Below are 72,089 nucleotides of genomic sequence, written 5' to 3'. Positions count from 1 at the left end.
TGGGATTTATTCAGTTCACAATTCATCAGTCTTTTCTGCCCAGCCTTGTGGAGTGTCATTCTATACATTTGTGTCATGGTATTCAACAAAAACACAAGACATCCCTACACGACATGTTCCTGGAGCTCTTTTTCTGCATAGCTCCCTCCTTCCCAAAATTCTGCCTTACTACAGACTCCCAAAACTCCAACCTCCATCTCATCAACTCAGCAAGGCTGCCAGGATCTGTTTGGATCTACAGTCTAGAAATTGCTTCCAGGCAGAAAGCCAGGGCAATTATCAAGCTCACTATGGTTCTCTTCTCTCAAGGATCACAGTCCTATGCAGACTGTTGTCCAATGTCTGAAAGTCAGTGTTTCATATTTTATCTAACTTTCTAATTATTTATGGTGGGCAGTTAAGTCTGGTCATTGTTATTCCACCATGCCTTGAAGGGGAAATCCCCTCTACTTATCTTTTGACAGGTGGAATTTTCTAGATAGTGTACCCTAGCCCTTCAGACTTTCCAAAGGACATTTGTTGGATTTAACTGACTTGTGTGGAAACAGAGGGGTAAGGTAGATCCTTTCCTGGTGGATTTGCCTAAGTAGTTGATGATACACTATATTTTTGCTGACCTGGATTTCGCATGTCCAGGTTGTGACAGAAAGGACACAGATAATTTTATAGGAGAATCTGAAAACAGGTTAATCTTGGGCTGTACATTTCTGAATTCATTTCTACATTTATATCAGAGGTACAACAGACACATTAGTAGACCCCCAAAGATGTGACTCTTAAAAGTTTAAGAAGTTATTACCATAAGTTCCAGATGCTGTATTAAATTAAACAGATATAACTATCTCCAGGAGTTTATAATTAAAAAGAAAGAAATGATCCAAAATATAAATAGGTGATAGATGTAGGTAGATATATAGATAGATGAAAAAGGGGGTTTGTTTTATATTAGCAGCATCTCTTTATTAAGGGATGAAATTCTAATTAGCTGGCCACAAACACACAAAAAGAATGTATGATTAATTTTTTGTACCTGATTAGAAAATTAGGTACAATTTTTTTGTACCTGATTAGAAAATTTTCAGAAAAATGTGGGGAAACAATCTATTTGTTGAAAATAAGATGAGAAGTGATAGTTTAGCCAAAGGGGAGAGGAGTGACAGAAAGGACTGGGAAGGGTGTAACACTGAAGATGTGGGTCAAAAATAGGCTATCCAAGAATCAAATAAAGGGGCAGAAGGTTAAAGCAGTCAAAGGAGAGAAAAGGAGAGGAGGGAGAAGATGGAAAAGTAAAGGATTGGGGGCACAATAGTGCCGGGGACATTGTAGATGTTCAATGAAGATTGGGTGGGTGGATGGATGGATGGGTGGATGGATGGATGGATGGATGGATGGATGATGGATGGATGGATGGATGGACAGTCAGAAGAATATAATAGAAAAGGATAAATTGATGGCTGAGGGTGAGAATTCAGTCTTATTACAGACAAAGAAGGAATAATGAAGATAGAGGGAATTATAGTGTTGGATTTTGTAGGATGTCAATTTGTAACTATTTAAAGTGCAGATAAGTTTTCCTCTAGCTAACTCATGTGTAAGACCACAAGTTAAAGGTCACTTTCTTAAAGAGGGCTTTTCTGACTATTAATCTAAATTAATTCACCCGTTTTTTCCTCTCTTGGCACTCTATATTTTTCCTTTATAACACTTACCACAGTTTGTAAACAATATTTTTGGCAATTATTTGTTTAATATCTGTTCCCCACTAGACTATAGGCTCCCTGAGGGAAAGAACTATGCCTTTTTTTGCTAACTACTCTGTCTTTAGGGCCCAGCATAAAGCTTGGCACATGTTAAGCTCCCAATAAATATTTGTTGACTAAACGCACAAATAAGTGCATGAATCCATGAACGAATGAGGTTGGGACATGGGGAAATGCAAAGCTGTGAGGCTTATCCAGTCTCATGAGGATTGAGGCCTATTAATTCAAGGAATGGCTGTAGTGCAATATAAAATGCCCTGGAAATAGCCAAGACACAGAAGCAACCTACATGTACATTGACAGATGAATGGATAAAGATGTGATACATACATACAATGGAATATTACTTAGCCATAAAGAGAATGAAATAATGCCATTTGCAGCAACATGGATAGATCTAGAGATTACCATACTAAGTGAAATCAGACAGAGAAAGATAAATACCATATGATATCACTTATACATGGAATCTAAAAAAACTGATACAAGTGAATTTATTTACAAAACAGAAACAAACTCACAGACAGAAGACAAACACGGTTACCAAATGGGAAGGGAGGAGGATAAATTAGGAGTTTGGGATTAACAGATACACACTACTATATATAAAATAGATAACTAACAAGGACCTACTGTATAGCACAGGGAACTATATTTAATATCTTGTAATAACCTATAATGGAAAAGAATCTGAAAAAGAATATATATATATATATTACTGTACACCTGAAACTAACACAGCACTGTAAATCAATTATACTTTAAATTCAAAAATAAAATAAAAATTTTTAAAATGCCTTCGAATTGGAATCATAAAGTCTGAGTTTAACACCTGCCTCTGTTTTTTACTTGTTGTCTTAATTAGGGCAAGATAACTTATCCAAGCTTCTGATCTCTCAAATGAGGATAATACACCTCACATGGTTGTTATGAAGCTTAAATGAAGAAATTATTCAGAACTTCTCAAAGGTTTTCTCCCAAGAACCCCTCAGGAAAGCGGGGCGGGGGTTGTAGTTCACATCTCTGTTGAACTGAAGGCACACTCAAAACAAAAGCAACTTTTTTGAAATAGGTTTCATCTTGAAAGTTTATGTAAAGTTTGTATTTTATACTATAATATATACCTATATTGTTTCAGTATTTAAATTATGTTTTAAATTGTTCACTGCTAATTTACTTAAATTTTTTCCCATAAAATAATTGAACAAAATGGATGCTCATAAAAAATGTCCTGTATTATCCTTTGGTTTTCCATATTTATGAGAAGCATGGATTTATGTGAAGTGGCCTCCCACATGATGGTTTGTCCTCCATAATTTTGCTGAACCTGAATCTGTCCACCAGAGGAGCAGCAAGGTTAGTTCAACAGGCAAAACAGATAATATGAGGAGGATTCCCTCCATAGAGGCAGTGCCAAGGCAGGTTTGCTAGTCTGGACATAAATCAAGGGTAAAGGTTAGAAAGGATCTATAACTTCATTTAAACCTATATAATCAAAAGGAAAATGATCATTGCTATGTAAACTGTAGAATTTATATACTAGATAATTATATATTCATTATAAATAATTACATTTATTTATAATAAATATATTATTTATATTTTAGTTATAATAAATATATCATTATATATGATGTTATCACATAATACAACATATTGAACTATCTTCAGAGAGCAAATTATCAAAGATTACTCCTATCTTTTGTTTTATTCTTAGAACCAAATGTAAAAAAAAAAAAAAACCTCCACCCTCTATACTAACAACTAGAAATTGTCAGTTCTAAATCTGAATTAGCCCTAAATATATGCTCTTTACATTTAGCCGTGGCTCACTTTCCATTTCCAAGGTTTCAATCCAGTGAAAACATTAAACACAGTATCACTAAAGCAAACCCCCATACGAACTAAATGTGGTCTGCCCTCAGTTTCCTCATTATGAAGTGGGGTCAGCAATACTTACTTCACAGGCTGGTTATAGCACTAAATGCAATGATGCCTATGAGTGTGCCAGGTACAGTGCCTGGCACACTGTAACCAGGACCACCTGAGTTCTAGGCTTCATTCACTGCTCTGTCATCAATGCCCACCTGTTATGGGCTGAATTGTGTCCCATGCCCACCCCCTTGGCCAAATCCATATGTTTAAGTCCTAACATCCAATACCTCAGAATATGACCATATTTGGAGATAGGGTCTTTAATGAAGTAATTGAGGAGGGTAGGCCCTAATCCAATATGTCTGGTGTCCTTATAAGAAGAGGAAATCTGGACACAGACAAGTACAGAGGGAAGACAATGTGAAGACATAGGGAGAGACCATCTTACAAGCCAAGGATCCAGGTCTGGAACAGATCCTGCCGTCACGGCCCTAACAAAGAACCAATTCTGCGGACCACTTCATTTCAGATTTCTAGCCTCCAGATATGTGAAAAAATAAACTTCTGTTGTTTAAGACACTTAGTCTGTGGCATTCCTAGCAAACTAATATACCACTGGAATAAAAGCTCCATGAAAGCAGAGATTTTTCTTTTCTTTTTGTTCAGTGATGTACCCTGAGTGCTTAGAACAGAGCCTGACACATAGCAAGCACCTAGTAATTGTTGAACTATTACATAAATGTCCAGTCCTGTACTTGGCACAAGATATTTAGCAAATATTTGAAGACTGAATAAATGATTCTATTTCCCAAATACCAAATCAGGACATAGGTTGAAAAAAAACTTCTGTAAGTATATTTATGTAAGCAGTGTAAAACTTTCAATATTAAATCACACTTGACAATCACCTCAATTGAAGAGGGCAAATGTCATGAAATTCAAGCTGGTCTGGGAAAATCCAGCTTTGGTAGAATAAGTTGCCAACTGTTTGATGTCCCTACCCCTTGACCTAAATTGAAGTACCATACATAAAGCTCTCACTTGCTTTTCCAACCTCTTTTCTCCAAGTCTTCCACACTTTGCTGGAACCACTGTGGTCTCTGTATCTGTTCCAGATACACCAGGCTCAACTCAAATCCCTCCTCCCACATGAAGCCTTTTCTGACCCTCTGAAGCCAAGGCTTATTTGGCTTCAGATATTTATTTATTTATTTGGACTACTTTTTAAAAAAACATATCATCTACTTCCTCATACCATCGGTTATCTTTGGGTGAAGATATCTTTCTGGTTTCCATTTTAGATTGAAAGGTCTCTGAGGACAGGGATGTTGTAAATTACTTAATTCCACCCCTATCTAAGTAGAGGTCCAGCAAATATTGTAGATTATAAAATTATGTCATTGGAAAACGGCATAGTCAGCAGTTACGCCGAACCCCAGCCCTGAGTCCAAAGAGTCAGGAAAGGCACTGGCAAATCCAAATCTCTTTAACAACTTGGGCACAAGTCCTACTAAAAGTGGGAAATGGAGAATTGCAATTACAGAGCCGTGGTGCTGTTAATGTCGCCATTAACATCACTCTAATAAACATACATCAGGCCCTATTTTTGAATAATGTCTATTTGACTAATGCTGGGAGTTTCCTTTCCAAGGATTCTTACTATTCTTTCCTTTGGCTGGTTTTTTGTTTTTGTTTTATTTTTTTGATTGACTAGACACCGCAGATAACCAAATCAGCAGCAGGGTGCGGAAATATGTTTGATCTCTGCCTCTGTGGGCTTGGCAAACAAGCTAGAGTGTGTTTATGCAATCATAGGCAAAAGAAATAATGCATAGAATTAATTATTCTTTTTTTTTTACTATCAGTCCTTTTTCTGATTTTCCTGATATGAAACATGACCCAGTGTAAGGAAAAGTCTTTCCTCTTGATTTAATGCAAAAACTTTAGGAAAAATAAGTGTGATATTCCTCAGTTTGTTTTCTGACCATTTGATCTCATCTTCATATGACCTTTAAAAAAATCCTGTTGTTAAGTTTCTTTTCATTTAATTGGATCCAAACAATAATGATAAATAAGATAACTGGAGAAAGGAGGGTCCTAACCTCACAGGTAAGTGTGGATATCACCGTCTTTGACTATTTTAATGTGCTCCTCATTGAATCCCCAGTCTAACTTTCTCTCCATTTTTATGTGATGTAAGAGGACATGTTGAATGGAATTTTTATTGATAATAGTTTAAATAAAATATTTAATTATAATATTCCCCTTGGGAAATTAGACTCTAATAACACTATTTTGAGTAAAGTTTATATTTTCAGGAGTATAACTCAGAAATACTAAAGCAAGTGATACGGAATAAGGTATAAAATATCAAAATACAAATCAATACTACACAAATCAGACTGTGGACATCCTTTTATAGATAAATAAATTCAAATGGAAAAGATCATTTACGTGGTCAAGGAAATTAGTTGTTGGAATAATATAGAATTGTCCATTAAGTAGAAAGAGTTGAGACAGGAACTATAAAAAGATAAAGCCCTTACCCCAATCAGCTTACAAATAACTACTGGAGTGCAAGCTAACTAGAAGTATAAACTGCACGGGGAGCTGAGGAGGGAGGTAATTCTACTGATAAAAGCAATTTTTCTTTAATTTTTGAAAGATGCCTTTTTTAGATTCAAAAAGAAAATTTGAATTATACACATTTTATTTAAAAAAATGATACAGGAAAGGTTTTCTTTAAAATAAGATAAACAAACTTTGCCTTCCTTCTTTAGTTTCTAAAGACTATAGAATAGAAAGATTGCTATCTAGAATTGAAATAACAATCAACAGTGTTATTAGGGAGGGCATCAGGCATAGCGATCACTGTGTCTGAATTAGACAATACATCTTTGTCGGGTCATCTGTACCAAATGGTCTAGATTAAATTAACTCTTTTTTTTTAAAGAATCTAAATGTACTTTTGCTTCAAGTACAGAAGAAAGTCAAAGGGAATACATTAAGAAGTATGACAAATTTTGTCATACAAATAGCACTACTCATTTGATAGCACTACCACCTAATCAAAACCGCAAAGTATCAAGGACTGGACTTTGGAAAGGTTCTTTCAAATGCAGCAGAATGGGGAACACCTCGAGATATTTGGTGAGGGAAAGCAAACAGATTCTACCAACAGTATCTCTCCTGAGACATGGTAAATAAATCCTCATCAAGACATTTCCTGGGAATTTCTGGTGGCGCAGTGGTTAAGAATCTGCCTGCCTAGTCAGAGGACAAGGGTTCGATCCCTGGTCCGGGAAAAGCCCACATGCCGCGGAGCAACTAAGCCCGTGTGCCACAACTACTGAGCCCACACTACGCAACTACTGAAGCCCGCACGCTCTAGGGCCCGCATGCCGCGACTACTGAGCCCATGTGCTGCGACTACTGAAGCCCGCATGCCTGGAGCCTGGGCAACAAGAGAAGCCACCGCAATGAGAAGCGTGCACACCAAACGAAGAGTAGCCCCTGCTCACTGCAACTAGAGAAAGCCCACGCGGAGCAAGGAAGACCCAAAGCAGCCAAACTACATATATATAAAAAAAAGACCCTTCCTGTATCCTCCTGAATCTTGGGAACTTCTCTAAAATGCCCTCATCTTCTCAGGACTAAGTGAAATACAGTGAATTTTATTTGAAAATTGTGCCAAGTAAACACACATATGGGAAAGGAGAAAAACTTGTGTGAATCTGGGGGAAATCTTCATTTTTCTGACAGCCACAAAATACTAAGAGAAATGAGTTTAGGATTCCACCATTGTTAATTTCAGCTTCTTTTGAATCTTTGTATTTCTTATCTCCAGCACAGAAAAGGAAATTGGTTACATAAATTACTGTGTAGCAAAAATTGTATTCAATGAGTTTTGAAAGTGTTTCCCTCTTTTTTTTAGAAAGTGAATTTTCTATGAAGATACTGTGACTACTAGGCAGAATTGTATATTCAGTGGTACTGATGACTTCTTTTATGATGGTATTCCAAAAATTTTTTAAAATATTTCTCATAAACCTGCTAAACTTAAGAGGTGCTAGAATCCATAATGTTCATTAAGTAATAGATCCATTTGCAACAGTAATGAACAAAATTGAAATGTAAGTCTAAACAGCTCATGTAAAACTGCTGACTGGCTAAAATATTCTTTAAAATCTAATAAACTAAAGATTATACTGATAGCATAAACACAGTATACATTGTAGATCTTTCTCGTCCATATCATAACTGAGTAACTTTAAATAGGCAAAGATCACCCAAAAAGTACTGTACATAGTTCAAAGTTCCCCCATATTTCCTTTTTATCCCCTCCTGAAAATACAGTGTCTTCAAGAAAAGGGGTGGAGGGAGACAAACACTGGAATACACACTGAGACATAATTTAGAGGTATTCATGATAGAAGAAAGCACAAGTCAGTGAATTAAAAATTGAATATATGCTGTGCCTTCTTTGGTATGAGAACACATAAAAATAGAAATTTAAAAGTAACTAACCAAGGGAAGAAAAACATGGCTAAAAGGGCCGGTAGCTGAGTTGGGGTGGGGATGGGCTGGGGGACAGAGTCAGGGAGACAAACAGGATGCCAGGAGGTGAGAAATAAGGGTGGGGAGTAGTGGGCAATCTGAAGAGGAACTAACAAGGTCTGTTGCTTATAGTTACCCAGAAAACTTTAAGAATAATAACAGACAAACAAATGTAGCTTAAAGAAACCTGAGAGAAGCTAGCCCCTGCTGGCTGGGACGACAAGCCCCCCTGTATTAATGGTGCTTGGGGAGGCGAAGGTAATCTCCCACATATTCACATTCAGCACAACTGCTGACACTCCTGTTCCCCTTTGAATCAACAGATCCTGGCGAAAGACCACGGGGAGAGGGTGAGTGGACCTTGTGCTCGGGGAAGTGTATTTCTGTCTCTTGAGAAATAGGAACTTTGGCTCTATTCAGTCCAGTGTGCTGGGTTTTCTGGTTTTTCGGTTTTGTTTTGTTTTTTAACTTTTTCTCTTTGGAGTCGCTTTTAAAGCAAATACACGCTATTTTGAGGAAGAATCTCAGTTCCAAGAACGTGCACAGATTCAAGCAGCAGTTAAAAAGCCAAACAGTCAATAAAGGAAGATGGTCACCCTGTCCCGCGACCTCACCTCCTAGAGCCCCTCCCTTTCCACCCACAGCCCCCCATACGCCCCCCCACCTCAAAACTCACAGGCGCAGAACCACACCTCTGACTCCGGGTGCCTTCAAGGGGCCACCTTGTAAAACTGTGCTTCAGGCCCTACATTTAATTACACACAGCGTGCACATTACTTTCTTAGCTATTTAAAGAAGCACAAAAGTATATTTAAAGTATATTAAAGTATATTTAAAGTATAACAAAAGTAATATATGCCCACTAAAGAAAAAAAGGCACATAAGAGCATTGAATGGCAAAAAAAAAAATCACCTTCACTCTTATTACTTTGCTATTACATTATTATGATTTCAATATTGTCTGCTGTTAGCAAATCTTTTTCTATTACAAGGGCAATGAAGAATTCTCTACTGCTCATGTGATCCCACCATATGCTTATTATTTTTCTAGATGTATCAGCAAACTTGTAAGGCACTTGTGAGCGTGGACAGGCTTGCCAGATTGGAAAGCTAAGGAATGAAAGTTGAAGCCTTCTTCCCCAGTAAGTACCAGGGAAACTGGTGCAACTGGGCTTTTACACAGAGGGAAACGCTTCACATGTCACAGTTCAGGATTTGGAGGTAAGCATGCAACACACTTGGAATCGGCTGAAAAAGGAAGGCAGCAAGGCCACTTCCCTAGAGTATAATTCGCACAACATCTCTCTGCTGGCTTAGTTACTGAAGAGGGAAGATGTGTGAGTGTGTGTGTGTGTGTTTAGAGTGAAAGAGATGGTGTGCGCACACACACATATATATGTATTTCTCCCCACGGCACACGCGCCATCGTTGCTGCCTCCTGCACTGCACTGGTGGAACTTTCCATTAGAGTTATATTTAATGTCATTTTATATGCTATCATGCATCTCACTTGTCCAGAAACCTTCCACGGTTTCCCAAAGTCTGCTGGAAAAAATTGCATCTCTTTGGCATTGCATTTTCCCCCCAGCACAGCCTCAGCTGACCTTTCCTAGCTTGCCTTACACCACGTGGTTCGTCCACCCCACCCACCACCTCTCCACCACCAAATCCTGGGCCCCTGGGCACCTCTCCAGACTCCAAAATGCAGTGTGGAGCCCCCTCTCCTCCAGCAGTGAAGTTCTGTCACTGTTTATCACCTCCTCCATGAAGATTTTGGGGATTTTCCTGACCAATGTGATTTCTTTTGCAAACCTATAAGCTCCTTGAAGACAGGGCCCAAACTGCACAAGAATACTCGTAGTTTTTGGATGAATCAGTTTAGCTTTTTATCCTTTTAACACCCATATAAGGGTTCTTTTCTAAATTTGGCTCATTATATTCTGCATTGTGTAATAATTAATTAAGCAAATATGTATATTCTTTCAAATCTCTTGAACACAGGGATCATATACATATTTCTTGCACTCCTACACCCACCCCAGACCTATAGCAAATATTCAACCAGTACTTACCAAACTAACCCAAATCCAGGATTTAAATGCCAATAAATTTTCCATAATATAGAGGAGAGGTTTGGAAACATAACGAGTAAGGCTCATTCCAAAACAAGCTGAAAGATGGGAAGTAGTTTATCTTACTTTGTGGGTCTCCCATTCTCTTAGAAATAAGTTAAAACTTAGAAATAAGTTACATTCTCCATTTTTATATGTGTAGGTCATTGATTTGGGAATTACAGTTCATTTCCCTTTGAAATAAATGTTATAAATAATGTTTAAGATCCCTGATAAGTCCCCCAAAGCCAATCTGAACACTCAGTGAAGCAGAAATAGTATATTTGCAATAAAAAGTAGAAAATAAAACTATTGATATATTTTACTAGTACAATAACCAATAAAAACAACCAAATACAAGTGATTATTTTTAACTTGAATAATCATGATCCAAGGAAAGCAGATTTCACTATACAAAAAGGAGGATATATCTAATCATTCTCTCCTGGTTGCTATCATTCACCAGTCTCTTGGGAAATCAAGATGTGGCCTGAGGACCTAGGTCTTACTCTTGATTCCCCAATCTGGACAAAATTATGAGTAATTTCAGCATCCACATGGAACCACATTTAATACCCCATTCGTTCTGTTCCTTCGTCTCCTCATTTTCAGGGATATTCTCCACCCATCTCTTCTCCCACTCCCACAGGCACACCCTGAACCATGCTACCCCTGGGGATAGCATGCATCACCTTTAAATGTTAAACTCATATATCCCCACTCTCTGGGAACTCACCTTCTAACCTTCCAGGTCATTCATTACATTATTCCCAACACACCCATTCTCCGACCTACTTGAAATGTCCAGTTCACTGATCCTTTGCCCAGATCTTTAGAGTATCCTTCTGTTTTAGCTCTCCAGCTCAGATTCCAATATCCAACATTTCAACTATTTTTGTACTACTGTCCTTCAATTGCATTGTTCTGTCAAACATAATCCAGGACAATTTCAATTGTCCACCTGCATTAGAAATAATGAGAGCTCCTGGGTTGGGTGTGCAGGACACATACCATTTTGATCTTTATTAAAAGTCATGGTCACCTAACTCAACCTCAGTATTTCCTGGCAATCCTAAATTGGATCGTTGGTTGGATGGATGGATGGATAATATTAGTGAAAACTTGTAGAGATGCTAAAGAGAATCTCTGCACCCTTTGTAATGCTTTTGAGATGGGTGACCCTTAGTCTAGCATTTCTAATTTTACTTCAAAAAATGTGGCTTTGCAATTCTGAGAAAGAGTAAAGTTGGAGGCATCACAATTCCTGATTTCAAAACTATGTTACAAAGCTATAATAATCAAAACAGTATGGTACCAGCATAGAAACAGACACATAGAACAATGGAACAGAATTGAGAGCCCAGAAATAAATCCACATGTAGATAGACAGTGGTATTTGATAAAGGAGTCAAGAATACTCAGTGGGAAAATGACAGTCTCTTTAATAAAAATGGTATTAGGAAAACTGGATATTCACATGCAAAAGAATAGACTGGACCCCTATCTTACACTACACACAAAAGTTAACTCTGAATGGATTAAAGACTTAAATGTAAGACATAAAAACATAAAACTACTAGAAGAAAACATGAGGAAAAATCTCCTTGACGTTGGTCTTGGCAACAATTTTTTGGCTATGACACCAAAAGCACAAAGAACAAAAGAAAAAATTAACAACTGGGATTACATCAAACTAAAAGGCTTCCGCACAGCAAAGGAAACCATCAACAAAATGAAAAAGCAACCTATGGAAGGGGAGAAAATATTTGCAAACCATCTATTTGATGAGGGGTTAATATCCAAATTGAATAAGGAACTCATATAACTCGACAGTAAAAAACAAAAACAAACAAAAAATAGTTTTAAAAATGGGCAAAGTACTTAAATAAACATTTTTTCCAAAGAGGACATACAAATGGCCAAAAAGTGCATGAAAAGGTGCTTGACATCACTAATCATCAGGGAACTGCTAATCAAAATCACAGTGAGATACCACCTCACACCTGTTAGAATGGCCATTATCAAAAACACAAGAATAACAAGTGTTGGTGAGGATTAGAGAAAAGGGAACCCTTGTGTACTCTTCTTGAGAATATAAATTGATACAGCCACTATGGAAATCAGTGTGGAGGTTCCTCAGAAAACTAAAGATAGAACGACCATATTATACAGCAATCTCATTTCTGGGTACATATCCAAAGGAAATGAAATCACTATCTCAAAGAGGTATTTGTACTCCCATGTTCATTGCTGCATTATTTATAATAGGCAAGGTATGGAAACAACCCAAGTGTCCATCAACAGATGAATGGGTAAAGAAAATGTGATACACACACACTCACACACACGCACACACTGGACTCTCACTCAGCCATTAAAAAAGAAGGAAATCCTGCCTTTTGCAACAACACGGATGGACTTCAAGGGCATTATCCTAAGTGAAATGTCAGACAGAGAAAGACAAATACTGTATGGTCTCACTTACATGTGAAATCTGAAAAAGCCAAATTCATAGAAACAGTAGAATGGTGGTTGCCTGAAACTGGGAGGTGAGGGAAATGGGGAGAAGCTGGTCAAAGGATACAAACTTCCAGCTAGAAGATGAATAAGGTCTGGGAATCTAATGTACAGCATTGTGTATATAATAAACAAATTGTATTCTATACTTGAAAGAAGTTGTTAAGAGTAGATCTTAAATTTTATTACCGCCAGAAAAAAAAAAGTAATTACGTGAGGGGATGGAGGTGTTAACTAACTTTATTGTGGTTATCATTTTGCAATATATATGTGTATCTAATCATCATATTGTACACCTTAAAATTACATATGTTATAGATCAATAACATCTCAATAAAGCTGGAAGAAAAAGAAAGGAGAAAAAAACACATACATTTCCCTTTAGGGTAGATGTGTCTGTGTTGATCATAATTTCACAAGCACGTGACAATTTTCTGCCTTCATAACTCAGTCCATCATCACACAAGGAGGAGAAACTTTCCTGGGGAAAGAATGGAAAAACTCTGAAAGAGAGTGGAGGAGAAAGAAAGAATCTCAAGAATATGTGTCTGTGTATCAGAAAGAGATTGCCTGAAACGGAACTAACTGTGATATAAGCCCTGAAAGAGAAAGTGGAGGTTTATAGTGGCTTGTATCCACTAGGCTCTGAATCAATCTCAACATAGTGTTATTGTTTAGTTGTCATCTGTTAATCAACAAATATTTTTGGAACAACTTATATTTGCCAGACACTGTTCCAGGAGTTTGGGAAACAGCATTGAAGAAGACAAGAGGGTGCAGAGAAAAGGAAACCCTCCTACACTATTGGTGGGAATGTAAATTGGTGGAGCCACTATGGAGAACAGTATGGAGGTTCCTTCGAAAACTAAAAATGGAACTATCATATGAGCCAGCAATCCCACTCCGGGGCATATACCCGGAAAAAGCCATAATTCAAAAAGGAGTGAAGAAGACAGTGTCCTTGCTCTCATGGAGCCCAGGTTATAATGGGGAGAAAAGGTTAAAAAAAAAAGCAAGGAGAACTAGACATTGAATGAGGAAGGGAGGGATATTTTAGATTGTGTGGTCATTCCTAAAGATGTAATATTTGATCTGAAAACTAATGTTGAAAAAAAGAACTATCTGTATGGAAATCTGAAATCTTGCTTTCCCCTCATGACTACAAGATGGCTGCCATAGCTTCAAGCATCACACCCTCACATAACTTCCAAAGCAGGTCTGGGGGTTTATCCTTTCAAGAGCTTCCTTTCATCAGGAAGAAACATTTTTCCATAAGCCCCAGCACACTTCCCTACAGGTCCCACTGGCCAGAACCAGGTCACATAGATATGGTTCTCTCCACTCACCAGCAAAAACGATTGCAATGATTGGTTGGGAGGAATGATGATGGCTCCAGGGAGGGGTGCCCTTCCCTGAGCACATGCTGCCCCAAACCTAAACCAGACTAGCCTGCTATCCTCAAAGAGCAGCAGTGAAGCAGCTACTGGAAGGACCAAGCTTGAGATATTTCATTTACCCAGGATATATGGATTTATCCAGTACCAAAGCTTGTGCCAGGCACTGTACTAGTATTAGGAATAAAAAGAAGACCTAGACACCACTTTGTACCATCTCCTTAAAAACAGTGAGGGGAACTCCTTCTTCCCTCTCCCTCACTATTTCAAAGGTACAGTTCATGGCCACTTGCCACCCTGAAGCCCCCTCTCATCTTTTTGGTCTAAATGACTTCTTCTCAATTCATAGTTCACACTTACTCATTTTACAAACATTCATTGAACATCTGAGCCACAAGGATACAATTTTGCTAAAAAGACAAGGTCCGTGCCCTCACAGAGTTTCTATTTTAGTGACATAGAGAGGTAAAGAGTCAATTACAAGAAAGAATAAAAAGAGGTGAAGCCTGGGTGCTATCAGGGTACCAAGAAGGAGCACCTCCACTCATCCAAAAGTGGGGTGAGGGATGGTAGTAAGAAAAGATAAATTTCATTGAAGATGTCATTTAAAGGATGAATAGAATTTAGGGAAATGAGAGTGGAGGTCAGGAGTTGGGGAGAAAGCCAAGGAGGCTAGTCCATCTAGAAAAATGAGCGTGTGCGAAGGGCCAGAGGTGGAGACAGAGAGTTGGAGGAAAGCAAAGGAAAGAAGCTCATTGTTGCTGGAGAAAAGAGTGGGAGGGGAGCACAGGTAGAGATGAGTTTATAATGACAGGTGAAGGCCAGGTCAACACTGGGGCTAAACTCTTGGACTTTATCCAGAGAGAAGCCATTGAAGGGTTTGACATGTTTAGGTTTGCATTTTAGAAAAAGGCATTCTTAATCCTTTGCTCCAATCCCTTACCCACACTTCAGCCATGCTGCAAACAGGATGACCAACAAGACACTGTGGCAATAGGCTGGGCCAGGGTGGTGGCCAAGGAGTGGGTGTTGATTGAGGAGGTCAGGGATTCAGTGAACCACAGGACTGTGACCAGCGAGGGAGGGGGGAGGAGTTAAGGATGACTTCAGGCAGTTCTGGTTGGGGCACCTGGAGGGATGGTGGTGTCCTTCACTGGATGGATTCATTTTTGGACAAGTTATGTTGAGCTGCCTCCCACAGGGCACTGAACACAGTTGTGTTCATTAATTAATCTTTTTTATGACTTCTCTCCTCCCTCCCGCATCTTTCATATCAAAGCCCCTCCCTATCAGATAGACCTACTTCAATCTTCTCTTCAGGTTTTCATTACTCTGTGTCCCCTGAGTGAAGCCTGTAGTTTTTGAGACCCCACTATGAGCGAGGCACAGAAATGCAAAACAATTTCACCAGTCATCACTAATATGTTGTTGTTTTTTCTCAGCTAGTACAAATCTAAGTCGTCTAATCAGACATTTAACGGTGTCAGTGATCAATGGGTTGCAATTAGTAATTGACCCGAATCCAACTTTTTCCCTTGTATTTGTCTTTATTCACTAAAACAAACAAACAAACAACCTCATCCCTTTACATTTTAAAGATTAATCTTCTGGGACAGTATGATGGCACATAAACCGGTGTCCATTCTGGGTGTTTTCCACGTGGTCTTTTATGTATATGCATTTTTTTTTTACAACAAGCAATTTCACTATTTGAGGTTTCCCGGTACTAATTTTATAATACTGTGTAGTTACATGCCGGGGCTCCGAATATACTCTATCTCTACGTTTTAAGTAGTACCATGCTGGATGAAGCATCAAAGAGAGAATAGTGAACTTAAAGGGACTTTAAAACATCTTGAAGCAATAACAAGCCATAGACTGCAGCTGGGGCATTTTAAAACAGTGCACAAGACTAAAACAATTGAACCAATTTGTCCTTTGTTCTCTTTATTGCATTCTTTATTACATTAGTACTGCTGAAAAAGAAACTCGAAAAGCATTAAACTTGGGTACCAAGCTCTCCAAAGTCCTTCCAGGGGCCTGGCTGGGACAGAAAGCGAGTTTCCGCCTCCCGGCTCCTGTGAACTCCCCCGAGGACGCTCGCGCTCGGTCCCAGGGAGGCGACACGAAAGGAAAGGTCGCCGCTGCGAGCCCTCAGCTCGCCCCGAGTTCTCCCTCTGGGCGGGAGGATCTGGACCGAACTTTGCCAAGTTTTCCGACAGGCCTGGCTGAGCAAATGCCGCTGCGCCCGTCGCCGTTACGCTCCAGCGGCAGGCCCGGCCGTGGGAAGTTTGTTCGAGGGTCTCCCGGCCTTCAAAGAAAAGTCCCGGGAGGTGGGGGCACCACCCTGCCGGGCCGCACCCCCGTGGCGCGGGCGACAAGGGGGCCCCGGCGCCCCCGGGCACAAACAAAGCGCGCCAGAGGATGGCTAACGACCTTGGAAACTCCGGACCATTTTAGGGTTTAAGTCACCCTAACTGCCCTCCCTTTCCTCGCCGCTCTTTCTCTCCCGAATCCGCCCCCGTCCACCCGCTGCTTCACCAGCGGTGCCTTTTTCTGCTTTTTCTTTAAGAGAGTTGTCTGCGCTGGGCCCAGGAGGGGCCGTGCTGGGCGCGGGGCCCAGCCCTTCCCGCCACGCCCCGGGGCCGCCCTTCCCGCCGGAGCCGGCTGATTGATGGCCCCGACCGTCCCGGGTCCCCCGCCTCGGCTCGCCCGCGAGCCCGGCTGTGTGTTTTGGAAACGGCGCAGCGGGCTGCAGCGCTGTGACGCCCGGAGCGGCCAGCGCCGCCCTTCCTTCCCCCCGGGCTCGGGCGGCGGCGCGGCGGCGGGTCCGGGCCGGGCGGGGCCGCGGGCTCCCGGGCGGAGGGCTACAGGGAGGGGACTTCGGGGCGGGGGCTCCAGGGCGGGGGCGCGGGGCCGGGCGGAGGGCGGAGGCCGCGCACGCCCAGCCCCACGGCCGCACCGCGCCTCGCGGGACAGGTTGGGCAGGCGGGGCGTCGCCCGGCTCCGGGGAATAATGAGTGTCTGTCAGGCCGTCCCCGGGTGACTGGGCGGGGCGGGGCGGAGGCGGCGCGGGAGGCGAGGGTGGCGGGGGAAGGGCGCAGGGCGGGGTGCGTGTTTGCGCTAGTGACTCGGCCGACCCCTCCGGCGGCTGCCTCCACCCAAGTGGGTGGGGACCCGCCCAGCCCGGGCGGCCGCGGCGGCTCCCTCTCCCCTCCCTGACCCTCCCACCCCGGGTCCCAGCCTCTACTTACCCCGCCAGCCCTGGGAGGCTCGCAGAGCGAGCGGCGCCGGCGTCATGTGACTGCCCGGAGTTGGTGCCAGGAGCCAGAGGGGAGCCAGGAGCGGATCCGCGCGGAGCCGGGGCCCGAGCTGGAGCGCAGCGCGAGCGCCCGCCGAGCCGAGCCGAGCCGCGCCCGCCGCACGCGCGCCAGTCCCCGTCCCCTGCGGCCGCCACCGCCAAAGCCGCCGGGACTGGAGCGCTGACACCACTGCATCCGCGGGTTTCCAGGCAGCCCGGATCCGGGCCTTTATTTCTCGCCTGCAGCGCTCAGCACCGCGCCTCGAAAAGTAAGTCCCCTCTCCCTCACCTTTCCTTCTCGCCCCGACTCCCGCTGCCCCCCTTTTCGGCTCGTCCGGTTTCCAAGGGGGGGGCGCGCAGCGAATGGGTTGGGGGTGCAGCGCGGAGGTTGGGGCGCTCCTGGGCTTGGGAAAGTGCAACAGCTCCAGGCAGCCGGGGGTTGGGGTGGAGGAGGAGGCGAGGAGGAGGGGGCCCCCGGGTTCAGAGGTGGAAAGTGTGGGATTGGGGAGAGCCACCGTGCGGATCGCGGGTGCGGGGAGCGAGGCTGGCGGCGCCTGCCGCGGCCCCAGTTAGGGCGCGGGCGGGGGCTCACCTGTGTGGTCCCCCGACAGCCGCCCGCCCGCCCTCCCGCGATTCCCTCCAAAGCCCCAGAAATCTCAGTTCCCTCCGCGTGTGGCAACGTTGTTTGGAGAAAGGTAGCGCAGAGGCCGCGCGCTCCCGCTCCTCCCCCTCCTGTTCCCCCACCCCCCGCGCTCTCCCCCTCCCCCTTCCCGCCCTCCGCCTGCGCCCCCAGCAGCCCCCCTCCTCGGACGGGGCGTGCTGTCGCTCACCCGCCGGCGGAGCAAACTTGGAGCAGCTTCGCGGGCCTTCTGGGAAGAAACTTGGGGCGATTGGGAGTGAAGGCAAACATCCCAGTCTCGGTGCTGGAGCCCAGGAACTGCCAGGGCGTCTGGATTCCCGAGGGCAGGAGGAAGAGCTGGCCGGGTTTGGAGAGTCCTCCTCCGGTGCAAGGAGAACCTGCCGCAGTGTCTGGAGCAAGGATTGCAGCGTGGCTGGAGGCGGAGAACGCCTTAGTCAACTGCCCGCAGTGTTAGGGACCCGAGCCGGGTGGGGACTGAGGGACGGATCCCTGGACCCGCACCCTTGGGACCTACCTTTCCGAGTGGCTTTTTTGGAGATGGCAGACAATACCTGGAATTGTCATAGCTACTTCTTTGGCAGATAAAAGAGAGAACACTCTACGCTGCTTTAAATTTTACAGCAATATACAATAATACTAGATGAAGAACGTGTGAATGGGACTTTTTTTAAAGTCAGGTTAAACGGAAATTGGTAATTGCTCACCTTCTTGTATTTCACTAAAATAAACATTTTACACTGAATTTTTTTTTACTCAGAATGTATTTTTCCATTAATGTCATCCAAGACACTTAAATGTATTTATATTCTCACAAGAATCTAGTATATGGAGAAAAGTATGAAGTAGTATTCTGACTTCATTTAGATTTAGTATCTGTAATTATTAAGCAAAATCAAGTGGGGAATAGGGCAGTTGTTCACTATAGGTTATTCCACAGAACAATTTTGTGCTGTCCTTTTCTGAGTGCTTTATGTATGAATTTGAGGAGCATTTTTAAGAGAGAAATCCATCTGGATGATAATCTGCCTAGCCCAAGAGAAGACTTGCTTCTAGGGAAAAAACAATTTAATAACACTAACATCTTCAAAATTTTGTGAGTTAGTATCTTTAAAAGAGTTAGTAGTATCTTTAAAAGAGTGGATGAGTTTCTTCTGACTTGAAACATGGATTATGGGAGTTGCCCTTATTCTGTTAACAGAACCTGAAATGGGATGTTTGATTAATTTCATTTAGCTCCCTAGAGAAACTGATATCTCAATTTCTACAGTCAGTGGGGTTTGCTGCAGAACTGTTAGAAGAAAGCAGCCTAATGTACTGTGGGTGAGGTCAGTGAAGATAGGCTGTAAGGAGCATTCTGTTTGCATGAAGAATGCAAGTATGAAAATCCTAACGTGAGAACAACAAAAGTAACTACTTAGACCACAGAACCTTGTCAGAGGTAAAACATGACAACATAGCTTTGGAGAGAGCTATTGTTTTTTTCACTGCAAAGTTTCTAAATTAAAACCCAATCTTCTGGTTGCTATGGACACAGTGATGCCTTTTTTTTCTTCTTTTTTTTTTTTTTTACCTGTAGTTATGTCTACACACAGATTCTTAAATCTCTGCTAATAGAAACCTGAGTTAAACAGTACTGGCTAACAAAATAAAGAGAAAAATCAGAAAAGGACTAGTGAGTGGATTTTGCTACCTTAAAAATACCTAAAGGAAAAATAGACATTTTAGGATGTCTTATACAAATTGATACTCTATTCTGCAGATTGTATAACAATTTTGGATTAAATGAAATATCAGGAACAGAATCAGATTCTCAAAAGGTGGATTTTTGTAAATGTGTGTACATGTAGAACAGATGGGCAGCTGTGTGGAAGTATCTTTGTAACGATGCAGTTGAAAAAGACAGTGAAAATTTGGGGTGACTCTAGATGTCCCACACTCTTCATCTTAGAATTTAGTTCTGTGGCTCAGGGACACTTACAGTTGGTTCCACTTCGGTTATGTGGGATGACCCCAGTGTCAACTGAATTCTGAGCAGCTGTGCTGTCTCATTTTCCTCTTGATGCTCTGAGGTTGAACAGTGATCATTACCCTATTACCTTAACCCAGAATTTGATCGTGGCTAGAGACCATCCATTAGGATGGGGGAGAAAGACAAAAGAAATTGGTAGGGAGGCTGGTGTTAATTAGGAAGGTTTCTGCTGCTTGAATATGATAAAATCACATGTTCACTTACGGTGTTTACTGTATGTGGAAGCTCCTATTTGTAAATAGGGCAGGTCCCCTGTATAAAGCTGGTGTTATTATTCACACCCATAGAACAAACACCTCCACCCCCCTGTTGTTGTCTTAAAAAACTCCAGCTGCTCATGAATATAGGGTCAGGGAGGGCCGGCTAAATGTTTCTCTGTGCTTTCTCTCCAGCACAGCCAGCAGAGCTGTTTCCTGTTCTTTGTTTCAAGGCTGGGGTTTGCGTCATACATTCCAAGTGGCATATGTGTGCTCTTTCCTGTTTCAGGCTGTTTTCTGGTAGATCAGTAGCCCAGACCAGGCCATGGTCCCTGCCCCTAAACTCCCTATCCCCACCCAGGGAGTTATCATGTCTCTACACACTTACGATTGCCTAAGATGCCTGTGTTATGTCATAATGAGAAGTCAGTTAACCTTTTCACATACACCCTTTGCTCCCATGTGTTTATATGGGTGAATAAATACTTTTACCTTTTTTAGTTTATCATTGCCAGCTTGTGATTTTAAGAAATGTGTGTGCATGTTGGCTAGAAATCTAAAGGAGGTTGTTTTGTTTGTTTGTTTTTCATTCTTGTTTTGAGATAGGCATTTTGCCCTGAAGCTGTCAATTTTGGATGGGGTTACCACCTTACAGTTTAGAAGATCTAGCATGATCTGAAGGATGTGGCTCACCCTTGCATTTAACACAGGACATTCAAGGCACAGGAGGCTTCATGGGATGGAGAACTCAAGTAGCCTTGGCAGCTTGGACTGACTTGGAAGTCTTGCTTATGTTTTAAGGGAGAAATCTTCTATTGAAGCAAAACGTAAGATGTATTGAGAGTACTACAGGATTATTTCTTTTTAAGGACAAAGATTTTACTGTATGCTACATCTGATTTCCAAACTGTTCTAAGAATAAGAAGCTCAAAAAAAAGGAGAACTGGAATAAGTTCATTTAATGATAGTTTGGAAATTTTTAACCTTATATTTTGAAGACAGAAGGAGAATGCTCTTGTTTTTATTGTTTTACAGTAACAACTTTCTCATAATCCCCCCCCCTTTTTTTGGTATATTCTGTCAGTTGTGAGTTAGCAAATTTCTGGGTTAACCATTTAAAACCTACTTTAACAAACTATTTTTCTGTTGGTTCTCCAGAAATGAAGTTTTAAAAACAAGGTTGGAAAAGAAAACTTTTGACAAGTTTCCCCCTTAAATGTCTTATTTGGGGATTTTCTCTAAACTCTAAAGGAATTGTCTGCAGTGTTCTCTAATGGAATTAATGGAATGAGTTGCTGAGGAAGCACATCAGGCCCTACCTATTCTTCCCCAAATCGGTAATAATACTAATAACGCTTTGGTTTTAACATCTCTTCCCACCACGTTTTTCTTTGATAGATAAAAGGGAAGTGCACAATATGCTATTAAGAAAGCTGCTAGGGTCAAATAGTAGGATGTTGACAACGTTCCAAGAAAAAAGATGGGAGTTTGGAAAGTTTCAATAAGATTTTTCCTTTCTTCTTTGGAGGAAGCAAACTTGAAATAGTAAGCTGCTTGTAGGACAAGAGGCCTTTAAACTAAATTCATAAGTAACCCAAATTGAAGTAAGTTTTTTTGGTTTAGTTCCAGAGTTGTGAACAATTCAACTAGATTTGGTAGACTGAGTCTTTATTTGGCTTACCCCAAATCATTCTTTCCTCCCTATTTGTTGGGAGAGGGAGGTGGTTAATAGAGGTGGTTAGGATGTAATATGTTCTGTCAGGAAAAATTCTGCAGGCTTTTAAATGTAAGCTAAACAGTTGGGGAAAATTGTACCAGTCTGATAGTTATTATAATTACCAGAAAAGTGAGGGAGGTGAACACAATAGTTTCATCTCTAAACCATGTAAATCATTTATCTCCATAACCCCCCCCCTTTCTAGATACTTGCCTTCTTAATTTGTCCAAATCAACATTTCTGCTATAAAATGAACAGCTTTCTTAAGTGCTTCTTACTCTGTTTTCACACCCAGTTGTGTTTAAGAAAAATAAATACAGGCAACCTCATCCTTTAAGTATCAGGAATTACATTATTCTGGAAATTGGGTTTCTTTCTGAAGTGCTTCAGTTATCATTGGTTATAGCTTTAAAAAAAAAATCCTAGAGACATAAAACAATTGATATCTGGTTTGCTAATATGTAGTATTCCAGCCAAAACTCATGATGGAGTGAGTTGGAAGGGAAGGATTATGACGGCTTTTAGCATTCTCATTTTCAAGCCTGATCTGTCCCTTTCTTAGACCCCGTTTCTCATCTGAAGCAGTAATGCCAGAGCTCGAGACAGGAAACCAGACAGCAGTCTGCCCTGATAAGAGAGGGCATTGTCTAAGGAAGGTAGCCCTGCTTTCCCCCCCTCAATTCTCCTTCCTTGAAATTTAGTAGTAATAAGAGACACAATGCTATAGACACAGTTTCTGAACCAGAACTAGGACTGTTTTTTCCCACAGCAAATATATGTATGTATATACATATATACACATACATATATATATATATATATATATATATATATACACACACACACACACATATGTATGTCTCTATGTATATCCTTTTAACTGGCTCTGTGCGCTTTCTGGAATATCACCATAGTTAAATGGCACATTAGAAAAAATTATCAGTATATTTTGTATCTATTGGTCAGAGTATTTAATAGTAAGTTTCTTTCTCTAGCAAAGCAGATTCCTAGAGCTATTGGAAACTCATTCCTTTGTGTTGGCAGGCCGAATACATTATCACTTCCCCCATCTCATTATTAAGGGGAGCTGGAGACTGAATGTAGTAAGCTAAGTGGCCCTTCAGCCCATGCATTCCGTGTAACCCTGGGTCTAGCTCTTACCCTCTTCCCGGAAGGGGGTGCCTCCTGAGACAGCCCCCTTCCAAGAGGACCCTGAAGGAGCCCAGCTTAACCTGGGACATGCTTAAGATGGTTGCCAATCTCTAGAAGGCCTGGGGCTCTCCAGAGATGGCCTGGAGCTAGTCTCAACCCAGATCAGTGGAGTTTGGTCAAATCTAGACAGAAGAGGTCCAGCAGACACTGAGGTCAGCGCCTTCTACCCTGGAGAGCGACCTGTGATCCAGTGTGGGGTTTTTCTCCTTTGTCCCATATGCTCTTCATTCTAACTACTGTTCTCTGAGTCTAATCACTGAAATCCACTCTTCTGTTTGTTCTTGCACTTTACACCCTGGTACCTTCCAAAGCTTTGCACCTCCAAACCGCTAACATTAGGAAGTTCAAGTTCCTGTTCCACTTAGTTCTCCAGACAAGGGTGTTTTGTCTCCCAAGCCTCCTGAGTAAAGTTTTCACATTTACTTTGCGTTTCAGGTTTTAGAAGATGATTTTAAGGCTAGCTGCACTGGCCCCTGGGCAGATTTTCCTTGTGTGAACCCCTTGTGTACAGTCACTCTGAGGCCCTTGCCCTTCATTTTATCCTAGCATGTAAGAAGGGTAGTTTGACATCCATTCATGTATTCATCTCACAAGTATTTACTGAGCACCTACTCATTAGAGCTAATCTAAGATTGCAGTCATTTTTCTCAGTTATGCCACAAAATGGAGTAGGTCCAGAGTGATCTAACCTGAAAAGTCACTTGGAAATCGTAATTGTCCGCTGGAACCTCCCCATGGCACTGCCTTCCATGGGCCAGTGTGGCACACACACCCCACGCCCCTGGCCCCAGGGGAGTGCCCCAACTATAAGATGATTCTACTTGAGAGTGAGTCCCATAGCATAGAGTGGAGCAGAACAGAAAGAGCCGTGGGTCTGCAGTGGACAGACTTGGCTTCTTGGCTGCAGCTCCAGCCAGCTCTGTGAATTTGGGCGAGTCTTTTCACCTCTGTTCCTCCATTTCCTCATTTCTAAAATGGGGACGAGCACCTGACCCTTCCACCTTTGTACAGTTATTATGAGGATTTCCGTATTTACTTGGGTGAAGCTGCCAGTTTTTTCTGAACAGTTTTATGGATGCACTGGCTAATAATCGGCTAATTTGGGGCCTTCAGAATGTGTCTTTTGATGTTGCGTCCAGGCGTGCACTGAGACAGGGGAGGCATCAGGGACCAGTGGGAAGGAGTTGAAGTCACCACTGCTGTAAATACACTGCCCCTGGTTCCAGATCCCCGAATGACAGACCTGTCTGCAGAACTCTCCATCCCACTCTTGATGTGTGTTGTCCCCTGCCAGGGACACAGCAGGGTGGAGTGCCAGGTCCACCACCAGCCTTGAAGTCTGACTACTTGGGGTTCAAATCCTAGCTCTACCACTTTACCAGCTGTGTCATCTTGGGCAGATTAATTTACCTCTCTGTTTCGGTGTTATCAGTAAAATGGGAAGGTAGTACCTCCGCACCTCATAGGAATGAAATGACACAGTCCACGTAAAGAACAGCACCCAGAGAGTGCCAGTAGGAAACCTGTGACATCACTGAGCCCCTGGCTTTCCTTGGTCAATAGAAGAGGCTTAAAACAAAACAAACCGAGTGTTTGTTACACACAAACACACACACCTTGAAGTCGTCTCTTTCTCTTCTCTCTTGCTGTCATTTTTTTTTTCCTTATATGAGGTGTTTTGTTTTTTTTTTTTGTTTTTTTTTTTTTTGCGGTACGCGGGCCTCTCACTGCTGTGGCCTCTCCCGTTGCGGAGCACAGGCTCCGGACGCGCAGGCTCAGCGGCCATGGCTCACGGGCCCAGCCGCTCCGCGGCATGTGGGATCTTCCCGGACTGGGGCATGAACCCGTGTCCCCTGCATCGGCAGGCGGACTCTCAACCACTGCACCACCAGGGAAGCCCCAACCTATCTTAGGTTTTAAAACAGAATAGAGACCTTGACACTAGACTTGTTTAGAAGATCTGTGGGTGGGTAAAATAAAAAAATCAGGATGATGCTGATAAGGTCTCTGGAGGACCCTGAACAGGCAAGGTTAAGGTTAGGAGCATACCTTTTTTTTGAGGAAGTTTGGTTTAATAGATTTCCTTTAGGTTAGGTCCCCTTACTCCTATTACTTATTTAAGGGAGGTTTGTTTGTTTGTTTGTTTTTATTTAAGGGAGATTTCAAGTGCATTCGAAGGGAAAGGGAAGTGACCGTGGGACTCCTCATACCGGCTCAGTGCTTTTATATTCACTCCTTTGGGCCTGGCAAAAAACTTAGTGGACGTTCCTGATCTCCTCTGGGGAGCAAGGAGGGAGCCCGTCTAAGGGGGTGTAAAGCACTCCCGTCCTCAGGTGCTGCCAGTCCCGGTGGTGGTCCTGGGCAGACCATTTGTAAAGTAGAAAGGCGCAGCCTATCTAGGTAAGAAGAGGTGGCCTCAGATTGGTCAGGGAGCAATCAGCTGGCTGCGCCGAGCGGCGAGGGCCTTGAGCTGGTCTTTGAAGAATTAGGAGGATTTAGATAAGCCGGAAGGGGACGGGCATTCCACCCTGGTTGCCCAGCGTCAGGGCCGAAAATGAACAAAGGCGGGGTAGGGAGGCCGGGGCGCGGGGGGGGGGGCGGGGGGGGGGGACAGGGCAACCAGCGTGGAGGGCGCCTGGTGGAGCTGGGGCCGCTGGTAGGAGAGGGGACGCTGAGCGTGGTGCTTGAACTGACTCTGCAAGCCCTGGGGGTCCCGTCGGAGGAAGGTTTGGGAGCTTGGGAAAGACCAGCTGAGAAGAGGGCTTTGAGAAATGTAGGTGGCAGGGGCGTCAGGATGGATTCTCCATCCTGGGGTGGACTAGTGGAGGTGAGACCCCAGTAACACAGTCTTGAGGTACTGAGGGCCTGGCCCCCTGGTGGCAGCGGTAGGTGTGGAGAGAAAAGTTGGGGAGGAAGGCTTAAAAGATGACCTCTAGGCTTCCACGGTGAGTGACGAGAAGATAAGGCAAATGGGGGAGGGGAGCAAGGAGGAGGAGGGTTTCCGTCTGGGAGGGGTTGAATTCTCTTACATAGCACTGGTGCAAAATGCTTTTTTGTTTGTTTACTTTTGAAGGAAGAGGGCAGTATTAGCTCAGTTCCACATCCAGAGGTTCTTTGGCTCTGAAATAAACGTTTAATGGAGCACCCTCAGGAGCTGGGGGAAATACCACCACTTCTTTCTGGTTATTTGCAAGGTTCCAGCCATCTCCGCTCTGACTGGAATTTCCAGGAACTGTCAGCTGACCTGAGCCAATTGGTCCCTCCCAGTGCCCCCCCCCCGGCAGGGCGGGGCCCCATGGGTGGAGGCCCCTTAGGGTGGAGTTGGGTGGGTCTCCAGTGATAGGGCACCCAGCGGAGAGGCAGACAGAGGCAGTGGCCTCACGCAGCCCTTCTGGGTCTGATTATATAACACTTCACAGAAGAAAACTGAGGGCTGAGGCAGATCTTGTAAGATGTGTACACAGCAGGAGTACACATTAGAGGTGCTTTTCAATTGAGTTGAGGTTGCTCGCCCTTAAAACTAAAATACGAAATTGTCCGAGAGCGTGAAGGACGAAACTGAGTATGTAACCTCAGTAGGGAAAATGATGAGTGTTCGCTACAATTTCTTTAAGAAAGATGTTGTAGGCCACTAACTAGGTGGCCTTGAACTTGAGAGTTTACTGAAGGGTATGGGCTTGGGTTTCCCCTCCCCCACCCCTGCTCTGCTGGGCTCCAGCTGGAAATGTGTAGGGAGGTTGCTTGGTTGTTACCTTTGCACCTGTCCTTATTTACATGCAAAGGCAATTGCTTCACTTGGTCTTTCCGAAGTACAGGGTGTGGGCAGAATCTTATCTGAAGCCATGTCCTGTTTGGACAAGTCAGACTGCCTTGGCAACTCTCCATAGGGTGGAGCAGATGGGCGGATGCAGGAAAGTAAAGTTGGGTGGCTTGTTAGCCGAGAGGGGAGAGGGCGGATTGTTTGCTCATGGGTCATTACAGTTAATCTGAAACTAAGTAATAAACTTCTCCCCCATTTACAAAACATTTTCATGTAAAATAACTAATTTATGAGGGGCAGAGATTCAGAAGTGTTCCATGGAGTTTTTCCTTTTGCACCAGCAATAGAAGACTGAGCTAGGAGACAGATCACCGAGTGACGTGAAAACGAGACGCCTTTCCAGGTAGGTGCCAGCATTTGGCTGTCCTGAAAGGAGGCTCTGACTTAGAAATGCCTGCTTACATCTGTTGTCTGGCCTCTTGTATTTCTGGCCAGAGCAGCTGCCTTTAAATATTCAACTCCTGGGAGCTCTTGGAAGAGTTTGGGTACAAAAGTAAAGAAAGAAAATTTCTTTGGAAAGGAAGTTTAGCTACAGGGATGTTGCCTCCCTGCCCTGGTCCTCCTCCTGACCAAGAATTACACACACACACATTTTTTGTTTGTTTGTTTTAACTCTTTTCTTAATTTTTTCCCCTGAAGCTCCTTTGGGGAGGAAGGGGTGAGGGAAGGCAACATGCTTCCCTCCTTTAACATCCAAACACTTGGGAGAATTGAAAGGGGCGCTTACAGACGGTGTGTTGGTTTGACCATCCTGTTTTTCTCCTTACACCTGGCTGAGGTCGGCTAGGAAACAGATTAGCTTTGAGGGAGGCAGGTAATCTGGAGCCTTAGGGTCAGGCTGGGCTGGGGGAGAAGAATACAGGGACCCTTTGAGTGCATTAAACAGGAGATGAGAAGGGACAATGTCAGAAGCAAATCCTGATATATCACCAAGAAATTGACTTGAGATGCACACATTCTCTCTCCAGACCCCCCTCCGTCCCCCGCCTCACACCTCTCTCTCTCTGTGTCATGCTTCTAAGGAAGGGGCAGTTATTTATAAGGTTGTTTCTGTAATAAAATGAGCTGTAGCTTCAAGACAAGCTACTTTCAAAGGAGGCTGGCAACATAACCTCCTCTTACATTAAGGCCTATCTGTATTTCTAAGCTCTGCGGCTTATTTGTACCCTCATAAAGCAATTGTTGAGTAGGCCTCTTGGAGGGCTGGAAAGGAGACGAAACTATATTGCTTGTGAGACTTCATGTAAGTGATTCACCAAAGCTTTTTAAGACGTAAACATGCGGTTGTGCATTTTGGCAAAATTCTGAGCCTTCTTTTGACATCTGAAAAGTCAGAAGTATAAGTAGAGAGAGTGTGAAGGAAAATCTGTTTCTTCCTTTTGGAGGAAAATTCAGTTGTATTGGCCCTTCCCAGCAAAATAACACGGTTAGGGGAAGATGACATTTGTTCCAGTGATGGAAGATTATTTTGGCAATGGTGATGTTCCTATATTTTTGCTTTTAAGCACTTTGATAACTTAGAAGTTTTTTTAAACCAGTTTTGCCACTTTTTTTCCTCTTGTAAATGCAGTTGTGTTATCCTGGGATTGCTGGTTCAGAAAGTATGTTTCCTAAGCTAGTTAAACACAACTAAGATGTAAATGTGTTAATGTTTGGGAAATAGTTGTAAGAAAAAACAGAACCATTTTTGGGGGCCTTCTCATCTCTGTGATAAGAATTCCTGAGCCTAGTTAAATCCCCACCACGTTTAAAGACCTTGATGTTGTCAAACTCAATTTACCGCCTCTGTCCTAGCCTTTATACTTGTTTTAGTGCGCCACCTAATGGTTCTACTTGGGACTGCTGTCAGGGTTGTGTAGTAATAGTTCTACAGCATTTGTAGTTTACTCAACATTCTTTTAACATGATGGTAATAGCCCCAGAGCACTGAGTCGCCCAGGCGTTAACAAAAGCCACTAAGTTTAGGGACCCTATTTCTTCCAGTGCGTGAGTTACTTCCCAGTTATATGGAAGGCCCTTTGGAGACACTGCGGTCACTCTTTTCTGATTCTAGATCAGAACCCAAAGACAAGATCAATGCTCGTGGCAAAAAGTGGTCTGTTCAGAGACAGAAACAGTAGGTACAGAGTCTAGACGTTTTCTGCAGTAAATTAACAAAAGCCTGATTTGTGTTAATGTGTTTGATTCCCTTCCTAAATTTGGTTTCTTTCTAGCTTAGCTTCCGTCTTATTTTTATTAAAAGTTTTAATTACAGAATTAATAAATTTAAAAATGGGCACACAGGTGTGTATAAAGCTGCTGCCCCACCCCTCCCAAGAAGCTCTTGTTAGGGGTTAGGGTGTGTCTTTTTCTTTTTTTTTTTTTTTTTTTACCACATGACCTCCTCCATATCCTGTGACTATCATTAAAAGTATAATCAGTCATTTTAGAAGCTACCAAATTCAGACCAAAGTACTGTTAAGCATGTGAGTGGACAGTGAGTTTGGTTCTGTTCATAGTGATATTTGAATTTTGCACAGACTTTTTATTGTCCGGTGATGCATTATTTAGCTAGGAGTTTCAAAATGAGGTATTCTCAATTGTATCTTGCTTCTTCATTTATTAATTAATTCTAATACTTGTGTGTGAGAAATATCCCTTCATCAGTGATTGAGTTACTCTTTGAGGTACAGTTCTGAACAAATAAACATACCTTTACAATTTTTTTTAATTAAAATGAATCAGGTTTTGTTAGAAGGGATGCTTTATGTTAGACGATTTTTTCTCTTATAAGTCTTTCAGAGCACTAATTTCCCTAAATTTAGATAAAACACAAAAATTAAAGAATGAAAGTAATTTAAGTAATGTCTTAAAATGACCCAAGCTATAGCAGGTTAATGTGTAATTCATTTCTAAATGGGTTCAGTTCTTATGGCTATAGGCGTTTGAAAAAGTTATTGAAGGCTTTATGAGCTAAATGATGGTGTTAAAATTTGAACCAAAATGAGCTACAGAGCCCATCATCTTAATTCCACCGTGCTGCTCCTGCTTGTAGGAAAGGATTCCAGGTAAGGCAAGGTGTGGAGATGCTAGGAAGCTATTGCGATGGTACAGCAGTCAAGTAAGTGACAAGGCCCTATGTAAGATCTCATACAGGGTGTAGGCAGCTATTACCTTTGAAACTGAATTTAGTCTGGGTTTTTTAAGGGTGGAGGAGATTGACCTCTAAGGCTAGGTATCTTGGCAAAGAGACAAGTACCTGGCATTTCCGAAATCGGAACCAACAAATTTAGTGCTGTTTGTACAGTATATAGATCCAAAAATTGTGTGCATGTTCAGTGATATAAACGACTTAAGAGGGCAGAAAGAAGTTTTTTGTTTTGTTTTGTTTTAATCTCATTTGATTTTTCCCAAAACCTTGAAGGTAAGTGTTTTAGGAAGTAGGCAAAGGAGGTGTCCTCTGCATTTTACATGTGAAAAAGGGTCTCCCTCCCCCTCTCCCTCATGTCAGGGGTCAGGTGCAGATCTCCTGCTTGCGTCTACAGATCAGGACTCTTTCCTTACACTCCTGAGAATGTGAGTACTTTTGTTTAGAAGGATTTGCAGCAAGATACTGTCTAGTGGAGTGGATGAATCTGTAAGAGTAAATTAAATTTAAAAGGCTTGGGGGAGGATGACCAGCTGTGGGTCGAGGCTGCTGAATTATCTGACCTCATTGATATAAGGAGGCTATCTCACGTCTTTTGTTTACGGTCCGCTGTAGGGCCCTGGACAGCAATTCTTAGAACCATATCCATCTGTACAGCTGCTAGCCTGGGAACTGGTTAATAATAGATCCAAAGACACAAAAGGGGTTTTCATCCTTCATTATGAAATCATCCATTTTTCACTGGCTGTGGGGTTTGTTCTTGCTGGGATACAGAAGAGGGTGGTAGCACCATTGATTTGAGCAGCCTGGTATCAAATTGTGTTCACAGATTATAATACGTCCTGTGATGTAGGAAAATATAATTTTGAAGTCAGGGCCTTATGTTGAGTTAATGATGATATTCACGTGTTGTCACAAGACCCAGGATGGTCTTTCTTCAGTGAAGCAGTGAAGCACAAGAACTACACAGTATTACTTTTATAAGTGTGTGTGATGATATCTTAGTTTAACCCATAGAGCATGGACACCACTGGCTACAGAATTGCTATCATGGAGGTGGGGATGGGATGTTTAAATACTGAAATACAGGAAGTAATCTAAACCAGGGATTTCGATACCTTTTTCTGGTAGAACTCAATCTAGAACTTGTTTACGTTCCCACCCAAACCAAAGTAATACATAAATACCTCACTTCTAACCAAATTTGGATAGGAGGTGCCTGAAGGAAGTTGTTGATGATCTGGGTAGTATGCGGGCGGTGATTCTATAATGTATGAAATGCAGTTAAATGTTCAGCAGACTGAATATTTTGTCTTGTGAGGAAGTGATTGATCTGATGTATTTTAGTGCTAGAAGTGGACAGTGTAGAACACAGGAGGAAAGAGATAACGCAAGCATAACAAAAGACGAAGAGAAAGATCCAGCAAATCAAGATGGACATTTTCTTTACATTAGGCTAAAGATTGGCTTATTTCCTTATGAGGAGAAATTAGAGTAAATACAAGGTAATAGTCTTCATATTAAAAAAGTACTTAGAGGGCTTCCCTGGTAGCGCAGTGGTTGAGAGTCCGCCTGCCGATGCAGGAGACACGGGTTCGTGCCCCGGTCTGGGAAGATCCCACATGCCGCGGAGCGGCTGGGCCCGTGAGCCGTGGCCGCTGAGCCTGTGCATCCGGAGCCTGTGTTCCGCAACGGGAGAGGCCACAACAGTGAGAGGCCCGCGTACCGCAAAAAAAAAAAAAAAAAAAAAAAAATAGTACTTAGAAAGCCATAAGCAGGGACCGGGAACTCAAGACCTGAATATAGGCATTTCTCAAAAGAAGAAATGTGGGGAATGCCCTGGTGGTCCCATGGTTAGGACTCTGCGCTTCCACCGCAGGGGGTGCTGCTTCGATCCCTGGTCAGGGAACTAAGATCCTGCGTGCTGTGCAGCGCGGCCCCCCCCAAAAAAAAATCAACTTGTAAAAGAAGAAGTGTAAATGGTAAATAAAGATGAAAAAGACTCAGCTTCAGTAATTAAATCAATAGAGAATAAAAATCGTTTGTCATTTTGATATTAACAAATTAGCAAAGTTTTCATTTTTTTTAAATGATCATGCACATTGCTGGTAGGAATTTTGGGAAACAGGTTCTATTTTACTGATGGAAATTATAGAGTATCTTTGCTGGATGATACGGCAAATGCTTTGGTAAAAGTACATGCTTCTCACTCTAGAATTCCCCTTCATAAAATTTATCCTAAAAATTAAGGATGTGCAGGAGGATGTAAGTATAAAAGTGCTCATTGCTATCTGTAATGGTGAAAATTTAGAAGCAACTTAAGTGCCCAATATAAGGAATTTTAAAAAATCTGATTGGGGACTTCCCTGGCGGTCCAGTGGTTAAGACTCTGTGCTTCCTCTACAGGGGGCCTGGGTTTCATCCCTGGTCGGGGAACTAAGATCCCGCAAGCCGCAAATATCTGATTGGTTCACACAGTGGCACACTGAACTTGATGGTATGGAACCACACTTACCGAAAAAGAAACATTTTCCCAGTAAACTGTTAAGTGAAATTATGGGTACTATGTAGTATGCATATTACAATCCACTTTAAAAGAGAGTTTGGAGGGATAAAGACAAATATATTCACGATGGTTGGTTCTAAGTTGTCTTTTTGCCTGCCTTGTTTTTTTCTGATTTTTCTGTAACAAACAAAAGGGGGAAAGGAAAGGTGTTTAACATTCATATATAATGTTAACTTCTAGTGAGCTGCACAGTAATCTTGAACAAGCATGGCTGCTCAGAAGAGGCTGTACCTATTGTTCCAGAAACATCAGGGTTTATGTATTTGAGTTAGAAATGCCCGTTGGCTCTCACCCGGTTGTGACCATGGAGTCTGGTTTTAATTATATAAAATGGCATCTTTCATAGGTAAGGGAAACAAATTCCGGCCATTCCGGGGGCAGGGGAGGGGAAGGAGCAGAGAGGGGGGAAGGGTGGGGAATATTATATATATTTTCTTTTTACTGATTTATATTGAAAGTAACCTTGGGATTTAGACAAACACTTTGTTTTGTTTTCTAGGCCAAACACCAGAGCACCCTAGAAAGCATAATTAAAAGAATGCTCATGTTTGACCCAGTCCCTGTCAAGCAAGAGGCCATGGATCCTGTCTCAGTGGTAAGTTTTCCAAAACCGAACACCTCTTCTTACTTATTCCAAGTGGTAATAACTCTACTGTGTGTTGTGTTATTCCTTAAAGCCACTCGTTACTGGACAGGCATTTGATAGGCAAACTTTTCTGAAAGCCCCTGGTAGTAAGTGAGGTAAATACCCTCCTAGCAACTGTGCCCCATTTAATAACTGGGATCCATGTTTCCTTAAGCCCTGTGCCCCAAACCCCCACCTGACCCCAAGATGTGATCAGCGCAGAACTTGGGCCACAGGAGCATCTGCTCACAATAGAAGTAGTTTTACAAAACCCCCTCCGTTACCAGTTTTTTAGTTTGAGTTCTCGGGATTATTGGTTTTGGCAAAAATAAGTTTGGCCAGATTAATTTTTAAAAATTAACGTGTATTTAGGGATATTAAAAAAAAACTGGTATGCAATGTTTATCATGATTAGGAAGCAGTTTCCAAATGTACCTACAAGAAATCTGCATCAAGAACGAGTTTACCCATAATTCAAAAAGAGTCATGTACCGCAATGTTCATTGCAGCTCTGTTTACAATAGCCAGGACATGGAAGCAACCTAAGTGTCCATCGACAGATGAATGGATAAAGAAGATGTGGCACATAGATACAATGGAATATTACTCAGCCATAAAAAGAAATGAAATTGAGTTATTTGTAGTGAGGTGGGTGGACCTAGAGTCTGTCATACAGAGTGAAGTAAGTCAGAAAGAGGAAAACAAATACCGTATGCTAACATATATGTATGGAATCTAAAAAAAAAAAAATGGTTCTGAAGAACCTAGGGGCAGGACAGGAATAAAAACACAGACGTAGAGAACGGACTTGAGGACACGGGGAGGGGGAAGGTAAGATGGGATGAAGTGAGAGTGGCATGGACATATATACACTACCAAATGTGAAATAGCTAGTGGGAAGCAGCCGCATAGCACAGGGCCATCAGCTCGGTGCTTTGTGACCACCCAGAGGTGTGGGATAGAGAGGGTGGGAGGGAGACGCAAGAGGAAGGGGATATGGGGATATATGTATATGTATAGCTGATTCACTTTGTTATACAGCAGAAACTAACACACCATTGTAAAGCAATTATACTCCAATAAAGATGTGTAAAAAAAAAGAAGCGTTTACTTAGAGGTGTTTTTCACTTGAAATCACCACCCAGACTATATAGAAGAGTTCCTTAAACATGTTTGTGAATGTCATTTTTTTTAATACTGGAAGAAAAAAAAGTACTTCATTTTATCTCATGTAGTGTTTAGGCTGTCCTTCAAGGAGCTGATGAAAAAGATGAAAACTGGGGGACGGGGGAACTCCTTGGTCCTTTTGCATGTAAAAATATATTAAGAATAAAGTGATTTGCTTAAACTTCTAGCAGCCATATGGAGCTGTGACTGGGGAGAAGCTAGGGAAAGAATGAACTTGACCCTGATGATGGAATTTCGTATCACTCAGAAGAGTCTGTGACTGGGAGGGAATTACGTTCACTGTTTTTTTTCAACACCTTAGTGCTAAGCTAGCCCCTCCTGTGAGCCAGGCGCCTCTACATGCTTCTCGGCCACCAGGGAACAAGTAATTAGTCCAGGTGTTTATAGAGGTGCAACACCAGTGCTATGGATGTGGGACATGGGTGACAACAGAAAGGTGTCCATGACTGCAAAGCAGGGAGTGGCTGAGACTTGAGGAGATCTGGTTTAGTGAATATAACAAGGCCACGCTCGCAATTCTGTCCTGCTCTTTTCTTCCATGGGCTTGGAAAATACTCACAAAGGGAAAAACTTGGCCTGAGTTGTGTATCTGAAGGTTGGTAATGACACACTTGCAAAAATTAGATCATCCTTATGCACTGGCTGTGGAGGCTCCTGCCAAAACTGTTTATACAAGACACAGGGGTCACTCCGAGGCCCTTGGAACTGAGTTGCCATGGAGATTACTGTGCCAGTGAAGTGTTTACCACTGTGTACAGTGAAAAGTTGTCAGGAAGTAACATTCACCTTCCTGCATGATAACTGGATAACTGCGTGTCTGAATATGATAATAACAGAGCAATAAGAATTACATTAATCAAAAACTAAATTGACTTCCAATGTTACTCGTTTTGTCATCAACCCCTTCCCCCAACTACTGCATGATCCTATTGAAGGAATATTAAGGTATAAAATTTCCCCATTAATTATACCCTTGAAATATGAATAGGTTTTTAGTACTGACGGATATGATTAATTTGATAAATGATGCAGGACCATCAGTGATGCCTTTTGTAATCAAGCATGAGAATGTGTCACAAGAGCCTAATTTAAAGCTAAAATGAAGTTGGTACAATACAGTTAAGTGCAAGGAAATACACTTTGCCGAAAAAATGGAAATAAGATTAATTTGAAGTAACGTTTGTATTTGTAATGCTGGAACTTCTGTTAATATATGGAGTTAAAATATGCAGACGTACTTTTGCAATTAATGGTCTTTCCTTCATGCTCTAGTTTTCAACTTCTACGGATGCTTATAGGATTTAACTACATTGTCTCACCAAAAGGTGGTTTCAGTCCTTATAATAAAGTTTCTTTCTCTTAATTCAGCAAAACCTCAGTTAACTAAAACATTTGGGGAGTAGGGCATTGTGATTATTTTACATAAGAAAATGAAAAGCTTTTGTTTCCATTCTTAAATCTTCATATTTTATCTTTCCTGCCTTCATAGGTGGAGTATATGAAACCTGATCTATTGTGCCTTTTTTCCTTTTTCCTTTTTAATTCTGCCTTTGACCTGAAGGTTGAGGTCTTTGTTTATTCAAGTCAATGTTCTAAACATTAAGCCGTAGACATGTGTAAGATTCTTTTTGTTTTAATTCCACATATGAATAAAAATATTTTACAGTGACTTATTCCCCTCCCCCACTCCTTTTTCTTAAAAAGTGAGAAGAGCAGAAGCAATCTGCCTATTTGGTATTTTGCTATAGTTCAGAGAAAGTGAGGAGATGTCATTTTTCTCTTGCTGAAGTATAAGCCTTCATACTTCCCACGAAACCTTGTGCCTTGAGGCACATTAGACTTTGGATTGTCAGTCCTGTTAAGATTTGCAAGAATGGAGAGCAGCGTACACCCGCCTCTGTGCCATGGATCTCTGTTACTTACTATCAGTGCGATGCTGGCAAAACCATCAGCAGCTCCCTGAGCCTCCAATTTCTTTTTCTTATTTGTGAAATTGGAGATTTTTAATTTGTAAAATGTGAAATGGCAGGCGTATATAAAATATGCCCATAAAGGAGTTGTTTTTACCGATACTGCCAAAGAAGTTTGAAAATTAGAACTTAATTCAGGAAGTGAGAAAGAATTTTTAAAAGTATTCCCTCATATTCTTTTCCTACAGGAAGATTACTTTTGAAGAACGGGTACTTTTTTCTTTTTCTTTAATGAAAATTATCATCTAACGGACTCCTTAAAGATTGAGAAGTACTTAGAAATCAGTAGTCCCTCTGCTGTGTTCTAACAGAAACTTTTCATGACTTTTCTGAGCCTGGTAGAAAGAGAGCTTTCTGCTTTTGTTTGCATAGAGGGGCATGACATTGGCTGTTTCCAGCGAGTTTGTTTATAAATGCACCACGCCTTCCTGCACTTGGAAGCCCATCCTTGGTATGAAGATTCCTTTGACTTGCCATCGCCCTGTAATGGACGGCACATTTTTTTCATATTAATGAACGGTGAAACAGAGACTCATCCACGTTTCATGGAGTCACTCCATCCACTTAAACCATCTTGTAGTGGAAAACTCACCAAAACTATTTCCAATAAAATGAGAAACTATTAATTCTCACTTTCATATGAAGTGATAGCACTGGAAAATTATCCAACCCCTGTGCCTTTTTCCTCACCACACTTAAAAAAAATCATGTTTTTGAGAATCAAAGAATTGGTATTATCCTGAGCCTTGTCAGTAGTAAAACCTTGCTGGGAGAGCCTGTTGATTCACATCATCCATTCGTCCGGTGTTCTTTGAGCACCTGGGCTAGACCCTCATCTCCCAATCCAGTGACAGGAAGCCGCCAGCAAAGAAATAACCCACAGCGCGGAGGTGTGAACACTTGAATGCGTGTTACAACAGAGGGAGAGAACTTTTCTTAACAACAGATCTTCTGGAAAAGTAAACCCATTGCCGCCGCTAGTGGGTGTCAGGAGTGGGGAAGCCCTGCGTGAGTCTTGTCTGCAGGCTGCTCTGTTCCCGCGAACAGGGCTCCTTGAGTAAGCAGTATGCATACGAGCCAGTGGATGCCTGGCAGTGGCCGGAGGCCCTCTTTCTGCCTCGTCAGTACTTGCCTCTGATTTGGATTTCACTGGTGCAGCCACACTTACCTGCATTGCTTTGTTAGAAGACAGGAAGCAACTATTACCAGGGTGTATCCACCCAAGGTACACACCCCAAGCAAGCCCTGTATCGATCAGTCCTTACACTGTGGAGACTGTTGCAGGCTGATTGCAGTGGCTTATAGGCTCCACCCAAATAAACATGTCTCATAGAAGGTTCTGGTAAACATTGCTATGACATTTGCTAGTGAGACAGTTTGAAGAACCACATTTCTTCACCCTTTGGCAAGGCAGTCGGACTGGGAGTTGTTAATAGTGTGCTCAGTCGTGTGCCCAGGTCCCAGCAGTCCCCCTGCTTTTAGCCCTAGAGTCTTACAAAAACCACATGTCCAGTATAGCTGGCAGGGGGCATTCACGGGAGGGCAAGCTCTCTGCAGAACTGTGCGCAATGTTTGTAAAACTTAGCTCTATGTGTGGATGTTTCTTTCTTTATGGCTTGAGAAACCTGAGACTGTTATTAAATTTGCAAATCTCCCAGGTTCTAAATTCCTGCTTTCCTTAAACTCACCCCACAGATAGAAAAATCCAACAATGACAGCAATAAAAGTATGTCCTCATTTTGCTTCCTATGTAGCTGCCAATAAGTTGGCAAAATCTAGGTCATAGGAATGTCTTTGAAGACTAGGGCTGAAAATAAGGGAGAAGCTACAATTCCATGAGTAGAAACAATGAATACTGCCTCCCATTTCCTGGAGTTTTTGTTTCTCATACCAGCACTTTTGCCCTTTAGAAAATTATATCAAGATGGTTAAACTTTAGAACCAGGAGAAATCTTTTTTTCCTCCTACAGTTAATTACTTCCTTAAACCCTCATTGTACAAAGTTTGTAATTTTTTGTTAGCAAACCTTGTGCCTCTTTTTCTTTTGCCTATTTCAATATTTAAATTTAAATCTATTTCATATTAATATTACTGTATATTTTGGGCCTCTCACCTTGTGTTGCACCTGTGTGTGTCTAGTTCTAAAAGAAAGGTAGAAACAGTCTACCTCATTTGATCCTTAATATGTAATTCAAAGCTATTTTAAAAAAACAATTTGTATATTTTTACAAATTCATGTTTCCTGATTTTATATCCTCATGTCCTTGTTTTTAAGCAGTATTATTAGTGAAAATTCTCCCCGCCCCCGTCTTTAAATTGCATTTAAACAGTATACCATTTTAATAATAAAAATTAGTATTTTTATTCTGTATCTCTGTCATTTAGAGCCAGGCTGTTCCAAGGGTGGTCTGTGGCACCTTAGGTCACTCCCCAGTAATTCAGAACCTGCCTTTTAACAAGATTCCCAGGTGAATCTGTGTGCTCAGTAAAGTTTGAGAAGCCCTGATAGGGAGCATCAAAGCCCATTGCAGTGCACACCTCTTGTATAAGGAAGGAAGACAAGGGACTCCCAGGACCACGGTGTGTGTTAAAGTTCATCACATAGGTATCTCATTGAGTCCAGTTTTAATCTTAACCTCACAACCTCCTGGAAGGTGGGTATCCAATACCGCCTTGACAGATTTTGCCATATCCTCATGGCTCCTGCACTCCTAATATTTATTTAGTAATTTTTCTTGGCCCTAGAGATAGAATTGCTTTTTAACATAATAAAGTTATTTTAAAAGGGAACTTTGTATCACTACTGTAGAAGTTATTTTAAAAGGGAACTTTTTGTCACTACTACTGAGAAACATAGTTTTTTCTTAATGCACTTAAATAAACACATAACTATTCTAAAGCTCTGTGTCTATCAGAGAGATGTACACCAGACTGCAGGAGTCACTGTTCCATGTGGTTATGTAGGTTACGAATGAGGATACAGGTAAAGAAAGAAAGGACGAAAGAACAAAGTGCATCTTAACGATGAGAAACTGACATCAAAACCAGATTAAGATAAGTACTTGCCTGTCCCCTTACTTTCCAATACTCTGATGCTCAGTTGGCCCAGAGAAGGAATCAGGCGTCTGGAATTTTAAAGCAGCACAGCTAATTCTGATGCATAGTCAGGTGGAGATTTACCCAGTGAGGCCCAGAGAGGAGAAGGGTGTGATCTCAGTGGTAATCCCAGTCAAAAAACACTGCTATTCCACAGTTATTTAAAACTCAAATTAGTGGCCATTGGAGGGGCTGGGGAGGCTCAGAAATTAATAGTGCATTTAAGCTGTTTCATTATAAGGCCCCACCGGTGGGTTTTCTCAGTTGCATCATGAGCTAGTGTTGCCTCAGAATCACAAACACGTCGGATTTTAGACCTGGAAGAGAGGCCCAGTATGTTACCCTTCACTTTCGCCGTAAAACATTCAAATACAAGTAATTTTCTGCAGGCAGACTTGACATGTTACCACTAAAAATTTCAGTTTCCCTAAAATGCCTACAAGTAAAGAAAATGACTTAGGTTGAGTTTAATTCTTTTTAAAGCATTCTACAACAAAGTTTTCTATTTTTTAATTTTAGTTAAGGTACAGAAGTAATTTTAGTGAATTCCATGGCCAAGGACAGAACCCATAGTGTGCAATTATGATTGATTTATATTTAAAGCTGGTAAATGAGTTAGATTACCTTGATATTATAAGAGAGAAACGTACGTGAAGATAAATCAGGTCAGTTGTGGAACAGATCTTAGATTTGGGAGGAAAACCATTGGTGTCTCCTCCAGTATCTTGTTAGGTTGTCCTGCAGCCTCTTTTGATGAGGGGGGTAGCAAGGTGGAAAGGAGACAAGGCAGGACCTCGGCTCGTGTGCAGGTCCCTTCCAGCGTCACGTGTCTTTATTTGAGTGCTGTTACATTAGCTCATTCTTACAGTTCTGTGTCATCCACAAATTTGGAGATTAAGTCATCTTCTACAGTTTCATTCAAACTGTGAATAAGTCCATCGCACAAGTTGGAGCCAAGAACATAATCACTCTCATGTGGGTGGCCTTCTACCGTGTATAGGTGTGTAGGGTGACTGGCCATTCTGGTGTGCCTGAGATTGAGGCATTTCCTGGGATGTAGGACTTTCAGTGCTAAGGCCGGGACTCGTAGCATGGATGTGTCAGTGGCTGAAGACCATCCTAAGGTACTACCATGCAGCTCCGCTTGTCCCTGTTATACACAGCGTGTGAGAAACGTTCAGTGTCTTTCTGCTGAGCTGGAGGACACTAAAGCCAGGGAGAGTATTTCCTGCCAAGTAAGAAACCCCACCAGAAGATCAGCAAGGTTAGTTGGCTTGGCTGATTCTTGGTGAACCTCAACGCCAACTCCTAATGATAAAGGCCCACAAGGCTTCTGTTTCATAAACTATTTTAGAATTTTTCCAGGTGTCATCCTCTGCCTTAACATTGGACATGGCCATAATCGTAGAATTAAATTTGAGATTTTTTGTGGTACACGGGTCTCTCACTGTTGGGGCCCCTCCCGTTGCGGAGCACAGGCTCCGGACGCGCAGGCTCAGCGGCCATGGCTCACGGGCCCAGCCGCTCCGCGGCATGTGGGATCTTCCCGGACCCGGGCACGAACCCGTGTCCCCTGTATCGGCAGGCGGACTCTCAACCACTGCGCCACCAGGGAAGCCCACCACATTAACTTTAGTACTTACGTTTATTAGACCAGCTGTCTCTCATAGCATTGTTTTAGGGTCAAGCATGTATCTAAACCCAAACCACTTATTAAAATCCATGTGATTGAAGGTGACTTGTTGTATTTTTTCATCTGAATTCGTGTTTCAAGCAAACACACTTACTTGGCTATTGACACGTTTCCGTCTTTCTTTTCCAATAGTCATACCCGTCTAATTACATGGAGTCGATGAAGCCCAACAAGTATGGCGTCATCTACTCCACGCCGTTATCTGATAAGTTCTTCCAGACCCCAGAAGGCCTGTCGCATGGGATGCAGATGGAGCCGGTGGACCTCACCGTGAACAAGCGGAGCTCGCCGCCCTCTGCCGGGAACTCCCCCTCCTCCCTGAAGTTCCAGTCCTTGCACCGGAGAGCCTCGCCAGGGTTGAGCCTGCCCTCGTCCAGCCCACCGGGGAAGAAGTACTCGCCGCCGCCGCCGCCGCCCGGCGTGCAGCCCTTCAGCGTGCCGCTGTCCATGCCGCCTGTGATGGCTGCGGCCCTCTCCCGCCACGGCATCCGGAGCCCTGGCATCCTGCCTGTCATCCAGCCTGTTGTCGTGCAACCCGTCCCCTTCATGTACACCAGCCACCTCCAGCAGCCGCTCATGGTCTCCCTGTCGGACGAGATGGAAAATTCCAGTAGTAGCATGCAAGGTAAATTCTGCCACTCGCCCACACTGCCGCCCCCCGGCTTAGTCCGGACTTACCGGGTCTTCACCAGATAGTCTGGGTGAGGGAGCAAAGGAGGCAAGGGGCCAAGAGCTGTTGCACTCTGAAAAGGAAATATTCGACTTAGAGTCTGCCTAAGGCATTTGCTTTTTTTTTTTTTAAAGTGTTGACACTGGAAGATCTCCCAAGAGTCGGGCTGTCTGTTAAATGCCATGAGATGATTAGTTTCACTATATACTTGTCAACTTGGGGATAATAAGAATCTTGACTTTATATTTTGCTTTATTGAATACCAACATGGTTCTAGGTGCAAAAAGTCATTTAAGAAATACCTTTAGACCATGTGATAACTAATAGCTATTAAAAGCCACCTTGTTTACTGACTGGTCAGAGGCAGAAGGCTGGGGTAACAAGGAGATAACCAAACGTCATAAGGAAGAAATCCTTTGGGGGCTGATGTCTTAAAAGTCCAGCTTCCTCCATACGGTGCTTGCTGACAAAGTAATCGTTAGGAGGAACAAGAAGCGCCCACCGATTCATTTCTGCTGTCATTTTGCCAAAGGCAAATAGATACACATGAGTGTGGTAGCTAGAAGCCATGCAATAAGCTTTTAAAGGCTGAAATCGGTAAATGGTACATAGAGTAACTTTTCTATTTTTATTTTGTAGTCCCTGTAATTGAATCATATGAGAAGCCTCTATTACAGAAAAAAATTAAAATAGAACCTGGGATCGAACCACAGAGGACAGATTATTATCCTGAAGAAATGTCACCCCCTTTAATGAACTCAGTGTCCCCCCCGCAAGCACTGTTACAAGAGTAAGTATATTGAGGTCTGCCTGGCATTTACCTAGCGGCGTGCATCTCGGAACTGGAATGGAAGCTGGAGCTTCCCGCTCAGGATGTGGTGTGGATTGCCAGACGGGACTGCCTTTGTCGTTCGGGGCAGCCCCTGGGCCAGATGGGAGAATCTCTCCAAAAACTATGTGCTCTGTTACACGCGTTACATCACGTTCTCAGTGATTTGGTCACACATGATTTTGCCACTTTACCCCAGAAATCATTTTTATCTTGTTTTTTTCCATCCTTCCAGACTATGTGTATATAGTTCTCCCATCATCTTTAGCCCAACATGGATTGAATTTGGTGTTCTAGATATTCTACTTAAGGTTGGATCCTGGAAATGCTTCATGGGATCACATATCGTCCTTCCCATTGTCAGTTCTCATAAAGTATAGTGTTTCTGTGGTGGGGAATGGCTTTTAGTCAGAATTTTCCGGGCCAACCGCAAATCCAAGAAAGATACTCCAAAACCAGTCTCATGGCAACAGAAAGCTGACCGTGTTGCTCAGAGAAGCTCGGCGTTGAAAGAACTGTTTAGTCTCCTGTCTTTCTAATTGTGACTGCCCTAGAATGTTCGGTCTGCTTTAGAACCGCCATCCAGTAGGAAGTTTACACTACTGGTCGACATCCAGGCACCTGAACAGTGGTTTAACTTGCTGTGTGTGACGGTGTCACACACAGTCTAAATAACATCATTACTGAGATTTGGCACTAGAGATGCCCTTGACTTCTACCAGTGATTGCACTGGAGGCTGTGTCTGCAGTAGGTACAAACGTGGCCTTCGGATCCAACATCTTGGATCCCAGCTCTGCTCTCCACCATGTGTATGACCTTGGCCTAGTCACTTAATCTCGTTGCCCCTGCTTCCTCTTTATTTTCATTATTGGTTGTAATTATTTTTCCTGTGTTATGGTCTTTACAACATTGGATTTAATGGCCAGCTTCCTAGTACAAAGGAAGTTCAACAATTACTGTCTCCTCAGGGTCCCTTCTATCACCTTCCTCCCCCCATACCCTTTTCTCCAGCATTTCTGCCCACCTTTCTGCTTTATCTACTGCACTCTTCTCCCTTACGTAATGAATTCTGTAACAGGATATGAATCCTCTGGTTTTAGAACAGCTATTTTCTGGAACTTAACATGTATTCTGGTTGTATCCACATTCAACCCAAGTAGGTGCCTTCATAGTAGCTCATATATCAATTGTCATTTGCATCAAATCCGTCCGCTTTTTTTGCGGGGGGTGGGGCAGTGGGGGGTTGTCATCCACTCCTTGATAGATGAAGAGAATGAATCTTCCACAGCCACATCAGTAGGCAGACTGTCTGATGGTCTTGTACATTATTGCCCTTCACAATTGCATAGTGCCTCCTTACCCCCAGAAAGGAACTTTTCCAAGTGTTTTCAAAGGAGTTATTTCATCCTCCCAAAACAAGCAGGTGGGAGTCAGAGCAAACAACTGATGAGCCAAGACATAAATAACTTGCCTGTAATCACACCATTAACAGCAGAGGGGGCCTGGGCTGATCTCCTGCTTCCAGACGAGTGGTCTTCCTGCTATTTTTAGGCCATAGCTAGCTGATTGCACCTGCTGCTGCACTAAGGGAAAGGAAAAATAGACTAACCAAAATGGAAACATCTTGTAGGCTGAATTACCTTTTTTTTAGGATGTCAGATGTCTTTGGTGAGGTAACTGGCAACATAGCTTGTACCTGTAATTGTTCCTGCACAGGTGATGAAAAAGATGCTATAAAGCCAACTGCCCACATAGCAAGGGATCCATTGACTGAAAAGGGGGTTATTCCAAAGTCTAGGTTATTATAAATTACAGTGTAACACATTACGGAAGAATAATTGAAGGCAATATTCTGTGCTCTGAATGCTGCTGGAAAGAAAACAGCTTTTCTCTTTTCTTGCTTATTTTAAGTAACGTTCTTTTGATGATCTCGAGCTCAGTGGCTTTTAATGATTAATGAGTAATGTGCTTATTCTAATGCTGACCTAAGAATGCATTTGCCTCTCAGAAAATTGAACCGATTAGTCACAACTGGGACATGTACCCTTCAAGTAATTCTCTCACAGATGTGATTAAGTAATGTCTTGGAGTGTGCCCAGTAGCAGCCCACATAGGAAACCAGCTAGCCAGGAAAGAATCACTGGGATACCAAGCACCTGGTACCATGTGCATGAGGCAGCCCCAATGATATTTGCCTTAGGAAACCCTTCCTTTACAGGGGTGGACTTTAAAATACAGCTTTGAAATCCATTTGTTTGATCATAAAGTTATAGCTTTAGGATTATTTTTAAAGGCACTCAAAAGTATATCAGATTTCTTTTGTTATTTACATGTGTGAAAATTTATTTAGAACAAAAAGTTTGAGGATCAGATTTCCCCATTGAGTTGTGAACATGAAACTGTAGCAAACATAAGAGGGATCAGCTTAACTGAAAACAATGACCAGGTCTCTGATATTTACTAGGTATTCTAACTTCTTGGTTATAATGATCCCAAACAACCTCCTAAAAAATGAGCAGTGAGGAGACCGAGAAGAGTGAGTGAGATCCCAAGATCCTGAACCTCAGCCTGTACCAATATCCGACTCTTTAGAGATAGACTGCTGACCCCTCTCAGAGTGATGCTGCCTTCCAAGGGAGATGTTGGCTGGAGTAGAGATTTCCTGATCTGGTGTTAGGACATCCCAAAAAAACTCCTCATGAAATTAAACCACTGTAGGGGCAAAGTTTGCTAGTGGGTTTCTGCACCTTGAAATAGTAACAGCTACTGTTTAGCAGATTTGCATCTGGAACAGGTGTTGTTCTTAAGCGTTTTGTGTGTATTACTCACAACTGCTTTCTGAGATCGCATGATTATCATCCCCTTTTACAGAGAAGAAACTGAGGCACGCAGAGCGTGAATACCTTGCCGAGGGTTATAGGGACTATCGGGACAGAGCTGGAGCGCACAGCCTTTTAGGGTACCTCTTTTTAGGGTAACATTTTCACAAAATGAGCAGCTGGAACAGCAGTCATAACTACTACACAGAAACCATTAGTATCCCAACTCATAAAATCGAATAACTGGGAGAGACTTCTAAAGTTATCTGGGATTCTCTCCCAGGGTCCCAGAGGCACATGAGATATATTTAACTGTTCATTCTTTTTCCCCCTCAACATTTTACTTCCTGAAGTTCCCTTAATGAAGATGAAAATTTTCAGTCAATGGCATGAAAGTTGAAAGTTTAAAATAAACTGATAAACTGTTTTCTTTTTATTAAAGGGTCTTAATAATCGAGCTTTATAAAAACTCTCACTTCTCCATTTTCTCTGCTATTTGTTTGTACATTTATACCATTGAAGTTCTTGTTCCCCCCCCCCCACTAGTTCATGTTCCCTTTTCCATGTATCTGAACTTTATTCTTTCATATCGTCCCTCTAAGCATCAGGGTAGGAAGGTAAAGTGATACTCAAAACTGACAGTTTTCTTTGCTAATCATAAGTGAGAAATTAGTGAAGTCACTCAAGATAAAATGCACCTTTTTATTCTCTTCCTAGTCACTTCTTTGGGTGCTTGAAAAAGTTGTTGATAAGGGATATGTATTTACATTTTTACCAAGATAAAAAACAAGCTTCATTCAGTGACTCTCTTGATTTTTATGTCTAAATTTTATTATTCTTTATCTCACAAGACTGTTTACCCTCATCAAATTCTTTTCACCAATCTTTTTTCCCCCATACACTCTTGTATAAAACATTCACATGTTATTTGGAATATTTTAAGAACTTTAGATTCAAATTTAAAAGACAGAGAAGTCTTTCATTGCAGTTAGAGGCCAACCGTCGATACATAAGCTTGTAATGTATCAAGTAATTAGTTATTAGGAGAGCAAATGGATGGATTAGAACTTGTTAATTACATCAATCAGCGGGGGAAGCCTGAAAAAACTACAGATTTTTCCTAGCTCTTCCCACCTGCCATTTCTCTCCACCAACTTCCTTTCTGAAAAAGAGAAAGTTCATAGTAATGATGTGTAACCTGATTTGATTTCAACCCCCCTCCCCCCTGGAAAGGTGTGCAGGTGCAGGAAGGGGAGTCTGGGTGAGGAGCCAGGAAGGTAGGGAGGATGGCGGGCAGCCAGTGAGGGAGCCGGTGCTGCACCTAGAGCCTGGGTCTTGAGTCCTGAGTGAGGGGCTTCCTCGCCTGACCACTAGCACTGCCTGAAGCTCTCTCTCAAGGAGGAATAATAGTGACAGTAAAGGTTTGAGTTTGTGAAGACAGTAGTGCCAACTTTTTTTTGGGGGGGGGTGGGGAGATAAAAATCAAATGTAAGTTGAGCCTCTTTAAGACACTCAAACTAAATGCCAATTATGTAAAGGATAAAATGTAGATACATCCTACAGTGTGGTTGCCTGAGACTTAGGAGTTTAACCTCTTAACATTTTCCCCTAAAGAATAATAAATGTGAGAAAACATAGTACAGCGTTCAGCCTAGTACCACAAAATTCTACAAGAAAGCAAATTTCTATTAAGGGAAAGAGACTCTCCTAGCACTTTGCACCTCCCTCTAGTGTAGCCCCTAACCCTTCTTACTGTCATTACTTATCTACATGTCTGTCTCCCCCTAGAGTGTGAGCTCCTCCAGGGCAGGAACCCTGTTTTTATTCATCTTTGTGTCCCGGTGCCAAGCACAGTGCCTGGCTCATGGTAGGTGCTCACTCCATGTTTGTTGAATGAATATAGCAGTGCTTCTTGGGTTGATCCGCTAATTTCTTTTTGTTTATTTTGTTGGGTTTTTTGTTTGTTTGTTTTTGCCCAGTGTTGTTAATGCTTTTGGTACCCTGAAGGAAAGGAAGAGCCTTTCACTCACCATTTTGCATTTGGCATCGGCTTTCCTAGGAATCACCCTTCAGTCATCGTGCAGCCTGGGAAGAGACCTTTACCTGTGGAATCTCCAGACACCCAGAGGAAGCGGCGGATACACAGATGTGATTATGATGGATGCAACAAAGTATACACTAAAAGCTCTCACTTGAAAGCACACAGAAGAACACATACAGGTATTAGAAATACAAGACTCGCTTCATCTTTCTTCTTAAGAAGTACTAGCATGGAATGTTAAGACAAATGTTCTAGCTTTCAGAGATTATTGTAATGAAATTTTTTCAGGCATCTTGAAAGTTACCATAGCTACAGATGTCGCTTGTCAGTCGTGAAAAATGAAGTTTTCGATAATGATTTGTTTTTATAATGGAATAGATTCAGGGTTATCTGTTCAAGGCCCCTTGCAACCACTTGCAGTTCTGTGGTCTCTGTAGTAAGAGAGAGAGAGAAGGGCATGAAACCTCCACTGAGAACAGAGGGGGAAATTGCGCTTAACCATGGGCCTCTTTCATCAAAGATGTGGCCTCCATATAGGCTGTCACTTAGTAAATGTACGTTATCAAATTCACAATGGCAAAAAAAGAAGAAAAAAGTTCTTTATACAGAACAAGTAAATGCAGCAGTTTATAGAAATGGAATTCAAATGGAAGACAGTCATCGAAGGAAAGAAAAGTGAAGATATATTTGGGTAATTATCGTCTTCTAAAACTGAGGGAACTTGTAGGCGATTGCCTGCCATATGTGTTGTAGGATATTTCCAGTTTGCCAGGCGTTGCATATAGAGCGTACAGACGGGTCTTATAAAAATTGTTAAATAGGTGAGGAAAACATAAAATTGTCCCCTGTGCTCATGAACATTTTGTAGCAACACATCTTAAGGAATTCGTACAAAAATGTTTTAAACAAACCTGATTAATTGCAGTTGGTATTGGTGATGAATGTTTATGGAAAGCCTCATCTGAGCTGACCTCATACTCTTGGATGTGAAATTCTAGTGTAACAGCAATTTCCCTCTCTGTACATTTCCTTAACCTCAGAATGTAGAATATTTGGAGGTTTGTGAGTCATTCTTGTTAGGAACATTTACAAAGAGAAGAATCCGGGGTTTGGAAGAGGAGAGGAAGTAAAGTGTCTGGCAGAGTGGAAGTGAAGGTTTGCCGTGCATCCTGGGAAGGAGGCAAAGGAAGCCGAGGGGATCCAGCCTCATACAGTGTTCCTTGGCCTCCTCACAGTGTTGCCACGGAGAGAGCTGAGGGTGACAGCCTTGCAGTTAGAGGACCACCCAATGGGCAGTGCCAGATAGACTCATGAAAGCCTCCTCAGGGCACGAACGGGACCTGAGAGGTGGATGTTACCAAAGGCCAGCCTAAGAGTAAAAAGACATTGGATATTTGGGTAACGATTCAGATGTAAGAAAAATAACTCTTAGCATGTATATTCTGTGCAACAAAGCAGAGAGTATAAATTCTGAATATGTCATTGAAATGCCAAGGAATTACAATCCTTTAAGGTTTCTAGAAAACAAGGGATAGTAAATGGGAATGAATCTGTCATGCCCATTACCCAATATTACTGATTTAAACGTGTAAAATTACCGTTAACTGCCTTTTTATTTGTAAAGGCCTTCATACTGCTGTCCTCGTGACTTTCCCACAGAGGTCTTCTTTTTCTCACCTGTAAGTTATCATCTCACAGGAGAGGGTTGTAGAGACCTGACTTCTGACAGAGTGGGGAGGAGTTTACTATATTTTCCGTACGTCTGAATTAAAGCATTATACCTAGGCGTTGTTGTTCTTGACTAAACAAATAATAAAATGTTGAAATCCCTGATGAATATTTGTTGCTAGGGACTTAGGGACTTCACATTTTTAGAAAACTATTGAAAAGAATAAGCAAATCCCATAACTTTCAGTTTGGACTTCTCTTTGAATGGATAGCGCTGCATGTAGCTAAGCTCCTAAGTAAGTTTACAACTTGGAGGTCAACAAATACGGATCACCGGGTATTAAAAACTTGTTCATTGCCTCCTTTGAGGGCAAAACCAAAATTCTTTGATAGCCCCTCAGAGTGGATTTCAGTGCCATAAATATGCTTTAGGAACTCTTAAAATCCCCCTCCCTCCCCTTTTTTGGGCAGAAAGCCAGTTTCATATTAAGACAATTAATCTGTGTTTCTCATTTGTCACCTAGTGGTTCAAGGGACAAATGTATGATCCTATCTTGGAAATAATGTTTGTCAAGAGCTTTAGCTCAGAAATATTTACTGTCTTTAATTATTAATATCATTTTGCTCTTAGAAAAAAATCAGCTCTTTTTTCCCCACCTTTCTGCAGGAGAAAAACCCTACAAATGTACATGGGAAGGATGCACATGGAAATTCGCTCGGTCTGATGAACTCACGAGACATTTCCGCAAACATACTGGAATCAAACCCTTCCAGTGTCCAGACTGTGACCGCAGCTTCTCCCGCTCCGACCACCTTGCCCTCCATAGGAAACGCCACATGCTCGTTTGAATGCCTCTATCTCCCGCCTCAGCGTGGCTCCCACCTCCCAGCTCTCTCTCTGTCCTCCCTCCCATTATCTAACTCATCTTTTTACATGTACATTTTAATTTTGATTCAGCTGGTCTGAATCTCTGAATTTATATCATTCAAACTTCCATATGGTCAGTAGTAAATATTCTCTAATCTTCCCTCTCCTTGCCACGGGTCAGACCTAAAGAATGTGAACAATTTTTTTTTTCTTTTTTTTTTTCTTTTTTTTTTTCCGGGGATGCTAAGCAAACCCTTCTTAGAGATACGTTTAATGTAATGAAAGCAAGGGAACATATAAACTAACATAACCAATTGTTTCTCCATGTAATCCTCAAAAGAATGTCAAAGTAAATGTATTAGAAATACAGTATCCAGCCTGCTAGTCCTTGCCAGAGGCATCCAGACCTCTGTGCTCTGTGATCTGTGATCGAGTTTGGTGCTCCACAGCAAAAAGAAGGGTGGAACCTTTCACAGATTAGCTAGACATGCAACAGGCTTTCAGACTAGTACAGTCAACTCTTCCATTGTCCTTCACAGATCTGGCTGGTCAATTTGGATTTAGCACTTCATCTAAATGTACATCCGTTACCCTCCTTTGTGCCTGCAGCTACTAAGGAGGTCTTTGTCACCAGGGAGGTGAGCCAGAGCTGCTGATTTAGGTGGATGATGTCTGTCCGTTGAGGGGGTGGATACTGTACTTGCTAGCGCGGAGTCAGAGCAAAGGGGCATGCAGCAGGGGCAGAGCAAGGCGGGCAAAGGAGGAAGCCAGCCATTCCTGCTCGCCTAGGGCTTTTTGGAGACAATTCATCATTTGGTTCGCTGGGCAGTACGTTCCCAGAGCTTCAGTCTCTATGCACATTCAGCTGTGCGGAACCCTACTGCAAAGCCAGATACTGATGGGGTTCTCCATGCACCTGTCTCTGTTTCTACAATGTCCTTAATGTCGATTACCAAGCATTGATAGGGATGCCACAAAACTATTTGCTCAGTAATGGGAAAAAAATCTTTTGGATAAGGGTATGAATGGTTTTCTTTAATGGCCTTCTTTTACCCCACCTACTTAACAGCTTTTTTTGCAAACAGGGAAACGTTGAGTGGTAATTGTATTCCCCTATCAAATTAATCATGGAGGCTTCATATGGAGACTTTTCTGTGTGAGCTGTAAGGTGCCAAATTGGCTGTCATCTGTGTACATGACACATACCATAAAAAAGCATCTGCTAACGCTTTAGTAGATTCCTTCAGTTTAAGACCTGAGAGACGCTCTTTGTAAATATAAATAGTTGTGAAGCACACATCCCTTTCTTGAGGGACAGATTTCTGAAAAATCTAGAAAACCACAGTTCAGGGATTCATAAACGTAGCTCAAATTCCCAGATGTTTACTGTTGGAGCCGGCAATCTCCTATCACTATCAAGTATCCTGTCAGAAGAACAAACTGAAAATGACTCGTGTTTATGTTGAAGATTAATAGCACCATTATTTAGGGGAAGTTTTTCAAAAGCAGGCTTTTGAGCATCATAGCGTAAATGCCAGTAAAAATAATTTATGCGTGGAAATGCCATTGGTCCTAAATTTGAAGAAAGTGGGCGACGGTGTAGTGTGGGTGCATTTAAGCAAATGCACCTTCATCCCTCGATAAAGGATGGAGGAGCAGAGAGAAGAATGGAATCCTGAAGATTCATCCCAGCCACAACTCAGGATCCAACACAACCTTAACTGGGAGGAATACACTGTTCAATTGTTTTTTTAAGACAGTGCATGAGTGATTCTGGAGGCCTGCGAATCGTGTGGGGAGCTTACTTTGATGGCGCCGTGTTAATAAAAGTTAGTTGTAGGGACTGCACACCTAAGAGATCCCGCTCATAAGCCCTCGGATCCAACTGAAAGGAGATGTAGTTGAGAAATGCAAAGTAATTTGTTACTGTGGCACTTGGTTTTTCTTTTTTTTTTTTTTAAGCACTGCAAAATTTGTTTAGACTATTAAAACATCCTTATGAGGCTTTTTTTTTTTTTTTTTGCAACTATAACATGAATTGAGGGATAAAAAAAGAATGGCTCTTGGAAAAGTAGGTATTGTCTGTATTGTAGATGCTTAGTCCCATTCATGCCAAAATGTTTATTGCTTGAAATGGTTCTTCCACAACACACCGAAGAATTAAGTTGGAGTGTAAAGAACATTTTTGTTTTAATGGAGATAACCAGTTTGTGTGTGTTCTAACCCATCGTCAAGGTGGGAAAAGGGGCAAGAAAGGATAGAATTGATCTTTGAATAATTAGCTGTGAGTCTAAGTCCAGCTGATAGAAAGCTTCGTGGGTTTTCATGAAATTTGATGTGTGTGCTATGGCATATTGACATTTTTTTTTTCAGAAAAGCAAGCAATACCCTGCGAAGACTTACATTACTCTTCAGCTTGCTTAGATTATACTAACAGTTCACTAACAAAGATACATTTCAACTCAAAGAAAAGCAACCCAGGAGCCTAGTCTCTGTTCCCATGCTGGTCTATATACTTTAGTTACCAATTGGCTCTTAACCAAATTTTCCTTTTTTATATATATATTTGTATTTTACTATCATAGTTGAGAAATTTAGTCTCTTAGTAATTTTTAGCTGTTATTGTGGAAGACCTCCAATACAAGATAAGGTACCCTTGAACGTGTGGTTTTAATGATATGCCATGTTACTATCAACGGTGATTTTAATTGCAATATTTTAAATTGATGAGAATGATTTGTAAACATGAAGTTAGTGTTGTGTAAATTCTGTTTATTATAGAATTTCTTTGATTATTATCCAAGTGTCATCTTGGGGGAGAAGTCAGAAAAATTAAATCTGTAACCATCATATTTTAGAGTTCTAAAGTGAGAATCTACATCGCAAATGGGCATTAACATTCTAAATCGCCTGGTTTTGAGAATGTGTTAGCAGCATAGCTATGTTCAACTAAGGAAATGCTAAATATCAGAAGTTTCAAGAGCCTTAGAACAGATTTACAGGGGAACTATATATGAATGTGTATATTTTATTAAACACCCATCTGCACTATCAGTGTTGCACTAATGTGGAATTTGAAAAACTATATTGCTGATACTGTATATCTACACATCATTCCTGATTAGATTGTTTTAAAGACAATCTCAAAGGTCTAAGGTTTTAAAATAATTTGACTGGTTTGAAAATATACAGTCATCTTGAAGGAATTGCTGTCATACATGAAGTTGCTCAGAGTGGCCTTTATTCTCTTGTTGGTCTAGGTTAACAAGTTCTAAATGATTGCAAATTCACTTAAATAATACATTTACAAAGCCATTTTACATGAATTAAACGAGGGCTACAACAATATTATGTTTTACAAATACTAGCACTTTTTTTTTTTTTTTTTTGCTGTTATGTACTTAGTGTTAGAGGGTCAAAATAATCTTTCTGCTTAGCATCTCTTAAACCATACCTGCAAGTATAGCAGGATTATTACATTTACAGTACTTTAATACTTGTATAAACTATGCAGAAATTTTTAATAAAGTGTAATATATTTTATAAGCTAATAAGACTGAATGGGTAAAGGTTTTTAGCATGCATTAGTATACTTGCAAATACTGAAACATTTTGGTAATCTTTCTTACTAAAGATGTGAATGTTTAATGTTCTTTCTCTGTTTCTACTCGGTAGTCCAATGGGAATTCAGTAATGACATTTTGTCATGTCAAACTGTGAACATAAATTTGTACTGTACAGTCCTCATATACTATATACAGTATGCAATATATGTATTATATACTTGTTAATAAAACCATCAGAATATTACATGTGCTCATGTGATTACTATGTATGCAGTGATCACTAGGAACAAACCTTAGCAAAGTAACATGTAAGAGGCCCTTACTTAGAAATTGCAAAGTAAATCACCCTTTGATAGGCAATCATTAATGGAAGGAAAGAAAAACAGATCTAACTGGAAAATGCACTATATGAGTTAACTCAGCCCTAAGGCTATGTCCCTGGTTTTCTGATAAGAAGTTTTCTAAGTACAAACCATAAACTTGTAGACAACCCAGCATAAACCTACAAATTCACCTAGTGCCTTCTTGGAATATTTTATTGTTTATGACCCTATCTGCTTCCAAAAACAATTTTCAGTTTCTTATGTGTAGTACTTTAAGTTTTTAAATAAAGATCAGGATTCGTAGCTTGGGCAGTGGGGAATCAGGAATTAAGGTAAATAATTCTGGTAAATAAAAACATGATTTTTCAAGCCTTCAGGAAGCCATGTCCATGGACACTGCTGTGTCCTTAGCATCACAGGAACAAGTAGTTTCTGGTGGGCATTTAGAGTTCTTGTTTAAGACAAAATGTCTGCTCTCTTGCTCCACCTAAATGTAATTGAAGCTAAGCTACTGGCTTTTTAGGTCTCTCAGCAGCTTCCTCCAGCCAGACTACATCTTAGCGTAACATGAAATAATGTCTGACTGGCGCTTGTCACGTGACTCAACTTCGCAGGCTGGAGAGGGGAAGGAGGACGGGGTGGAGGCTTTCAGCCTTCTGCGCGCTGTCCATCAGCCTTCTCCAGGGAACTTCTCTGCTTTTATACTGTGATAGTTGACTGCAAGCTCAAAAGGTATTTATTATATCTGACTATGACATCCTAATGGAATATCACCTTGGATTAGTCCAAATAATTGGCTGTAATTCTCCCACTATATTTCATATATGGGTGGGATGATACTTGCTGATTTCAAAATGAGACCCAGCCTTCTAAGGAAATACTTTCTTACAGCTGGATTCTGCCTGAGTGAGTGATCAGAATGGTGACAAATGTAGATTTTATGAGAAACTAAATTCTTTGAGGAATGGTTGAACAAATCAAGATGTTCAGCACACACACACAAAATATATAATCATTGGCCAATATTTTTTTTGTCTTTTACTGTACGTGGGCCTCTCACTGTTGTGGCCTCTCCCGTTGCAGAGCACAGGCTCCGGACACGCAGGCCCAGCGGCCATGGCTCACGGGCCCAGCCACTCCGCGGCATGTGGGATCTTCCCGGACTGGGGCACGAACCTGTGTCCCCTGCATCGGCAGGCAGACTCTCAACCACTGCGCCACCAGGGAAGCCCTAAAGAGATTTTTAATGTGGAATCAGCTCACATTATTAGGGAGGCTGAGAAGTCCCATGATCTGCTATTTACAAGCTAGGAGACCCAGGAAAACCAATGATGTAATTCTAGTCCAAAAGCCTGATACCAGGGGAGCCAATGGTATAAAGCCCAGTCCAAGGGCAGGAGAAGACCAACGTTCCAGCTCATGAAGACTGGAAGCAGAAGAGGCAAATTCCTCCTTCCTATACCTCTTTGTTTGATGCAGGCCCTCAGTGAATTGAATGATACCCACCCACACTTGGGGAGACAACCTACTGAGTGCACAGATTCAAAGGCTAATCTCATCCAGAAACACCCTCACAGACACACGCCAAAGTACTGTTTAATCTAGGCACTCTACAGCCCAGGGAAGTTGACATTAAATTAACCATCACACTCAGGAATTCCAACAGTCCAAGGAATTGGCTTCTAAAGAATTCTGTGTGGCAGAGAAGGGTTTTAAGGACCTTCAAGGCTTACAGATCTGCTCTAGATTTCATCTCCTGCTACAAAGGCCAGCTGCTTCCCTGTAAGTTGCACAACTTCACAGCTACACTCATGCAATCCCCCAACGAAACTAAAATCCCACCACACATTCAAACCAGCATCCTCAGCCCCTAATTTTTGCTCTACACACTTGACCCTGCCTCCTTGAGATCACTCATTACACTCTAATTATTTGTCCAAGAATCTCTTCCCCACCAGAATGAGAAACCCCACGGTCTGGGATGGGACTTCTTCACATCTGTGTCCTCAGCACCACACACACAGTGAATACATCATTAGATAGTGGTTGAAAGAATAGGTGAACCTGAGTTCTAGTCTTAACTTGGGCACTAAGATCTTTCTGACCCTTTCATATCAAAGGGACCACCTCTGAAACTTCTCCTGAATTTGTCCTCTCATGTCCATTGCCATCTGCTGCCCCAGCTCAGGCCTCTGGGACTATCACAGAAGTCCCCTCACTCGCTCACTTCAATCATCCTCCTCCACACCAGCCACCAAGACCATCCTTCCAAAACAAAGATCTGATCATGTTATTGTCCAGCTGTTTAAAATCCTTCCATGGCCCTCACTGCACCTGAATTGGTTCTTCTAAATTCAGCCCTATTCCCTTTAAAGCCTCATCTATTACCATAAAATTTTTTTTTTCTTTTTCCCTAAGAACCTTCAAACACTCTCCAGACTCTATGACTTTGATAGTTGCACAAGATATTCAGGGAGATACTCAACAAACTCCTACTCATCTTTCAAAACCCGTCTCAAAAGTAACCTTTTCGGGCTTCCCTGGTGGTGCAGTGGTTGAGAGTCCGCCTGCCGATGCAGGGCACACGGGTTCGTGCCCCAGTCCGGGAAGATCCCACATGCCGCGGAGCGGCTGGGCCCGTGAGCCATGGCCGCTGAGCCTGCGCGTCCGGAGCCTGTGCTCCACAGCGGGAGAGTCCACAGCAGTGAGAGGCCCATGTGCCGCAAAAAAAAAAAGAAAAAGAAAAAAGAAATCAACAGATACTAACAGACAGAAGTGTTGAATTGTCTCACAAAGATTTTAAAGGAAGTTCCATAAAAATTCTCTTAAAAGCAATTATGGGCATTCTGGAAACAAACAGAAAACTGAAAATATCAGCAAAGAAATAGAAGATATAAAAAAAGAATCGAGTGGAAATTTAGAACTGAAAAATAAAACACCCAAAATAAAAACACTCACTGGGTGAGCTCAATAACAGAGACCACAGAGGAAAGAGTCAGTAAACTTCAAGATAGATCAATACAAATTATCCAGTCTGGACAATATAGAGAAAATCAATTGAAAGAAATGAACACTGCCTTGGGGACCTGTGGGAGAATAACAAAAGATCTAACATTCATGTCATTGGAGTTCCAAAAGAGAAGAAAGTATAGGGCTGAAGAAATATTTAACGAAATAATGTAAAAACTCCCCCAATTTGTTGAAAGACAAAAAGACAACAACAAAAAAAACCCTCCAGATTCAAGTAGCTGATTAAATCCCCCAAACAATAAACCTAAAGAAATCCCCACCCAGACACTTCATAATCAAACTGCTGAAATGAAAGACAGAAAAAAACCCGAAAAAATAAAACAAAAAATCTCAGAGTTAGATATAACATGGATGAAACATGATATTGAATTTTTACATTGGCAACTAAATAGATAATAAATACTAGAATTGTAAATGGTTTGTTTTAAGAGATTGTCTTGGCAAGTGAGAATGACAAAAAAGTCAGGGAGAAATACAACCTTATTGGAAGGGGTGGGAGGAAGAGAGGGATGGGCTGGCAGCCATATGGGAAATGAGTCTCAGAGATGCAGTATAATTTACTCAAGAGTAGGTATAGTTTTGTGGGATCTGAAGCTTCTCCATTTGAGAGGGGAGAGGCTTTTAAGAAAAGAATACCAAACTATGAACACAAATACAAAATATGAAATCAGTTATGACTGTGAACGTTTATTTCAAATGAGAAAAGAAATCCCAATAAACTGTAAATTTTAAAAGCTGATAGATATGTTACACAGTACAGAATCTCTAACAATATCATACTGCCTCTTCACAAACCCCCTTGACCATTACAACAACACTTGTTTTCTACATTTTTTGGCTGCATAGCCTCTTTCTATGACAACAATTTCATAATTTTTCTATAGAGCGAGAATAGAAAGACAAATCAGTCTTTCCCCTGGTATGGCTGATTAAAATTTGTTTTATTATTATTAATCATTGGATGTATAAAACATGCGGCTTCACACACAGATGTACTCACTTTTGTAGGAATGCTACAGGTTTGTGCCTTATAAATACAGAAATTCTGAAAAAGTCTATTTCATGTGATTCCATCAAAAAGAAAAGACACGATATGCTTCATTTTGAATGATACTCATTGCACTATTGAGTAGATTCTTGACAGGAAGGAACTTTTGTTTGGACCAGGGGTTGAGGAGGAGAACTGAGTCCCATGCTTGTGATTTTACATGCCTGATGTCTGGGAGCATTTCCCCTGGGTTAGCTTCTGACCTGTACATTTCAAACCTTGCTTCTCTTCCACTGGCACATCTGGGCCAGATGGCACAGGATCTTCTCTTATTGCTATACAGCCTCTGGCCCTGCAGCTTCACATTGCCACCAGGTTGAGCCAGTCCAGTGGGTGATAAAAATATTCCTGGATGTTATTCCCACACTGACAATAACGCAGCACAGAAGTAACATGAAACTTGAATACATCCTACTAAGCCCAAACAAAATGACATTCCCCAGTTAGTAGTCCTTTAAGAGGGTCCACAAAGTGTGCAAAGCTGCTCCAGTCCCACTAACCTTAGCAGAAGTCACAAAGGAAGCAGACAAGAGTCTTGACCAATTGCAGTCGAAACATCATACTTCCGCAAATATCAAAAAAACAAATGGCCAGGGAGCAGGACACCGGCTCCCTCCCAGGACTTGGAAGGGCCCGTGCAAGTGAGGCCCTGGAAGCTTCATCAGCTTCACAGCAAATCCAACTGGGACCCTCCTGGTCTTCAAGCCTGGTTGACACCCCAGCTCATCTGCAGACCTGGTTAGAGAATACAGACTCTAAGGCCTCACCTCTGTAGATTCTGACCCGAGAGTGGAAAGGGAAGTGGTGTCTTTAGAAGCTAAGTGGGGTGGGTTGAAGTGGGCGTGGAGATGGGAGGAGGGAGAGGACAGAGAGTACCCACTGAGCCCTCATTATCTTATCTTAAATAAATGAAAAAATCCCTCCGGGGGACTTCCCTGGTGGCGCAGTGGTTAAGAATCCGCCCTGGTCCGGGAAGATCCCGCATGCCGTGGAGCAACTAAGCCCGTGAGCCACAACTACTGAAGCCTGCGCGCCTAGAGCCCGTGCTCCGCAACAAGAGAAGCCACCGCAATGAGAAGCCCGCGCACCGCAACGAAGAGTAGCCCCCGCTCGCCGCAACTAGAGAAAGCCCGCGTGCAGCAACGAAGACCCAATGCAGCCAAAATAAATAAATTAATTTTTTAAAAAAATCACTCCGGGACTGGTCCCAGCAACCTGTAAACTGCTCTTCATCTTTTAAAGTCTCCTGGTTTTCCAAGAAATGGGGACCAGGGCCAGCTTCTCCAAATTGCTGTCACTGACCTTCTGCCACAAATGCACATACCCTACTTCTCCTTTTACTCTCCCATTTAGACCCTTTTTATTTATTCATTTTTTAAAATTTATTTATTGAAGTATAGTTGATTTACAATGTTATGTTAGTTTCTTCTGTACAGTAAAGTGATTCAGTTATACATATATACACTTTTTCATATTCTTTTTCATTATGGTTCATTACACAATATTGCATATAGTTCCCTGTGCTATAGAGTAGAACCTTGTTGTTTATCCAGTCTCTATATAATAGTTTTCATCTGTTAATCCCAAACTCCCAATCCATCCCTCTCCCACCCTCCCTCCACCTTGACAACCACAAGTCTGTTTTCTATACATTTAGATACTTTTATAAGGCACAACACACACACACACACACACACACACACACACACACACACACACACAGCCCTTGCATCTGCTTCTAAGTTCCTGCCACCAGGGCAAACACTAAGGAGCTGAATGTATTGATTGGAATTTTGGACTGGCCACTTCAAAACTAGAAATCTCTGGTCTCCTCCCTGTTATAAAATCTCCACTCAGCTCCCATACAGATAGTTGAGGTGAGTAATCACATCAATGCAAGCCACCTAGCGTGCATAGGAAGAAAGTTCCTTAAATCCTAAGGATGATTTTCCTTCTAAAAAACAGAAGCCCTTATTTCCGTACTACTGGAGGGTAAGAGACTTGATGTTTATAACCATGACCTTGAACTACCATTTGAATCATCAAAAACCAACTAAATACTATTTTTAAAACAATAGTAACCCTTGTCATTAAATCTGGCTATTTTTTTGACACTTCTGCTGCTCCTAAATGCACAGGTTTTGGAACAGGTCACCTTTGTTCACATTCCTGCTTTGTTCCTTACCATTCTGAACAACTGGAAAGCTTTTAAACCTCTCTGAGCTTCTGTTGCCTGGTCTGTAAAACAGAGGCAGCTCATATCTGATAGTGTTTCAGAATTAAATGACGTCATGTTTGCAAAGTGTTTAGTGCAACGTAGTACTTCGCTCAATAGCTCATAATTATTATAGTTTACTATTTGCGCTTTCAGAATAAATAAGGAGGACATGCAAATGAAATGAAGAAAGAGACCTCAGAATTGCTGAGGTTATGGAAAAAGGACATTCTCCACCACTGTTAATAGGAGAATGGATAATGATCCTTTAGAAAGTAACCTGAGAGTATTTATCAAAATTTAATATGTACATATCTAATTTCTAGGAACCTGTTGCAAACTGATCTAAACTAATCTGACTAGGCGATAACTGTCAGGTTCTGTTGCTAAAATTCATTTCACACCAGTGCGTAGAGGTAGATGATACATCTTTAATACTAAGCCACATACCTCAACTGTGGGTTTCTGATTAGAAGACTTCAGATACTAACTGCCCTGGGGTGTAGACGGGAGATAAGCTATCACACAAACTACCAACACTCAAGGTGGACACGGGGAACTGGCCCTCTGCATTCCATGCCACATTTTTCTAACACACCTTTCTGTACTACAGAGCCTGGAAAACTAAAAATTACATTTCCTGCGCTCTCTTGCAGCTGAGATTTGGGATGAGAATCACGTCTCACCAAAGGCATGTCAGATGTGGTTCAAAATATTCCGTTTCTTACTGATAAAGGTTAAGCCAGAGAGCATGCTTGGTGTGCGGTCCAGATGAGCTAAGCCCAGGATTGGGCTAACTTACCTGCACCATCAGGGTAACAGAGGACTGGAATGGCCTTCCCACACTGGGGGAGGGGGAGAGGTGGGGATGACCTGGCAATACGTAGGGCAGAGGAGAATTCTCTTGCAGACAGCTCACTCTCAGGAGGAAGAGAGGGGAAAACCTGAGGTGAGCACGCTCAGTAGTGGTCCCAAATCCACCAACTAGGCTAAGCCACCTCCCTCTTCTAGCCACGGCAGAAAATGAGAGGAAGAGAGAGGGCAGGAGTGTCATAAGGTCACATGGAGGAGAGATATCCGGGAGGGTAAGAAAGATTCACCCATAACAGTCACCTATTGGCACGCAGAAAGTCACGAAAAGGGGCCAAGAGAACCATCACAGTTACTCCATCTACTCCCATTGTTTTAAATTAATTTTTTTATAAAGAGATGTATTTGTGCACAACTTGCATAGTTAAAAAGGACATGAACGTTAAAGTCATGTGATTTCCACTTCCATTTAGGATAGAGTAGTGTACAGCAGACCAAAGCTTCTGCCAGGAAAAACTGGAAAATCTAGATACAATTAAAAAAAAAAAACAACCTTCGACAGCATCAGAGGGCTGGATGAAGCAATAAGTCTTCGGCAGGACTGATTCTGGAGATGGAGAACTGCAGGGGGATGAGCTGCTAATCGGCAGCCACTTTCCCCGGGGGCCCCTCATCCCACAAGCTGCAGAGGAAGAGTCAGTTGCTCAGAGGAGGAGGACCCTGTCTTAAAGCAGCTCTCCACCTTTATTCTTTGTCACAGGGGTCTCGTGGCGTGCGCTACAATTTGTAATTAAATGTGGATTTAATTGTATTTGTATCTGTCTCTACCTTTAGACTATGAACTTCTTACAGGCAGGAGAAAGTTTTGCCTATCTTGTTCACTGCTGTATTCCTAGCTCCCAGCACAGCGCCTGGTACACAGTAAATGTTTAGTTGAATATGTTGAATTCAGTTGAGTTGAGCCGAGTTGAATTGAATTGGATTAAAGCAATGAATGTTTTCTGGCTCTTTCAGATTTCCTGGATTCCAGAGGCACCTTTTCCCAAAACCTGGAGGCCCTATTCTTAACAAGACTTCGTCAATAGGGTCAAATCCAAGCTACTTTCTAACTAGAACTGCATCCTCTGGATCTTGCTCTAATACCTCGAGGGCTTGGAAATGGGAGGGGTTGGGAGCCTTGCCAGCAGCCTTCTAAAATCCCAGACCACTGCCACACCAACACCTCTAGGGCCCTAGGCCCTTGTCTCCCTAACCACACACAGTCCTAAGGCTCTAACAGGAAAAGTTTAAGAACTTCTCTGGGGAGCTTCCCTGGTGGTGCAGTGGTAAAGGTTTCACCTGCCAATGCCGGGGAAATGGGTTCAAAGCCCTGGTCCAGGAAGATCCCACATGCCGTGGAGCAACTAAGCCCGTGCGCCACAACTACTGAGCTTGCACTCTAGAGCCCGCAAGCCACAACTGCTGAGCCTGTGTGCCACAACTACTGAAGCCCGCATGCCTAGAGCCCGTGCTCCACAACAAAAGAAGCCACTGCAATGAGAAGCCCGCGCACCACAATGAAGAGTAGCCCCCAATGGCCACAACTAGAGAAAGCCCGCACGCAGCAATGAAGACCCAACGCAGCAAAAAATAAATAAATAAATTTATTAAAAAAAAAAAAAAAAAAAAAGAACTTCTCTGGGGGCCTGTCAGGCATTTTCTGTTTAACTCAACCCGTTTCAATATCTCTCCAAAGTGCTGTAGGTTCCTCAAGTCCACCTTCTCTGCTCAACACTTACCTGGAGATTCTAAACAAGGCTTGTCCTCCTTTGGTCCCCTTCTCCCCCTACCTATCCCATTCTCACTGGGACCTGGGCTTCCATCCCCTCTATGGGGGCCTCAAAGTCCCAACCCTGAGGGAACCCATGCCCCATGAGTGAGGATGTTGATAGGAAAAAAACTCCATGGTACCTATTTAAGTCCTCAATCGTGGGACACATTAAAAGGATATTTCTAAGTTGGCTTAGACATTCTCAGAACTTGATTCCTGTGCATTTTAAGTCCTTTCTTTTCCTTTCCAAGGATAAAGAACCATGACTGAAGCCAAGGCAACTGGGTTCTACCCCTGGTTCTGCTGCTGTGTGTCCTTGTATCATCTGTTTTCTGATGGGACACTGACCCATTTGCTTTTGGGTTTGGTCCTTGGTAAGGAATTTTATTTACTTTGAGCACCTTGAGGCTGTCACGCTCAGGGAAACCAATGCATGGGGCCCATGTTTACATGAGACTAGGGTATAAATCCGATGCCACATAATTAAATCACAATGAGAGGCCTTCATGTTTTGTATGCTACCCACACAGGATCAAGTGACCAGGGAACCCAAACCACTCATGAGAAGGCTATTTTGGTGCCTACAGAAGAACTGCTAGTGCTGTGGGTAAGAGCAGGGGGCCCAGTGCTAGACGGCCCTTCTCTGCCACCTAACAAGCTGTATGAGATAGTCACCTTCATCAGTTACTTAACCTCTCAAGGCATCAAATTTTGGAGTTGTTGGGGGGACAGTGCATGTCCTCCATAGGTTTATTGCGAGGATTAAGTGCACCATCAGACGTCAAGTGCTTAGAACAGCTCTGGGCACAGAGGAAGCCTCTGTAAGGATTAATGCGGCAAATTTACCCAGGTATGGAAAGTCCTAAAAAGCTCTCTCTAGCCCAGGTATCTCACAACTCTCCTGATAGGAACCTGGGCCCTCCAGGGGGCTGGATAAACACTAAGGTAGTGGGCCTGAATACTTCCTTCCTAGGACACCATGCTGGCCACATACTTTTATTGTCACATCAAAGCTTTAAACACAGATTAACTCAGTTGATTAGGTTACACCTTTCTTTGTTTACATTCAGCTCCAGGTTCTGAGGCACCTGGGGGGCAGAGGTCAGGGCTTGCTTCATCTTTAAATGCCTACCGTTTCTCATAGTGCCTATAGAGTATTCCATGTTTCATAAAGGCATGGATTTGATCTTGGTATTTCAAGTCTTCCTGGGCAGCACATCTCGCAGGTGGGGAACACCTGCAGATAGCCCATCTCATCAATGACTTTCTTCCTAATTTCTCAGTGGGTGACATTTTTTTCTGACCACTTTTCCAGAACCTGAAAGCCATTTCCCAAAGCCCACTACTTAGTGAAGACCCATGTCAAGAGGGGCGTGTACACTACAGGGGTCTTTCCTTTCTTCAAGCCCTTATCAAATCTTCTAGTCTTTCAAGGATACACTGATGACTGAGGAATAGATGACCAATGTCTCTCCCAGTTTCTTTCTTTCTCTTCATTTAACAGTCCACTTTAAACCTCAACCTAGAAATAGGAATTTCAAGCAAAGTGGGAGTTGATGGTTTAGTTAAGGCCCTCAGAAGAGGTAAGGGAGCTCAAGAAATTGTCCAAATGGAGTTGCGAGCAGAGTCATTAGACCTGTAAAGGTGCCAACTCAGGGTCTCTTCTTCATTTACTATTTGTCCTGTGAGCTCCTGTGGACAAGACCAGCGTTCTGCTCGCGGAGATGGATCCAGGACCCAGCCCAGTCCCCAGGTGGAAGAGCTCTGTGTGCACTTATGAATTGAGTTGTTGGAACTGTCAATGAATTTTAAAAGGTCATAACATCTTGCCTCATGGTCAGGTGCTCAACCAGTGCTTCTTCACGTGGAGATGGTAAATGAAAGGCAGTAAGCCCCAGTGATATTGGACCCAGAGTTTGGGATTCAGAATGAGATAATCCTGGGATCAAATCCCAGCTTTGCTTGCCTCTCTCAGCATATGCCCTGAGCCTCTCCTCGGTAGAGGCCCTACCTCACGAGATTGTTATGAGAGGGCATGAAATCATACAGGTGAAATCTACATCAGTGATTGCTAATGCTTGCTCAACATTACCTGGGGCCAGAAGCTATTCTAGGGCTTTCCACTTCATCCTCATGCAACCTGAAAAGGAAGGTGTTTTTTTTCCCCCACATACTTTATTTCCTTGATTGAAAGACTTCTATGGTCCATAAAATATTTTATGTGGCTGATTTCAACTTTGTTCGCAATGATTTCGGTGAGTAAGGTTTTGGTTTTCTATGCTCAGGACTCTGCTCAGTGTCTGCCGTTGCCAGTTGGTTTATTTTATTTCAGGTTCAAGGTTGATACTTTCATATCAAATCTTATTTTAATTCCTTCTCTGTCAATTCTTTCCTGGATTCTTAGCCTTGCATACCCGCATGGAACCAGCATCCTAAAGACACCAAGCTAAATCCCCCTCCTCCGATATCACATGATCTAATTCTGCCTTCCCCCTCTCGGGCTCTCCAGGCTCCAGCACCTTGGCTGTGGGGTCAGATGGGCGCCTCCAGCTCTGCCCTCGAGGAAGGTACCTTTAACCATCCCACTTCTCACAGGTGAGGATGTTGAGGAAGAGAAAGTCTCTAGGGTCATGTAGCTAGTAGTGGTGATGTTGGGACTCACACACAGCCCGTGGTCTTAATTAAGGGAGAGCTGCGGGGTGCCTCGTGTGGCTATTGTAAGTACTCAGTAAAGGGATACTGTTATTATTGCCGTAGTCGTGTCTGAGGAGCAGAGAACCCGAGTTCCCACAGCTGCTCCACAGCAGAGCAGGAACACCGAGGCCTCCGCATTCAGACCCGGGTCTCCGGGACTTGTTTCCCAGCTGCTTTCTCCAAGGCCTGTTCTGGGCAGCCACACCCGGCGTTGTCACCACACCCTGTGCTGTGCTCAGAAATTCAGGCCACACCCTGCCTGCTCCCGGAGGGTAAACAGGGCCACCTGAGAAGGCCACATTGCTGTGCCTGCGGTGTTTTGGCTTCTAAGGGCCACAAATCAATAAGGAGTAAAAGTCAGAACCGAGGCCTTCTTGAACTTCAACTGAACTCCGCTCCCAGCCAGTTAGTCACGAGGAGCCCGATTCCAGGAGAGAAAACTTCCGCGTGGCCTCTAGTTAACTACCTTGAAGGAGGGAGTGTGCAGTTTGGAGGAGGTGGGGACGCCTCATGTCCCCAGAGGAAGGCAGGAAGTTTACCAGTGTCACCAGAGCAGAGAAGACTGCCCTGGTCCCAATAAGGTTTGCAGTCGTGAAAGAGTGCAAGCCGTGAAAGAGTTGCCTGCATGACTAGGTTTAATTACAACAGCTAAGATTGATGCAGGACTTCCTGTGCACCAAGCACTGTGTTTAATCTTTACCTGCCTGAACTCACTGGAGGTGCTCAACGATCCTAGGAGGTGGATTTTATTATCTTCATTTCACAAATGAGAAAACTGTGTTGCAGAGAAAAGGTAAATAAACTGCCTGGGGCCTGCTCAGCCCACATGAGGCAGATCTAGAAACTGAACACAGGCAATCTCCCTGGAGGCTGGCCTGGGGGTATTTCTCTCTGTTTTCCCTCTCATTCAATTTTGAATCAGATTTCTAATACCAAAGTATGCGCAGAAAAAGGATGACTTGGAGGGGCTGAAAAGAGTCCCCTGAAAACTGCTAGGGCCCCTCGGGGCAGCTGGGGAATGTGTAAGATGTTGGAGAAACTTGCATCCCCAGGGCAACCAACTCTGTTGCTGCCTCTAGACTGAGAAGCCCCCATTTAAGGTGAGGCCCCTCACCCGATCTTTATTGCAGACTATCGCAAAGGTGGAGGGAGCGTCTGGGTGGGGGACATACCCCTCAAAGTTATTCGCAGAGTTACTCTCTCAGCACTGTGAAACGTACAAGTCCTGCCGAATCTGGTCTGGCATTTCTGTCTACGGTGCAGGTTGAAGTTTGGCCTTCTGGGGTTGTTCCTCTGAGCTAATTTCCTGCAAAGGATATGACAAAGGTCACTACAGAAAAAACATCTGGGCACAAGTTCCAAAGGGGTAATGCAGCAAGCACAGCACGGCCCCTGACCTTACAGCCCGCGGGGAGGACTGATGTGGTCCAGGCCACCCTGAGAGCTGGGGCTAGTTTTCTGAGTGTGATAAGAGAAATCTGTGCCTCTAATGTCTTTCTGGATTATCTGCTTGGGGCTTCTGCAGGTTTATTGGGTTTGTGGTTATCCATGCCCATTGCAGGTCCTCCAAGAAATGTACTGGATCATTCCCTTGATTATTTCCATGTATTGGATCATTGCTCTAAGGATGATAGACGAAATTTAAAATCAGGGCTTCTACTGATAAAGTGTCTTGAGTCGTGGTTCTCAATAACTGAGGCATCAGTCTTTTAGCGGGAACCCAGAAAATGTGGACTATGGGCGCCCCCTGCTGGAAAGGGGAAGCCAGAAATCTGGGGCCTCGAGTTCAGAGCCAGGGCTCTTCTGGGGCTTTTGGGGCCTCAGCTAGATGGCTCTTCTTCTTGTCCTTCCAGGACTAAATTGTATAAGAGTAGTGAAAGCCTTAGTGGTAAAGAGGATGGATTCTAGAGCTAGACAGCCCGAGTTCAAACCCTGTTTCTGCCAGTGCTGTGTGACTTTGGGCAGATCATTAAACCTCTCTGTGCCTTATCTTCCTCATCTGTAAAATCGGGATGACATTACTAGAACTTACCTCAAAGAGCAGTTGCAAGAAATAAATGAAGTAGTAGCTCAAACACTGAGACATAAGTGAAGTAACAGGTGTAAATTAGTATTATAATTGTTAATTATAATATATGTTGATTATTGCTCTTGTAAATGCTATCACTGTTGTTCTCGTCGTTATTGTTAATAAAATCTAAGAAAATGCTCCCACCCTCTCTCTCAGCTCTAGGGGTCACTGTCATGGCCATCAGTAATTCTAACAATTTAGGAGTCATTAACAGGGAGACACCAGAGAGTACGGTGCAGATAATAATATATAAAAAGCACATCTCCCATCCCACCCCTCAGTAAATACTCAATTCCCATCCGCTGTTAGTCATTCAAACTTTGGCATGTATCACGGGACACATTATTCTAGACACCAAAGGAAGGGAAGAAATCGTTAACACACTTCCAATAATAAAGCTTTTCTCAAAGGAAACGGCTGAGTAACTTTTGCACCAGCCAGGCGCTTCCGAAGTTTGTTGGGTCTGCTGGCTTTCTCTAGAGAGCAAAACAAGCTGTAGGCTGCCTTTTATTTCCGCTTTTGGTGAAATTTAATAAAGTTTAGTGTCTGAGGTAGCAACAGGCAGCCCCAACTGAAAAATTAGTTTTCTTAGAAATTTGGGGATTATATATTTGTACATCCACATACACACATATGCATTGTGTATGTGTATGTATGCAAACATGTATACCTATATATTACATTTTAAGGCATTTGCATATATACACATGTATTGTGAATTTTTTTTTTTTTTTTTTTCGGTACGCGGGCCTCTCACTGTTGCGGCCTCTCCCGTTGCGGAGCACAGGCTCCGGACGCGCAGGCTCAGCGGCCATGGCTCACGGGCCCAGCCGCGCCGCGGCATGTGGGATCTTCCCGGACCCGGGGCACGAACCCGTGTCCCCTGCATCGGCAGGCGGACTCTGCGCCACCAGAGAAGCCCGAAAGAATTTTTGATAGTTATAGGGCTACACAGGGCACTGTATTCTTAAGGAGTTTGGAAGTTGGGCAGGGCAGGGCTTAGAAAGGGAGGCGGTGGTGGTAGTGGTGACAGGGTATCTAAATGATGAGGCTAGCAAGTGGAAGACCCCAGTAGCTTGATTTCAGTGGTAGCTGGTAGTTGTGGTAGAAAGAGCTTTGCCATCCCTTTGCCTGGAGGAACTTGTGCTTGGCATCACTGCTTGTGGAACGCCCTTCCTGACCTCAGCACCTGGATCGAGCACCTTCTGTGAGCCTCTGCAGCACCCAGTACTGGTTGTAGCACTTTATCTCTCTCATGAGAGTAAAGCCATGCCTTTCCTTCTCACTTCTGTATCTCCACCACAGAGTTGGCATGCAATAAATACTTGTGTGGATGAATGGATAAGCAAACCGATGGACACACGTATGAATGGGCAAACGAATGAATGAGAAAATAAATTAGAGAAGCAGAGGTCTGTGAGTCTGTAACTGAGAATGATTCCTATGTGAGAAGTCCAGAGAGGCAGAGCCAGAGCCTGGGATTTAATACCTGCTGGGGTTTGCCTCCCGGTAGAAAGAAGGATCAATGGCAGCCGCATTTTAGCCCAAGTCCATAACTTTGTGTTCTGAGTCAGGAAGGCTTTCTTCTGAGGCTGACGAATTTCCTAGCTGACAAGATAGTCTTCAGTGCAGCCAGAGCTAGGCAGGAAGTCATTTTGGATGAAGTCACCCTGCGGCAGTTTAAATAAAACACAGTACTATCAACACCTAGAATCAGCATTTAAGTATTTTCATATACCCTCTATAGTTCAAACTTTTCGTCAGCCTTGTGAAGTAGTGTATGGGCAGGCCACTCAAGATGGCTGCACTCTTGCTGTCTGTACATCCCCTGCTGGACCAGTGCCTGCTTCACCTACACACACACCTTACTCACATGACTATCCAATCCTCTTAATCATAGGGCTGAATCAGTAACTGCCTATATGCTTGCCCCCTGCCCCAGCTGCTGGTTTCCCTGGTAACTGCTGAGCCAACCTGACGTCAATCCCCCAGATAAATGGTAAACTCTCACTTCCCCCAGTAATGAAGACTGTTGCCATGTCCTGCCGTCTGCCACACACGGTGGGGTATCACTCCAGGACTTTTGCCTCGGACATGTAAGATTCCCTATCCAATAAACTGTTGATGTCTCTGGCTCTTTGGCCTTGAGGCTGGGTAATTACAAGGCTTGCAGGGCTGCAAGGTGTAGGATAAACATGATTATCCTATAGGTCAGAAAACTGCACCTCAAAGAAGATGGATGACCTCCTTGAAGTCACCCTGCTGCTCAGTAGCAAAGTCAGGAGTCACCCAGCTCTGCTGGTCCTGGATCCACTGGCAGCTATTTGGGAAAACAGGGGTGATGATGGCAAAGGTGAAGAAAGGGAAGGAAATCTACCTGTTGGTTAGGACAACACTCGCTGCTATAACAAACTCTGAAACTTGTAATCTCTCTAACAATAGAAGTTTGTCTCTTCCGCACATAAAGTCCAAAGTAGCATAAAAGTCGGCTGAGCAGATGTCTTTCCTCCAAGCAGGGATTCGGGAACCTATGCTCTTTCCATATTGTGGTTCCACCAACTCCAGTATGTGACCCAAGCTGCTGTGCCCATCTGCATCAGGCTGGCAGGAAGGGAAAGAACGTGGAGGGTAGGCAGTCGCGTGGGTCAGACTTGGAAGTGGCGCGTATCACGTCCAAGCACATTCCTTCGGCTAGAATTCAGTACTTTGTCAACACTTAGCAACTGTGAAACTGCAGGAAAGGCTGGAAACCATACAACAGCTCTGTGCCCTGGAAGAAAGGAAAATGAGTTTGGTAGAGCTGGGCCGTCCCTGACACAACTCATATCCTGCAACCAGGAACATGAGATTCCAGCACAGAGCCAAAGCACCCATCAGACCTCTGCTGGGGACATGAGCCCCCAGGAGAGCTTGCAGCAAGGCAAACCTTCAGCCGTACCTCAAGCTGCAAACATGCCCAAAGCCCTTCTGTAATGAGCCCTGATTGTTTTATCCTCTCATTTGGGGAAATAATCCCCTCCAACTTCAACCTTGCCAGTTCTAGTAGCCCCAGACCCATGGCTAGAGATGGGCACATGCCCCAGGTAGACCCAAGTATATTTCCTTATCCCCTAAGAATCAGGGGTTGGTTTAGGGAAGGTCATGTGATCCAAGGAGAGCCTATTGGCATCTTCCCTTAACCAGTTAAGAAGGCTCTTAATTCTCTAGTTACAAGGCTGTAAGAAGGGAAGGAGTGGGTGGTCTGGCATCATGCTTGCAGCCTCACGGAGCAGCTGGAAGCATGAAGGCAGCATGCGGAAAAGGACAGAGACAGAGAGATTTGACAGCTTTAGAATCCCTGGATCCTTAAGGCCATTCCTTCCCCGTCATTTCTGTAGTTTCAGTATATAACCCAGTACTTTCTCTCTTTGCTTAATCCAGTTCAAGTTGAGTCTGTCACTTGCAACTCGAAGAGTCATGACTTCAAAAAATCATGACTTCATACATCCAAAATGCCAGGAGACATTCTAGAAGGTAGATAGGATCGACAACAAATCTTTTTTGTTTTTGTCTAGTGCTAGCCATGTTCACGTTCTCTTACGCACACATACATACCCTACACACACCATTATGGGCTTGTGTCCCCCACAAAAGTTACGCTGAAGTCCTATCTCCCTGCACTTCAGAATGTGAGCTTATTTGTAAGTAGGGCCTTTAACAGAGGAAATCAAGTAAAAATGAGGTCATTAGATTAGGCCCTAATCCAATATGACTCGTGGTTCCCTTATAAAAAGGGGAAATCTGGACATGCACAGAGGGAAGACACATGTGAAGAGGGGCAGAGGTCGGGGTGACGCTTCTGCAAACCGAGGAGCGCCCAAGATTGACGGCAAACCACCAGAAGCTAGGAGGGAGGCTTGGAACAGAGTATCCCTCACAGCCCACAGAAGGAGCCTTGCAGACACCTTGATCTCAGACTTCTAGGCCTCCAGAACTATGAAATAAGAAACGTCTGTTGTTAAAGTCGCCCAGTGCATGGCTCTTTGCTATGGCAGCCCTAAGAAACTAATGACTTTGCCAGAGTTATCTCTTTCAGGAAGAAAAGCAATTAGTATTTTTCTTTGTCTCTGTAAGCTCTCTGGAAAGGCCTTGAGGAGTTCCATTTCTCCTTTCATATTATATATTTATATACATGAGTGGGAAAGCGAATAAAGAAGAAGCTTAAAGCAATGTAGGATACAGATTCTTTTTT

General features: G+C 42.7%; 1 protein-coding gene across 1 annotated transcript; it reads left to right on the top strand.

Moving 5' to 3' along the window:
* Positions 1-17,314: 17,314 nt before the first annotated feature.
* KLF3 (Kruppel like factor 3) lies at positions 17,315-50,659 on the top strand. Its single transcript, XM_029234667.1, has 6 exons — positions 17,315-17,784; positions 33,323-33,418; positions 41,528-42,020; positions 42,705-42,855; positions 47,774-47,934; positions 50,091-50,659. Exons 2-6 carry the CDS (start codon positions 33,362-33,364, stop codon positions 50,270-50,272), a joined length of 1,044 nt encoding a protein of 347 aa, XP_029090500.1. The 5' UTR covers positions 17,315-17,784; positions 33,323-33,361; the 3' UTR covers positions 50,273-50,659.
* Positions 50,660-72,089: the final 21,430 nt, after the last annotated feature.

Source organism: Monodon monoceros, unplaced genomic scaffold (assembly GCF_005190385.1).
Source record: "Monodon monoceros isolate NGI ecotype Baffin Bay Population unplaced genomic scaffold, NGI_Narwhal_1 Super_Scaffold_20, whole genome shotgun sequence".
Taxonomy (NCBI): domain Eukaryota; kingdom Metazoa; phylum Chordata; class Mammalia; order Artiodactyla; family Monodontidae; genus Monodon; species Monodon monoceros.
This window is presented reverse-complemented; position numbering and strand designations above follow the sequence as displayed.

What these genes read in the sequence shown, in the direction of transcription:
- KLF3 (XM_029234667.1), top strand. Translation starts at nt 33,362, where the DNA reads ATGCTCATGTTTGACCCAGTCCCTGTCAAGCAAGAGGCCATGGATCCT. An exon ending in CCATGGATCCTGTCTCAGTG is followed by an intron (nt 33,419 to 41,527) that starts GTAAGTTTTCCA and finishes CTTTTCCAATAG; the next exon opens with TCATACCCGTCTAATTACAT. An exon ending in TTCCAGTAGTAGCATGCAAG is followed by an intron (nt 42,021 to 42,704) that starts GTAAATTCTGCC and finishes TTTATTTTGTAG; the next exon opens with TCCCTGTAATTGAATCATAT.